The 72,089-nt window shown below is 34.9% G+C and overlaps 2 protein-coding genes across 5 annotated transcripts; one reads left to right on the forward strand and one right to left on the reverse strand.

Moving 5' to 3' along the window:
* Positions 1 to 2,301: 2,301 nt before the first annotated feature.
* LOC138695950 (transmembrane protein 14C) lies at positions 2,302 to 33,758 on the reverse strand. The gene is made up of 3 exons (XM_069820360.1): positions 33,549 to 33,758; positions 12,135 to 12,324; positions 2,302 to 2,497 (listed from the first exon to the last, which is right to left on the reverse strand). Exons 1-3 carry the CDS (start codon positions 33,622 to 33,624, stop codon positions 2,431 to 2,433), a joined length of 333 nt encoding a protein of 110 aa, XP_069676461.1. The 5' UTR covers positions 33,625 to 33,758; the 3' UTR covers positions 2,302 to 2,430.
* Positions 21,725 to 55,231, forward strand: Gclm (Glutamate-cysteine ligase modifier subunit). Of its 4 annotated transcripts, none has more exons than XM_069820359.1 (7): positions 21,725 to 21,860; positions 34,483 to 34,692; positions 35,004 to 35,072; positions 35,801 to 35,927; positions 38,183 to 38,382; positions 42,856 to 42,970; positions 43,114 to 43,274. In XM_069820359.1, the coding sequence occupies exons 2-7, from the start codon at positions 34,543 to 34,545 to the stop codon at positions 43,182 to 43,184; spliced, it is 732 nt and encodes a 243-aa protein (XP_069676460.1). In that variant the 5' UTR covers positions 21,725 to 21,860; positions 34,483 to 34,542; the 3' UTR covers positions 43,185 to 43,274. The 4 variants fall into 4 exon arrangements, with proteins under 4 accessions (XP_069676460.1, XP_069676456.1, XP_069676457.1 ...); XM_069820355.1 differs by lacking the exon at positions 43,114 to 43,274 and adding an exon at positions 44,966 to 55,231 and having other exon boundaries at positions 21,726 to 21,860; XM_069820356.1 differs by lacking the exon at positions 43,114 to 43,274 and adding an exon at positions 44,966 to 55,231 and having other exon boundaries at positions 21,784 to 21,864.
* The last annotated feature ends 16,858 nt before the right edge of the window (positions 55,232 to 72,089 follow it).

Raw genomic sequence — 72,089 nt, forward strand, 5'->3', positions numbered from 1 at the left:
ACAAAAATAAACAAATAAGCATTGCCAAATTAACCAAAATGAGACAAGTGAGAACAAACCTGATTCTTTTGTGAATGAAGTGATGTTAATAATATTACGTGAACCTTACTTTTAACAAAGTTTCAGCTATCATAAGAGCATCCTGATTTTTTTTATCAATTTTATAAACAGTGTGCTCAATTTAAAACTTACTACTAAGCAGCGCTTTCAACTGACTGCAAGTACACTACCAGCTTCTGTCACGTAGTCCGGAAGGTAGTCTCAAACATGTCTCTCTAATAGTCATTCATCATTACCACTGTTATTACATTACCGGAACTCGTAATGAGTGCACCTCTACACATAGTGTATTGGACATTGTGCCACTGTCACACATCTATGACGCAGTGCATGAGGGTTGGCCACTAAAGGGAAACTGCAAAAGGGTATCTGTCGGATATAGGGGGGAGAGCCATTAATCCTTCCCATCGAAGGCTTTAAGGAACCAACCTGGACAAATACCCAATGTCCCATCCCTACCTTCCTGTGGTGCAGCTGTTAGTAAGCATAATTTTACAAGCTGAACTAAAGGGAAGGGCTACTCATCAATTAGCACTGGTCAGCTTGATGAGTTAATGACTGAATTTGGTATAATTTTCCTTTATTCAATACCTAATTCCCTCTTTACCCTTTCCTATACAGTCCTCTGAACTCTTACTTTCGTCGACCCCGATGGCATTAGAGCATTCGAGGCCTAGGGATTCATTTCACTTTTCTTCCTCCTCTTTCTACTTTTCTGTTCCTAGTGCTGACCTGCTATGGCACTAAAATCGTCCTCCAGTGGCTTAAGGAGGGAAAGCCAGTGATCAACAAGATCTCCAGCTAGGTCCAATGGACCCGTCGACCAACATCAGGTGTGGTTCTCCAGACATTCTGGGGGTGGTGTGTGAATGAAGTAGCCACCAAAACGTTAAAATATGGTGTTCACTTAAATCGGCTACAACTTGCCATTTTCACATCTTTGAAAAATATTGGAGTGCAAGAGATCAAATGACTTCAAACGCCTGGCATTAGAAAACAACAACTAAAGGGAAACTAAGAGGTGGAACTTCAACTAAGAGGATTCAGTCTGGCAATGGAAGTGAAATCCGGTGTGGCTTAGTGGATAAAGCATCAGCACGTAGAACTGAAAACCTGGGTTCGAGTCCCAGTGCCGGATGGAATTTTTCTCTGCTCCACCCAGCCTTCATCATATGATAATGCAGAATTTCTGCAGGGAAATATCATACGTACTTCGGTATATCACATTAATATGACATGCGTAAATAATCACTTTGCAATTTAAGACGGCGCACATTCCATCAGATCCCAGCCACTTAAGTCACTCGTAATGAGTGCACCTCTGCACATAGTGTGTTGGACATTGTGCCACTGTCACACATCTGTGACACAGTGCATGAGGGTTGGCCACTAAAGGAAAATTAAGAGGTGAAACTTAAACTGAGATGTTTCAGTCCAACATAGGAACTGGAATCCGGTGTGGCTTAGTGGATAAAGCGTCAGCACGTAGAGCTGAAAACCTGAGTTCGAGTTCTGGTGCCAGACAGAATTTTTCTCCGTTCCACTCATCCTTCATCATTGATCACAATGTTATAAGGAACCTTTTAGTTATTTCTTTTAAGTAGGTTATTTTACGATGCTTTATCAACATCTTAGGTTATTTAGTGTCTGAATGAGATGAAGATGATAATGCCGGTGAAATGAGTCCGGGGTCCAGCACCGAAAGTTACCCAGTATTTGCTCATATTGGGTTGAGGGAAAACCCCGGAAAAAACCTCAACCAGGTAACTTGTCCCAATCGGGAATCGAACCCGGGCCATCTAGTTTCGCGGCCAGGCGCGCTAACCATTACTCCACTTTAGTTATTTTAATAAACAAAGAATAAAGACGTTCCACACAATCCAAAGGATTTCACATATCTCCTGACACTTTTATTTTTATTTTTAATGTAATAATAATAATAATAATAATAATAATAATAATAATAATAATAACAATAATAATTATAATTACCGAAAATTATGAATGACTGTCCAAAAGATCCTTTAACAACAAACTATCTTGTGAGGGATGTGAAAGAAGCCAGTGATGTAGTTGAGTTGCAGAAAGTCAAATGTGCCACTTTGTGGTACAGTTTTAAGTTTAGCACAATGTATATAAAATAGTATAACATGAATTGTAGAAATGGTGAATTAAGGACAGAGGACTGGTATGGGAATAAAAAAAATGTGGGTAACGGTAATTCAACAAATTCTTAACATATACGAATTATTTACTTTATTGTAGAAGAAAAATATAAAAAAAATCATGATGTATACATATATTTGTTACAAATGTAATATACCAACACCTTATAAACTACTTGTTCGATCCAGCAAACAAAATAAAATTCTACTCAACAGGCTTTGACTGTAACAGACCCGCACCTCTCGCTGCAAGTCTTAAAACCATTGCAACACTGGAAAAAAAAATTACATTTTACATAATATACTGTACTTCAGCTGTGCTTGCATGCAGATCAAACAATAATACAATTAAAAAAAACACAGACGCTCTTGACACACAGAGTAAAGTAACCTTTGATCATAAATTACTACAGCACGGAAGATATATCTTTGTGGGTGAATGAAACTGATTCATATCCAAGTGAGACAGCAATATATTTACAATGGTGCAATCTATTTACTATTAACACACTAACCAAAAGTTTCCGAAGTCTGTGGTTTATTTTCGCCAATAAATTATGGTGTTTTCTAGGTGATTTTAAATTAGTAATTAAACAACATTGTATCAATTGAGAGATTATGTAGTATTGGTGAAATTGGTAATTGCAATATGGTATTTTGGCTATTACCTAGCATGTTAAACACAACACCACAGAGGAAATTACAAAATTGTAGTTTAATTTATGAAAATTTTTTATTTATGGATTATCCGATTTTTTCAATTAAGCATTCAGTCCATCCCCTTCATTACCATGGATAATAGAGGTTCTACTGTACTACAAAGTCTTAATTTATAGTCACAATCTAGTTGAAATATAAACAGAACAGTTTTACAATATACTAGGCCTAGTACAACATAAGGGGTTAGTATCGAGATAGAAATATTCATGCAGCATTGTTGAATGTCATAAATTCATCTACAGAATAGAAGGTACTTCTTTAATTTGACCCTAAATAATATGTTTTGAGTCTCATTTTTTATATCCAAAAGGAGGCTATTAAAAATGTTTACTTCCATATAATGCACTCCTATTTGCCAATGGAGTAAGAAAGTTTTTTTAAGAGTATTTATGCTACGAACTGTTGAATTAGTTACAAAGTTTTCAGGATTACATACGAGGAAGTTTATTAATGAAAAAATATATTGACAAGCCATGGGCATTATTTGTAGTTTTTTTTTTTTTAATTGTCCTACACGATTCTCTAGATTTGGCACCTATACTAATTACTCTTTTTTTTTTTGTAGTAGGAATATATTGTTACTATCTGTGGAATTTCCTCAGATTATTATTCCGAAACTCATTATCGAATGGAAGTATGCAAAGTAGGCCTACATTGTTTTTAAGGTACCGGTATTGATATTTACTACCCCTTGCATATATCTAATAGCAAAACATGCTGAATTTAGTTGCGGGTAATTTCTTTAATATGATTTTTCCAATTTAACATATCGATTTGTAAGCCAAGAAATTCGGTTGTTGTTGTTTCTGTTATGGACTTGTTGTTAATTACAGTTGAATTTCAAGTAATTATCTATGAACTACCACAAGGTAACAACAAAATTCCTCATTGTAACATGAACACTACTTTAAAATACAATGCAGAAAATAGTAAAAGCAATAAATTAGTTAAATTGTGTACATATTATTTTTAAGGGTGTCTGAGAATAAGGTTCTTAGGAAAATATTTGGGCCTAAGAGGGATGAAGTTACAGGAGAATGGAGAAAGTTACACAACACAGAGCTGCACGCATTGTATTCTTCATCTGACATAATTAGGAACATTAAATCCAGACGTTTGAGATGGGCAGGGCATGTAGCACTTATGGGCAAATCCAGAATGCATATAGGGTGTTAGTTGGGAGGCTGGAGGGAAAAAGACTTTTGGAGAGGCTGAGACATAGATAGGAGGATAATATTAAAATAGATTTGAGGGAGGTGGGATATGATGCTAGAGACTGGATTAATCTTGCACAGGATAGGAACCGGTGGCGGGCTTATGTGAGGCCAGCAATGAACCTCCAGGTTCCTTAAAAGCCATTTATAAGTAAATACATAATTTTTTACCAGTAATTCTAATGAACTTTCTCTTTTTACGTTTCCTGTACTATGCTACTCTGTTTTTATTCAGAATTTTATTCGGATTCTAAACCTCTACATAGTTTTCACTACGAGGACCTAACACTGGTTAAATGAAACACCTGAAAACGAAACAAATGAGAGCATAATGAATTCAAATATTACGAGGCAATTACGTCATTTTCTCTTTACTATAGCACCTCCAGAGCAGAGTAACATTCGACAATATATACATTTCTTCCATACTCTTAAAAGTTTTGAAATGAATTTCTGGAGGGGAATTACGACCCAGCACTGTGACCTTTCAAGATCTATTGCGCTAACCCTTAAGCTAGGCACAATCCCAAACCCATACTCGCTGACTACACTAAGGTTTGCGGCATACCCAAGTTTCGAGCAAGCCACTCCACTCATCCCTAGGTCAGCCTCCTCCGTGTGTCGCTAGCCAGCATTTTGAGAATGCTATGGAATGATGACGAAATGGAGAGATAATGGTGGAATTATGTACGTGTCTAATACAGAGACACAGGAGAACTCCGAAAAAAAAAAACCCTAACTGCGACCTTGTCTGTCGTGTCACTATGGATTTTTCCAACCTGGGGGATTAATGAAAATTTCTCGTCTAATTTTTAAACTTATGTTTTTACAAGATTAGTGAATTTTTAGCCAAAGTCTACCAACAATGGAGTTTCCCTCAAAATTAGGTTGATATTCGCCTCAAACATATGCAAACTGATAAATACTGTCGATTAAAAGTAACATACAAAATCCTAACTGAGAATACAAATTTTAAAGACACAAACAATTGGTTTGAATAACGTAAAATGATGTTTTACTAGCAGATCCACTGGTTAAATCACAATTTAACTGGACTACTGTCTACTGAATATTATAGATATATTAATTTGTCCTACAGAATTTATCTGTAATATTGACACTTAATATTTTAGGAGAAAAATTCGCTCCGGCGCCGGCGTAGCTCAGTGGTCAGAGTGCTTGGTATGTAGAATCAAGGACCCGGGTTCGATCCCCGGCGCCGGAGCGAATTTTTCTCCTAAAATATTAAGTACTGTCTACTGTGTTGTGCTCTTGAACATTTGTGAGAAATTTCCTGTCCTATCGAAGCCCAGTTAAAGAGGAAAGCCATATCAAGCATATGTATTCTAAAACCACGACTAAAACTCTACTCAAACATAGGCTGTATTTTTTCTTTTTTTGGAAGCTGCTATACTTCTCATTGCCACTCAGGATCTCAGGATGAGCGGTACAGTAAGCAATTGCCATAACTCTATGTAAACCAATCAGCTCCTGGACACTATCCGCATCTCTTCCCTTCAAACTGAAGTGAATTATTCCACTGTTTTAAGACAGAATATAAAGAGATGCACATGATGTTTATTTGGATTTTATTTTTGCTGGACTTGTAGTGTGATTTATAACCAGTAAGTGTTGTTTCTGATTACTTCATAGCATTAATTTTTCTCCTCTGTAATTAGAGAACGGGTATAAGCACTGTCATTATTCATACCACGTAACTTCTCCTAAAAAAATAATACAAGGAATGGAAGTACCATCGTTGGCCATAGAAAATGCTACACTGGACTCCTACACATTGAAGAAGGTGGAAAACCAAGAAGAACTTGGAAGAATAAGAGACAGAAATATTCATGAGGGAGATTGATATGAACATCAGCATTAGAAAATGGGATGCTGGAAATGACGTGAGAATATCCTCTTTTGTTTTGAGTGAGTGTTACGCTGTAAGATTACATACATTTAATGTTAAAAAGTTTCTCTAGGTGTGCTATGTATTGTTAAGTTTAAGTTTTACTAGTAGTCTGTCACAAGCTAATATTAAACACAAAAAAGGCATGCAAGAGTTCATTCCCCTGCATATAAAAATGCATGTTTGTTTCATTTGGCTGGTAGATCACTAGATAAGCTTTCTGCTTCAATCTGTAACTTCCTTATGTTCTCATTTCTCATGGAAAACAAGAACTGAAAAGACTACAGTCGACTATAGTAGACCTTATGTTGTCAGTAAACAGCTGGATACATTAAGAAGATTGACTGATTCCTTATGTCATATTGCGATTTGAAATTTTATTAACCAACCAATACTAGCTTTGAAATCTGAGGACTAATCCAATTTATCATTAAGCTGTAATGCCTTTCTGCACGAAAATGGACCTGATATTGGTATTTTTTTCGAACGCCTTTGCACATTCCACATTTAAACTGACTATTCAAGAGAGAAATTATTTCCTTCCCTCATTGTTTTTCTTCTTTTCGAGCCATTCTTGGAAGCAAATTGTAACATTATACATTCTTGCTAGACAAGATCCAATTTCTCCTTTTGTTACATGGTACTATAGTCAACCTGCACTAAAGGTTGTGAAGCGATCTTGGGTTTTCCACAAACAGTAGACAGAGAGAGCTATTAAGTTATTCTTACAAACAGTATTTGACCAGACTTACTGATGTCAGGGCACACAAGGCACTTACACTACAATTTCCAAGAAGAAAATATAGCAAACAGGTTTAAACAAAGCCTTGCACTTGGTTAAAATTCCGTAACTGTTATTCCACCAGCTGGGATCTTTTCCAATCTACTACAGAGTGAGAAAAAAATACTGTACTGTACTGTTCATTTAAAAAAGGATGGATTAAAACTTCAATCAAGAGAAAATGTGGGTTTGGATAGACCTATTTTATGCTTAGGATAACTGATGTTCAGATAATCGATGCTCAACTGTATTTATCATTGAAACACGCAATTCGATGTTTGTTCAATTTTCCGTTAAAGTTCTATAAGAAATATGTTGACTTAATCAGTTTTATTAAATTAACTAAATGTGATTTTATTGTTTAGTCAACTGCCCAAAGACAGGTCTGGACCCCACAAGTGTCACCAACAAATGAGGCAAAAGATATTACAGTAGAATCCCGATTATCCGTCACTCATTAACCAACTAGTGTATTATCCATCTTTCTTTCTTTCGCTTTTTTAAATATATGAAGTACTGTACATCATATCAGCACGCTATTTTTTCTAGAGAGTGCTATTACAAGCCTTTTTCCTTACACAGTATGGTCTACTGTTCGAATTGTTATACCGGTACTGTATAATTTCTACATAAAATGTCTTCTACGGGTGTCACAAGAAATCTTGTGTGCTAAGTATTGAAAAAAATATGTAAATAATGGAGTAGTTTTAGGAAAGAGAAACTATCACTCATCTCGCATCAGAATATGAGACTGGAATGTTGTTGTTGTTGTTTTCTAATGCCAGGCGTTTGACAATAAAGTCATTTGACCTCTTGCACTCCAATATTTTTCAAAGATATTATCATGGCCAGCCACTGAAGCACAGATTTTGAGGTGTTCCGAATCCATTTCTTTGTTTGAGTTGCACAATGGGCAGTTAGGAGACTGATATATTTCAATTCTATGCAGGTGTTTGGCCAAACAATCATGGCCTGTTGCCAATCTAAATGCAGCTACAGACGATTTTCGTGGTAAATCGGGAATCAACAAGATTGGAATGTATAAAGTATGTAAATTTACAACATGAGACCTCCACAGATAGCCATTACAAGGAGTTTCTTTGTCCCTTAAAAACCCGCCATTGACAACCAGACTTAAATTAGTGAACTTCTGATCCACTATCTAGCGTGTTAAATGCAATACTATGAAAAAAATTACGAATGCGTAAATATTATTCACTAAATTTACGAAAATAATTTATGGTACGGATTATAAGATTTTTTCGATTAACCGTTCAGTGCACCCCCTTCATTACCACGGATAATAGAGGTTCAACTGTATATTAATCATAATACTGTATTTTCTCGAATACCTAGCGCACTTTTTTTTTTCCGAAATACACAAGTAAAAAATAGGGGCGCGCAGCTTATTTGAAATAAAGTTAAGGCTGATCCACAATAAACCAGGAACGGAAACGAAAAAGAGAACGAGAACGGCAATATTGTTAAAATAAATGCATTTAAATGTGAGCATTCACAATTAAATTTCACGTTCCTGTTCCCAGGCTCCGGCAAGCTTCTCGTTAATTGCAAATGTTCACATTTAAATACATTTATTTTAACAATACTTCCGTTCTCGTTTCTGTTCCCGGTTTATTGTGGATCAGCCTTTAGCAACACTATCTGGCTTTCCTCCCTCCCAATTCCTAAGGTGGTGGTGCATGCCATTAATTTCCCACGTGGGCATTTCAATTGTTAACATTGTTAAATGGCATTTGGATTAGTAGTACATGTGTCAGGATCAAGTACAAGTGTGATAAGTGTATAGTTTCTAAGTCTTATATTTTCAATTCTGAAAATGAGTACTGCTGAAGGTATGAGATTGCGATCCTTTACTTGCAGTGAAAAACTTAAAATCATCAAAGATGCATAGGAATATGGAAATAGTGACACAAGACAACAGACCTATGTGCAGTGTGATCGCATAGGATGGGTTTGAAATGCGTTCTGTTCCAGGATAAAATTTATTTATTTATTATTAACTGAATTGTATTTGTGTTTAATTATTGTTAATTTGTCGTCAACACACTTGTTGAAAGTCCCCCTCCCCCCCTCCAAAAGTCAGGTGCGCGGTTTATTCGAGAAAATAAGGTATATAATTTTGTTCAAAGTTACAACCTATAAATAAAATGTGTCTCAGTGAAATGTACAGCAGAATCCGTATAGGTCAATTTCTGTCAGATGTGTTTCCAATTCACTATGGGCTAAAGCAAGATGTACTATCACCTTTACTTTTTAACTTTGCTCTAGAGTATGCCATTAGGAAAGTCCAGGATAATAGAGAGGGTCTGGAATTGAACAGGTTACATCAGCTTCTTGTCTGTGCGGATGACATGAATATATTAGGAGAAAATCCACAAACGATTAGGAGAAACACAGGAATTTTACTTGAAGCAAGTAAAGAAATAGGTTTGGAAGTAAATCCCGAAAAGACAAAGTATATGAATGTCTCATGACGAGAATATTGTACGAAATGGAAATATAAAAATTGGAAATTTATCTTTTGAAGAGGTAGAAAAATTCAAATACCTGGGAGCAACAGTAACAAATATAAATGATACTCGGGAGGAAATTAAACACAGAATAAATATGGGAAATGCCTGTTATTATTCGGTTTAGAAGCTTTTATCATCCAGTCTGATCTCAAAAATCTGAAAGTTAGAATTTATAAAACAGTTATATTACCAGTTGTTCTGTATGGTTGTGAAACTTGGACTCTCACTTTGAGAGAGGAACATAGGTTAAGGGTGTTTGAGAATAAGGTGCTTAGGAAAATATTTGGGGCTAAGAAGGATGAAGTTACAGCAGAATGGAGAAAGTTACACAACACAGAACTGCATGCATTGTATTCTTCACCTGACATAATTAGGAACATTAAATCCAGACGTTTGAGATGGGCAGGGCATGTAACACGTATGGGCGAATCCAGAAATACATATAGAGTGTTAGTTGGGAGGCCGGAGGGAAAAAGACCTTTGAGGAGGCCGAGACGTAGATGGGAAGATAATATAAAAATGGATGTAAGGGAGGTGGGATATGATGATAGAGACTGGATTAATGTTGCTCAGGATAGGGACCGATGGCGGGCTTATGTGAGGGCGGCAATGAACCTCCGGGTTCCTTAAACGCCAGTAAGTAAGTAAGTTAAAACCTATAAAGGAATATGTCTGTATGTGATTAGGTTCTATTTCTGCAACAAATTATTGCTATAACAGAGGTTTCAATGACTTCATTTTCGTTGTTTTGTGGAACAGCTAACAGATTAATGACAGTAACCGGAGCTCCACTGCACACTGAAATGAAGACTGTTATTTATGAGATATAAAAGTTTGAGTAATAATAAAGTGCAAGCCAGCAATAGAAGAGCCTTCCTTATCTCATGGGCAGGTTTACCTCATTTCAAGTACTTACACATGCAAGTAATCTGATGTGTAAATATGAAGTTGTGATAACAGCATTTCACATATTTGTGAATTGACGTTATCATCAAATGAACTGAACTGAAACAAACTAGTCATGTAATAAGTTCAAATTTTACCTCTCAGTGTGCAAAACGTCTATCATATTTTAGTTATAAGAATGACTTATGGTTCACTGGTGTCTAGGAACCAATCAACGACCTGGATTTAGGTATACGTGGCCCTTGACTTCAGTTTTCAAAGCCTTAGGAAGCAGTCCAACAGTTTTCCAAGTGGAAACTCTTGCTACCAGTGCCCAAAATATTCTGTATGAAAGTTTGAAGAGAATTAACCTTCGAGATCTCGTGAATTCCTGTATCCGTCATCAGAAATGGAAGAAGCCCAAGCTACACCTCTTCTGAATAATTCGCCATTCATTATTTCTTTCCTCCTCATTCAAAATGATTCACCAAAGTTAGTTTTAAAATCTTATTCTCACGAGACATATCAAATGTTTGATAATCTTAAAAGTTCTAATAACATGGAACATGAAATGAAAATGTTTCTGGGATTTGCAACTCAGAGCAAAACAAATTCTGTCACATCAGAATGAGGCTTATGACTAGTCTATTCTATAGCATTGCCCATTTAAGTACCATCTCAAGAATACGTGTAACGATTTATGTTCTTTCTCTTCTAACGCAGCAGAAATATTTGAGTATGTATTCTGTGACTACAGGGTAATAGAATTGCTTCACTAAGCATACACCATTTTGAAAAGGCATTCTTATTGTACACTGATATAGTGCGTTCACTTTTTAAGAAAATAACAGTTTTCTATATAAAAAGTAAACATAAAATAAAAGGATTTGGCCTAATTTATAAGAAAGATCAGAACAAAAAATCATATTTGGTCGCAATCTGGAGAGAAATATTTCACCTAAATGACTCAAATAATAATAATAATAATAATAATAATAATAATAATAATATTATTATTATTATTATTCTAGTGTCGAGGTCAAGATAGCATGGGGCTCCCCTCCCGAAGTGTCTTCATGGCATGTGAAGGGACTATTTAAATTTTTAAATTTAATAATAATAATAATAATAATAATAATAATAATAATAATAATAATAATAATAATAATAATAAGAAGAAGAAGAATAATGCCAATATTGATGACGATGGTACACTGGAAAACGTCAGTTTCATTTCCGAATTTTCCCTTCTACTTTCCTTCTACATGCTTCACTCGCTTATCTGTGAATACTTCAGTAATTTTAATTAATTCTTCTATATAAGTTCAACTTACAGGAATATTTTATAAAATAAGATACAAGTGTTGTGTGCAGTAATACAATGGTTACTGTACTTGCATCTGGATTCAAATGTTGAAGGCTGAAACCTGGTTGAAAGCAGCGGATTTTTGAAGTGGGAAATTTTCTAAGCACAACTTCCTCCAGGAAAGAAATAAACATGAGGGACAAACTAAGTTTGTGGCATATAAGAGAACCTTACAACATTCAACCAACTGTGTCAAATGCAAAATTCTTAAAACGGTTCATTGTATCATCTGCCTACGAAGTCTACTTTCAACTATAGATGGCTCTACCATTTAAACCTAAAAAAGTAGTCCTACTATGACTATCTAAAAGAGTGGCAAAGTAGTAATATCTCGGTACAATAAATGGCTTGATATATCTGTAGATAACATGCAATAATTTAATAAAAACTGGACACACATACTAAGAAGCAACAATTAAGCTGATAAACAAGATATCACAATGATATTATCTTGGGTTCAACACATACTCCTGAGATAACAAATGTGAATATTTTCTCACCTCAAAATGGTAACAAGTCCTGCTGGCATAAATTTTCCAGAATTGTAAAATCTATAGCCCATTAAACCCGCTAATGTGCCACTGGTTCCAAGAAGCACCATGTAATTGTTTGGATTCTGTGATGATTGGTAAGCTCCATAGCACAAGATGCTTCCAAACAGGAGTCCGGCACCCAGTGATGGTATACTACCTGCAAAATGTAATATAATGGCATGAATTGGTTTGTGGCACTGAAGTTATAGATACAACCAATACGAAATAAAGCATTCCTCATAGTGATGATTGTTTTTAACTTACGTTATAACATGAGTTTGTTGGAGAGAGTGGGTGAAGAAAGAACGTTGCTGAACTGATCAGGAAGAGAAAAAGGAATTGGTTGGGTCACTGGCTGAGAAGAAACTGCTTGCTGAAGGATGCACTGGAAGGAATGATAAATGGGAGGGGAGTTCGGGGTAGAAGATATATTAGACGACATTAAGATATATGGATCATATGCGGAGACTAAGAAGACAGGAAAGATTGGAGAATGCTGGGTTTGCAGTGAAAGACTTGCCCTCGGGCAGAACACTATGTATGTATAACATGAGTTTCATTGAAATTTAGTTAATGCGTATTCCACTACAAATGTTTTAATTTAATTGCTGCAATAAAAACACATTACAGTGAAATCTGCTTTCTAGACAATCTGGGGGGAGTGGGAAGGAACAGTTATACTCTAGCGAGCATGATTAACTGTTTAACAATGAACATTTGTATTTGCAGGTTAACATATTTAAGTTTTAAGTCAAAATGATAAGTGCACCGTTTAAACCATTTTGAACGCATTTATTACCTTTAAATCTTCAGTGCGGTCTTTTTTCATATACATAAAAAGGTAGTAATATATACTAGTTGCCTTGGACCTTAATCATAAACAAAAGCAAAAGGAGTCAACATAGTAAAGAGAATGTTGTTTGAAAGTTACTCCATGTCTAGCGATAAAAAGCCAATTCTATATTCTAAATTGTTAAAGAAATTATGCTGAAAAATTCAATTTTTATAAAATTATGTCAGTGATAAATGATAAAGTATATATTTTTTAAAGAGTTGTCTAGAAATTAAATCTCTGTTGATACGGTGGATATATTGAGAATCACTGTCCTTCATATGCTACCATAAAAATTGAGTTGCAGAAAAAGAGGCAAAAACGAGAGATCAAAAATGATGACTTATCTCTCAGACCTTCCAGAAAATTCAGAAAATATCTAGGCCTATGTAGTGTGTGACATGATTTTGGAAGACCACCGAATTGGGCTCAAATACATATCAGAGGCTTTGAAAATTTCCTATGAATTTATCTTCCATATCATACATCATGATTTGAGTAGGAAAAAATTATTTTCTAAATGAATTGTTATATGCCACATGCAAAGTGACAATTTCCAAATCCCTTTGCCGCTATGTTGAAGAGGATTTTTCTAAATTTTTGGATTTATAATCGCGATGCTGTTATTCCTGGCGTGACTCCTCCTCTTTGCTTATGTCTTAGGAAGTGAAGGCTCTATAAAGTCTAGGTAGGTAGTATCGTTCGCCATTTTTGTTCTTTCGTTGCCAAGCTACCAGACGAGGAATCTATTTGCCACACCATTAAACATTATCATGTCGTAGCTTCTATGACAATAAATCAAATGCACTGTAATTTAGCAAATAATTGAGCGGCAAATAACGTCCTCGTGTGCTTTCTGCGAACGCCAACGAAGAGTCAAAATAGCGGGCAATTATATTAAGTATTTATCGAGCCTTAAGAAATGAATAACGTCTTCATCAGTGAATCACAAGATGCACACGTTTAAATGTAGCCGACCTGCAATGCGAATGGCTGCTGGAAATTAGAGCGATGGGACTAAACTATGGACGAAACATGGATTCAACATTACGATCCAAAAAAAAATCCAAAAGAATGGAAATATTCCGGTTCTCCTGCCCAAAGAAACTTCACATTAAAAATCGTCAAGAAAGATTCTCAAATCAGCTTTTTGGAACAAAGAAGGCTACTCAGAACAGTACACACACAGTACATGAGGGTAGGCTGCCAAAGGGGAACAGAGAGGTAGAACTTAAACTGAGAAGGATTCAATCCGGCATTGAAACTCAAATCCAGTGTGGCTTAGTGGATAAAGTGTCAGCACGTATAGTTTGACAACTTCAAGTGAAACGCTGTAAAACACGCCGACTTCTGGAATCTCTCTCTTTCTTTCTTCTCTCTCCCTCGCTCCTCGTCATTCAGTCACCAATCACCACGTAAATATCTGAGAGGATGTGTGTGGGCATCGCGACCAATAGAAGAACCACTCTCCAGTATTACCACAATAACGGATTCTTGATTCTTCATTTTTGCCTCGAATGTTGGCTAGGAAGGTTCCATTATGCTAGCATTGCAGGCAACTAGCCAACCTTTTAATACTTTTGTTAGCAGGTTTGACAAATTGTGAGTGGACCTGCAAATACATAGTGCATAGTGCTCTCTCCCTTTCCCCCCGTGCTTTCTCACTTGCTCCTCCCCAAGACAGCCAGCGCTCACGTAGTAACTCGGTCAGGATTTAAGTTCGATATGTCAATCTATACAGCTGAAAACTCGGGTTCGAGTCCTGGTGCTGGAGAGAATTTTCCTCCATTCTATCCATTCTTCATCATATGGTAATGCAGAATTCCTGCACGGAAATAACATAGGTACTTCGGCACATCATAGTAATACCACACTTTAGTAGCCTACATACAGCCATGAAGCTTGAGGTGATTTTTTTGCATTTCTCGCGATACAATGCGACAAGTGGTTTCATTTTGTATTAAAATCTCGGATCTAACCGGGTCTTTTCCTTTAAATGCCATATCTTAGTTTCCTTAATTGAAATTTTAAAATTATAGGATTTACATAAATTATTTAAAAGGTACATGGATTTTTGTAAACTATTTTCCTTTCGGGGGAGCGGGGGGACTGCATGCTGGTAAGTCATTCCCTTACAGTAAAAAAATTTGATCATCACCAGTGGCGTGCAGTAGCATGATGTGAAGGGAAGTGGTGTCTGTATGTATGCCACTACTCGACTGGGCTTCAATGCCTATTGCCTAAATACTGTTTCCAGGAAATCACTTCCTCGAAAACGTCATCACTGCATGCCGCTGACCACCACCTTCTGCGCAGATGGAACAACATTCGCCTTTTTTGGTGTTAGTGAACCTGACGATTTCCACACTGTGCTGACTTGTTTTCCTTCAGAATCATAATGATGCAGCAATGACTCACACCGGTGATAACTGATTCCAGAAATGTTATGCGATTCTCAAGAACCTGGAAAAGAATGGCCTGCATCATGTGTTCCAAGGACTGCAAGAAACGCTATAAGTGCATTTAAATAGAAAGAGACCACTTTGAAGCAGGGTAAAAAGCATCTGCGAAAAAAAAAAAAAAAAAAAAAAAAAAACAGGCTGTCTTTCTTGATCAGCGCTCGTAATATTGATCATCCTTATCGTCAGCACAGGTTTGTAATTACACATCACTCGTCGAAGTTTTATCTTGAATGTGTCCTTGACTCACTGCAATCAAGCTTCTTAACTCTTGCTTATCACAGAACTAGCAGTCTTCAGTATCTCTCCTTATTTGTACAAAACCTGCTGGAATCGTTGTTCGAAAAAAAAAAAATAGCTCTGGAACTCAGCTCTTCTAGAAGAGTCTTGAAATTGAAGAAAAATGTAAATAAAAAAAATAATGATTAACTTTATAACTACTTTACTGTGTTAACATGAGGAAATTACCTGGCTTATTAACATGAGAAAATTACTTGGCTTAAAATGAGATAAAATAGTTATAAAGTTAATCAGTGATTATGTAAGTGTTAAAAGTGTATGTAGAACAATGAAGATAAAAAATAATTGAAAATTAAAATAAAAATGGATTAATAATAGATGTGTTTAAACCGTCAACCTTACTATTATTGATCCCATGCTAATGGAAAAACACAACTACAGTCTGATCAGTTTGGGTATGGATAATATTAATTTATTATTATAAAGCTATTGTGATAGTAGGAAAAATTTCTTGCTGGTTATATTATAATTAAAAGATGGGAGTTTCCATATATGACAATCAACAATGCACAATCTGAAAGGACAAATGAAATTCATAGATGATTAAAATGGCTATTACAAATCAACAGCGGGCACACTGTGTTCTTTGGTATGCTAAATTTGAGTGTGTTAAAAGAATTCAAGGGGAATTTCGACGTGAGTATGGTGTGTGTAATGTACCTAAATACGATTCCCTAATGTTACAGTATCGAACATTTGTAGAAACAGGTTCAGTGTTAAAAAAAAAAAACATGCAGAATGTCGCAGGCGAAACCCAGTATGAGAAGCAGTTATCTCTTGGCTTGGTCCCCAAACTCCCCAGATCTAACCCCTCCTGACTTCTTCTTGTAGGGTTTTGTTAAAGACATTGTCTATTCACAGAAACCAAGGACCATTGATGATCTGAGAGTAAAAATTGCTCAAGCTTTTCAACAAATCATCCCTCTTATATTACAACAGACATGGGCTGAATTGAATCATCGTTATGAGTTGTGCAGGGTGTGTAATGGAGGTCATGTTGAGCTCTGATGAATCTCCCATATTTCAGTGTTCTATGCACAAAGTTTCAACAAATAAAGTTCAGTAGTATATGTTTTACGGTGTTTTTATTTTATCCATACCCAAACGGATCACCCTGTATATCTTCTCACTTTATGTTTTATAAGGAGCTACATGGGAAAATGAGAAATTCAAAAGCCAATATCTCGAAAATTCAAGTATATTTCACAGGATTTTCAGATGGGTATTGCTTTTCCTTCCATGTAGATTGACCTCATGAAAGATAAACAAATTTAGTTTCTGGAACATTGTGGACTCTCCTTGTTAGACGAACTAGCCAACTATTCAGCTCCATTTTTTAATATGACTTAAGCCAAGTAAGAGAAAAAGAAAATACTTCTCTGTTGTCACGCAATCTCTCATGTTTCTACCTGCCCTTAGTGTATAGTACACATGAAAAGGAGGTTGCTGAAGGAGTTATTCCCAGTTGTCCTTAGCAGCATACCTCAATGAGCTTATCTCCGATCCGCCATCTCTTTCTCCCCAACATCCAATCAAACTGGTTTCTTTTGGTCCTTAGCTTCCCATGCTCCCCCTCTATGGTGTTCGAGCTAATGCAAGCCAGCTTCAGTTCGAGAGTCGATAAAGAAGCCGCGCTCATTCGAGCCCAGGCGCTTTCCTTTGTAAACGACAATGAAACACTTTTTACTGTTGACCACCTCCCTACTAATTAAAAAAGCAGCGGGGAGGCAGTTGTTTTGTGATGCGTTGTTGCCGTACTTTATACTTTATAATAAGTAGACTTCGTTGAATTGCCACACACACCATGCAATCAGGTTGCCGATGTACAGTAGTATAGAGGAGGTGGGCGACCTCCAGGTCTCGTAGTATAAGCAGTTCATGTTAAGAGTTGTGTCTGGTCCAAATAGATAGAGCAGTTACAGCTAATGTATACATAAGTAAGCACTTGTTTTTGCATTACTGTGGTTGGAATAGTCAAAGCTTAACATTTGTTCAGTGCAGACAAGAATTCAATCAAACATGCTACAATGAGAGTGTTGCTGTGCCACATAATTGCCCCTGGAATACCCTTACCCCCGCAGCCAGTCTTGACCCGTTGGGGAACGTGGTTGGATGCTGTTAATTATTATGCAGAACATTGCGGCAAAATAATGGAGGTAATTGATGCATTGGATAGCACAGACAGTTCCTCTGTTGCAGCTGTAAAATCGTTGTCTTCTGAACAGCTATTGGAAGATATTCTGTTCATTGATTCTAATTTTAAAATCGTGTCCAAAAGCATCACCCTGTTACAATCGTCTAAACTATAACTCTCAGAAGCCCTTAATATAGTGGATAAAGTATCACTAACCGTTATCCAAAATAACAATTCACTAATTTCAGAAAAAGTGAAATGTAAGTTGAGAAACATTATTGCTAAAAATTCTGCCTATTCACAATTACGTATTATAAATGATGTACCATCAGGTCACGACAAGACGTCTGAAGTTGGTGTACTAAAAAGTAGTGACTTTCAAATATGTACGTATTATATCGTGTGATGTTGAACGTATATTTTCCCAATATAAAAACTGTTTGAGTGACCATCGGAGGAGGTTCACTTTGCAGTCACTCAAAAGTACGTAACTCTTATCTGCAATGCACATATTCAAGGATGATGTGAAAATATTACATTAAATTTTAAGAGTTAATATATCTCACTACAAAATAATTGTGTATTTATATGTTTAGACATTTCCTACTTCAATGATCATTCATTATATTTCTTGAATGCAGGATATAGGTTTTATTGTAACCGGAGTATACTGCTCAGTGTTTACATTAGAGGCATACTCTATCCTTTCCACGCCTCCTCATACAGTCTATACTGCGTGCATAGTAAACCTTATGGTTCTCGTGGCAATTCCACGAAGTCTAATAATAAGAATTAATTAAATTAGATTAAATTAAAGACTGTTTTTCAGTCTAATTTCAAAATCTTGGCGGTCTCCAAAATTGAGCCTTTTCCTATACTGTTTTTTTTAACATACTCGTGCGCATTACAAACAAAGTTTTGGCTTTGTTTATTTAAAGTTTTTGTCTCTTTCCTTTTCTTTGGAGCACCGGAATCATTAGTGCTAGGCTGAGGGCCATTTTCAATAGAAGGGATTTGGTTTGTTTTCCAAGGCCTCCACATATTGTTAAACATATTCGGACTTAATGCACACTATGCACTAGGAAAGTCTGGAGAATGCTGGGTTTGCAGAGAGCGACCTGGCCTTGGGCAGAACACTATGAATGAATGTAATACATTTTTCTTCATATGAAGCAACATTCCGAAATTAATCCCAGCTCACAAATTTTTCACTATGGTTCACTCAAAGTCCAAGCGTACTGAGGGTCATTCGGAGGCCCAAGTACTTGTAAGAATGGTTCTAAAAATGCTAGTTTTAAAACCCCATTTAGGATAGATATAGTTTACTTTCCTGAACTGGCTGTTTTATTTCTTTGTCTTGTTTTCTGTAACTTGTCACTTTCACTCCAATATATTTGTGTTCTTCTGCATGTGCAATCATGCCATTCCTTTTTCTAGTCTTGATGAATATTTCTCAAATAGTCATAATAGTCACACGCCTATACTGTAGTTTTTGTCTTCTGCATGTTCGCAATTAGACCCCATTTTTTATACTATAACACGGGGTGAATCCGATCTAAATTTTCAGTTTTCTAAGCATTAATCATATAAGGTTACATCCTAGCGAAGCACCGATTTAATTTTATACATTTTTACAAATGTTGTTTAATGCCTAGCATCTGGCAATGAAGCCATTAGCACTCTTTTTACAAATGTAATATTGTAAAATTCCTTTGCAAAATGAAAAGTTATACAGAGTGATTATAAAGTCTCCATCCATTTTCGAGTTAACGTGGGAATTTGGTTTTCGTTTCAGGCTGACATACTAGTATGTTGACTATTGAAGAATGGGTGGCTGTTGTCTGTGCTCGATTGCGCTGTTTCACTTATGCACAGTTGCAAGAGGAATTTAGACGTAAGTTCCACAAACCAGCGCCAACACGAGCAAATATCAAACTCCTTGTCAATAAATTTCAGAGGACAGGTAATGTCGCCGATGCTCCACATTCCGGTCGACCTGCCGAGCCCGAGGAGACCGTGGCATAGATCCGAGAAGCCATCGAAAGAAGTCCTCAAGCATCTACTCATCGTTTAAGTAACGAGCTAGATGTGTCCAGAGCACCAGAGCAACTGTGTTGAAGATTTTGAGGTTTACATTGAAGAAGTGTGCTTATCACATTCAGGTGTTACACAAACCAGATGTGGAAGATTATGCAGCTCGTAGGGCAATGTGTTATGACTTAATGGAGGATGTGAACAACAAAAACTTATTCCAACATATCCTGTTTAGTGACGAGGCCACATTCCACATTTGTGGTAAAGTGAATAAAGACAACTGTCGCATATGGGGTAACGAGCCATATCACACGCCATCTATGAATGGCAAAGGGACACCCCAATAGTGAATGTGTGGCTTGGGCTTACAAAAGCTACTGTTCACGGTCCTTTCATGTTCGCAGAAGGTACCATTACAGACAACACTTACCTAGACATGCTGACAGACTTTCTGGAACTAGAGCAGGATGGCATTGTTGACAGTGTTGTCTTTCAGCACGACGCTACACCCTCGCATTTTGCGTTAACTGTTAGAGTGTACTTCAACCAGCACTTTCCTAACAGAGGGATTGGCAGAGGTTCATCACGAGTATGGCCATCACGTTCACCTGGCACCGTTAGACTTTTTCGCTTGGGGGTTTATCAAGCCAGAAGTGTTCAAAACGAAAGTATGAGATCTAAAGAACCTGAGGAATCGTATTTGGGAAGCATGTGCAATGATTACAGGCAACATGCTGACGATTGTCTTTAGGGCTATAGGTGAAAGGTGGGGACAATGCTATGAAATGGATGGCGGACATGTTGAATTACGATGAATTTCTTATGTACCTACCATCACGATAACCCCATATCGATTTCATGTCCGCATGTCCATTATATATATAAAATGGATCGAGACTTTATAATAACTCTGTATTTACTCGTATCAAATTTCTGCACATTGAAAGGACAAAACTAAAATTCTTTCAATAATTTATCATCATAATAGTGTCCTCTTAAATCGACTGGGCATATTGCGAATTAAATCAATGGCTTTCCCGAAACACGCTATGAAATGTTTAATATAAAACATTTCTTATCTCGAAAAGGACGCAAAAACGAGCAAAACTATATTAAGCTTTTTTGTTTGAAATACCTCAAAGAATAACTCCCTGAAATGAATGACAATTATTACGAATCACTCTGTATATATCGTACACAATTTTTATTACACATTTGAATGCTTCATGTGCTAGAATGAATGAATGAATGAATGAATGAATTAATTAATTAAAAATAAATTTAAGTGGAATAAAAATAAAATAAGAAGAACAAATGACAGAGAGAGAGAGAGAGAGAACATACGAATGTAATTATTATTATATAAGAGTAAAAAAAGAGATAGGAAATAAAGAATAAAAAGGATGAAAATAAAATACAGTAGGCCTACGTAACGAAATAGAAATACGAGGTGATAACGGAAAAGCATTAAAACCCCTGACAAATATAATCTACTGTACAGTTATGTAAACAGTGACGTAATTTACAGTAGCTACGTCTTTTTGCAGAGTGCAATACTCCAAGCGGCATACAGATAACGATAGTATCACAATGTAATGGAGGGACAACGAAAAGAACTGCTCAGAACACTCTACAGCATTAGTCACAACTAAAAAAGATCTGACGGCCATGAAAACCTGGAAAATAGATTCCAGCACAAAGCAGTGACGTTGCGTACATTTGTGCAAGTGCTGACTTGCTATTTCTCCAGCACCACTCCGTAGTTGTAGCTGAACTATGACTTAACAATAAACACACCCACAAGCTGCTCTGACTCAGCGAATCTTCATCCTCACACCGTTTAAAAGACCCTACACCGTGTACCACTCACTAACTCAACTTCTAATATCGGAGTAGTACGGGAGTAGCGAGTTCTTGGTTCGTTTCTCTGGAAGGTTGGCAAGTAGAACTTATTACTTTTTTGGGCAACTTTATTTTTCTAGTAACGAGATGGCAAATTTGTAAAAGTTGTAACTGTCCTGACATAAACTTTCAAATCAATTACTGTACATTCAATTACATGCTTTTTAAGAGCAAAGTAGAGTGATAAGCTGTGAGCTGGAAGGACAGCGGTTCGAATCCAGGTGAAGATTGGTGTTTTCCAAGTGTAAAAGGAGGGTGAAGCGTAATCTGAAAAATACGGTAGCTCTATCTCCTTGCTCTCCGTGAGTCTCAATGACATGTGCAAGAACATCTTCACTTTTTTCGTTTTTTTATGAACTTACACATTATTTTATGCTATAATTTAAAAAAAAAAAAGGTAGCTATTCGAATAAAATAAGTGTCTGCTGAGTCATTCCATGCGAAGTGACCTTCAAGGTGTACAAAGAATTGTATATTCATAGAATGCTGAATATTCATACAAGATTACTAACTAGAACATAATGTCATTACTTATATAAAACAGTTTTGTAGTCCACTAAGCCTCTTATAAAAGTGAGTACTGATTGTGACTCTCTCCCAAGGGTAAAAGCCAGGTGAAGCATGACCTATAAAATTTGGGAGCTCTACCTCCCTGCTTCCTATGAATCTCAATGGCATGTGCATGAACATCTTCACGTTCTACACTATTTTAATGTCAATATTATTAAACAGGCCGCTTTGTTTTTAGTCTTGAGAGGACATTCTAAACAGTGTTCAAGTAGACGCAAGATAGACCCTGTATGAAATAATTATTTTGAAATGAAAGTTTTATCTACAGTGATCCTTCCTTGTCGCACACAGCACAGAATGATTTTAGTATCATATTTTGGATATTGGATGAAAAGTATTCCGACATACACCTTTTAGTTTTACTCGTATCATACAACAATATATTGTACATACAAAAGTATGTTGGAAATGCATGAAGTAATATCATGCCAATGTGTTAGGAAAAAAAAAAAGTTTATTTATTCTCAGGCCATCAGGCCTTCTCTTCCATTCAACCACAAACAAAAGAAGCTGATAAAATGTTGCAATGATACAAGTTAATAATTACAGACTAATATTTAAAGAACACTCTAAGATTGATGTAGTTATACAAACACAAGTTGAGTAAAATAATGCAAACATACCAAATAATAATTTCAAAATAATATAAGACTTAGAAAAGATGATAAAATACATTTTTAAACAACATCTTGTATTAATTTGACATCCTTGGAATTTGTATTACTTGTTTTATGTAGGCTATTAAAAGGAACATTTTTCCAGGCTGTGTTAATTTTAAACCGAAGTTTTCAGTTCATTAGTTTCATATTTTTAGTGGTTACCTGACAATAACGAAATTGTAAAACTTTTTTTTTTGTAAATTTTCATTATTCACAGTCAAACAATATCCTAGTCTATCACGAAAACTGTCCCAGTATCTTTCTCACAGTCACGGGAATGATCTGTTAACTCTCATCTCTAGGCCTAATTCTTTCCTTCAGATCTTCATCATTTTTTTGGTTTATTCCAATAAACCCTGGACTTCAAGTAACACTAGAGGAAGAAATCTAGCAATCTGAGGTCAAATTATATAGTGATAGTCACTCAATATGTTCTTTCCTTCCAATACTCTTACTAGAAACATTTCATTCTCTCCAAAAATGCGTACCATCTTGCTGAAATCAAGATGTTCTCATGAAGAACACTGGAGAAACAACTGTCTGCAAGCTGGGATACATAATCACGCAAAAGCTGTCGATACTTATCAAAGTTTATATTTCCTTGAAAAATGAACGGATTTTGCGGTTTCCCCACTTAAAAAAACACACACACACACACGCACGAGATTGACCATTCCCATGTTCTCAAATGGCAACATATAAAAGGGAACAGTCACCAGGATCTCTACTGTCGGAAATAAATTTTTTTGCTAATGTCCGCTACATGGAAGCTATTACACCATGCAATTTCATCAGGGTTATACGTAACTTCTTTTGCAGTCGCTAGATGGCAACTAACTGAAATTGATAAAAGTAGTTGTCTTGAAAGTTCATTAGGCTGATTAACATGTTATAGCCTATTTATGAACAGGTCTTCCACTGACGGTTGTCAGAAGTCCAGTACTAACAGTTATGACGACTGACACTGGCATTTAAACAGAAAGCTACCCCACTGAAAACATCTCACAATCTGGAATTTGATGTATCTTCTGAATTAAGGTTTCACAAAACTAATGTCTTCTGTCAAAATAATATTCACTTAATCTCGCAAAAGTTTAATTTTGTATAGATAATTGCTCTAATTTCATCTTCCATATTGATATATGACTGACATTGTAGCCTACATATTTAAATGCTACCCATTTTGTAGATTTATGCACATCTTCTTGAATGGATAATATCGTAAGACGAGAATTTTCCACTTTAAACTATCTTTGAACTTTCAGATTTTGGCTTGTTATTAAATTATACTTCCTGTTTCATTGAATGTTTGCACAATTTTCGAAACTGTCATTTTTGCGTTATGTTTTTATCCGAGGGCAAATCACATACCTCTTGTTAATGTCTCATTCTGTATGTAGGCCTATAACCAATCATCATTAGGATTTGCATTATTTCCCTTTCAGTGTGAAAAATCATGATAAACGATTTTCAGCTTACAAATAAAACAAATATCATTACTGATTTATTGTGGCGATTTTCTGTTCATATTATTGTACATGATTACCGTACATTCACTTATTTTGTAGAAGATTTAAAGGCCGTAGAAACAAATTTCAGTTAGGGCCTATATAGCATTTGAGAAACAATATTTCGTGACATGAAAGAAATGTTTATATCATACATACAACTTGATGCAGATTCCAGACATGTACAAATTAATATAGGGTGCCGTTTAATAAACGTGTCATTCTCTGTATGCCTTACTGAATAATTGTTTAACACTGACATAATACTAAGTTCATCTTCGATAACTTCTGTACAGGCTACAGCACTTTAAGACAAAACTAAGAATTATAGTTATTACAGGTAATAATTTCATTTTTTATAGTCTGTGTACTGGTCCTTTAATGCATACAGTATGAAAATTTCACTTCTTCTTGGTTTAATTATAAAGCAACTGAGCAATTTAGTAATATCAAGTAGATTTCCTTTCAGTTTGTGGTGGAAATATAGGCCTAAATCTTTTTTTTAATAATAATAATAATCTGTCATTTTCATAGCACAACGAAAATTTGAAACTGTAAAGCTATTACTATTACTTTTTATAATTTATAAGCATATGAATTAAGTTCTGCTACACAACACTTGAAGTTACAGAACGACTTAAATTTATTTTGAAATATATTTTTTTACGGTTTTAATAAGAAACATTTCAGCGCCATGCTTTCATTCAGTACCAGTAAGTCTGTAAAACTGTGTAAATTCCCAAATCATATAAATAAAATTCTAGGTATTACCAAGCCGGTAATACTTGCGCAAAAAAAAAAAAAGAAAAAAAAAATATGTAAAAATTAAACAGGATAAAAATGGACACGAATCGAATATACATGTTCTATATACACAACGATGAATTTGTCATACTGTACAAAAGATTACACTTTTTATGAGTTAGAGGGCTATCACACAGATGGTTCAGACAAAATATTTACGGTTACTTTTCACCGATGTGATGTAAATTCTTTTTTTGGAATACATTACATGATCATTGGTAAACTTTGCGTAATTCTAAAACAGGTCTGCGAACTCGTAAACAAACAATAATAGTTACCGTACTGAAACAAATATTGGTGCAACTACGTCATAAGTCAACAGTGAAGAATGCCATGGAATTATGAAGTAAAGAGTGTGTTGGTTGACTTTAAATAGCTCCTGATCTATACTTCATTATACTAGTCAGTGACCGCTTTCCAAATATTATTCATAACTGTACACGTAACATAAAAAAACGTAATGAAGATGACACTAAATTTTACGCGTTCCAAAAAAAAAAAAAAAAAAAAAAACAGCACCTTTACTGTTTACTTCAAAGGCATACTTAAATGAAATCACACAGGAAAATGAACTTTCGTTTTCTGAATTGATCATAAAGTCTTTCCTTATAATCGCAAAAATAAGACAGTTTATTTCATTTAGACATTATACAGCTGAAGTAGATATAGGCCCACTTATATGTAATTACTATTGCAAAAATTTGCATAAAAAGGCTGTAGGAGTATCTGTAATTATTAGGCCTATACATATATATCATATGCATCATTCCTGGAAAAATTAACTTGTAGGCCTACAAACTGAATGTGAAAAATCCGTGCAATAGTTTAGGAGAAATTCTTGTACACAGACAGACCAACTGCCCCAATTTTTTATTTATATCAGAAATATTAAAAAGGTGAATTTCCTCGAAGATATCAAACGATGTTTTTTTGCGGCATCATCAATACATTTTCTTTATATTCCGTTTAATGAGAAAGTAAAAGCACCAAAAGGGTACCGTTTACATTCATTATTCTGTACTATGGACCTACAAAAGCATAAAGGCATAATTTGTATATAGGCTACATCTATTTATGCCCTTCCCTCAAAATTAATACCTAAACTAAAGTTTGCCCCATTTAAAATGAACTTGATAACTAGGGAGCGGATTTTTATTTGCTAAAATATATATATATATATATATATATATATATATATATATATATATATTTTAAATATGACAAAAATACCTTACTTAGCTTGAAAAAAATGTTACTAGGTAATCACCAACCACACTTGAGTGCTAGTATTTGGCCGAGAATTGCAGCGAACAACAAAGATCATCTCCAAATTCTCCATCACAAATACATGCCGATTATCTCTGAACGACTTATACTGTGAAAACGATCTTTCCACATCACAGGACGTCAGATGTGCATATTTAAAGAGAAGAATGTCACGAACATAAACACCGTCAATTTCACCTACAGGCACACCCTCCAATACTTGAGCAACTTTACACATTTTTTTATATCCACTGTTTTTCTCAAACACATTCTGGAATTTGTCCCTTAGTACTTGTACTTCTGAATCTCGTAGCGAGTCTAGTTTAATTTCCACGGCACGCACCTCCCTTTTCAGACAACAGGTTTTTGGATGTTTCGAGTTTTTTTATGGTGTCACACAAAAAGCTAATAGGAAAGCCAAATTGTTTTTAAACAACCATCTTTCAGTATATCTTGAAGGATACCGATTGGCGAAGCCTGATAACAGGGAATCACAATAAGATATATTGCCTTACTTGATAGACATGAGCGAGAGGCGAGAGATTTGTTTAAATTAAATTATGTTCATACCCGAGCTCTTAATCTGTTATGTTTCACAAACAAAGCTTAGAATGAAATCATCTTCAGCAACAATAAACATTCCTAATTATGTGTTGCAAGATCTCTCCTCCTTGTCCATGTTAATTTATTCTCTAATAACATTGATATGCTGCCTAGCAGTTCTCAGAACTTGAGGCGAAACTATTACAAAAATGCATCATGGATACACCACACAGCACTTAGAAACACGAAGCAACCAAGAATAAAATTCTTAAAAAGATAACGTATACTTCTGAGTGATATAATTGATATAGTTTTAAAATATTTAAAACTTCTTGCAAAAAAATTATTTAAATAAAAAAACTCCAAGATTTATGTGTTTATAACAGATTTCCTGAAAATATGTATTTACATTTTTTTTGCGAAAATAGGCTATGTGTTTTTATGTGAAATAAAATTCGGCTTTTAAACTTGAGACTTCATGTTCGGCATTTTTAACTTTGTTAATTGTTAGCATTTCGTGATCCTGTGGACTGATAGGCCAACATGCATTTTATAGTGTGACGCAAAAACTGAGATACCTCTTATTTATGCTCTCCAATAAGGAGTGTAGGTAGTGATGTTAGGCCCTATAATTCGACATAGGCCTAATGTGGTTAGGCCAAGAAGCAAAGTCTGAAGCTGGATACTACGTCCCTTCAACACAAGAAAAATACTTAATCCCATGCTCTTCTGTTTCAAGCCTTGACAGAGTTACTTGCTACTGATGCTGCTCTCCAATACTGTAATGCTTCTTATTATAGACAGGTCTGCATATTCACAGACTCAGAAACAGCCCTTCAAACAATAGTCAAATACACACCAACTACTTATGTGTTCAGAGTTATACCCATTGTGCAATTAATAAATCTACTTTATAAAAATGGTAAATACACAGTGATTCACGAGGATTACCGTCCCTTACAGAGCTTATTTCCGAAGATATTCTAACCAAAAAATGTCATATAAACATTTGTATTAATCTCAATATCTTCAGAATGATACTAATTTGAAGTTGTTTGTAAAACACATTATTCTTGAGTTTTAAGGGTAAAAATAATATTACGGATAGAAAATGAACTATTCAGGAGTATAATTTCTTTAATTAGCTAATATTCTGAAGCTAAAAATGTGTTGTAATTATTTCGTACAGATTTTTTTTTTCCCCGATTTTTAACTACTTACAAAATTACATTTTCTTACGCACTTATCACAATAATTGTTAAAAATTACGCCACTCCTGTAAATTCTTTAAGACTATACATTAGGATGCATCATTAAACTGTAAAGAATCAAGTTCCTAAAGTCGTATGATTTGTAACAATATTATTTGATAAGTGCTTAAGATTGATGTCATTTTCAGTTAAAAATTGAAAAACGAAATCTGTAAAGCAGTTAACAATACATTTCTAGCTTCAAAACACTAGCCAATTAAAGAAATGATACTTCTGAATAGTTTATTCTCTATTCGTAATATTTTTTTACCCGTAAAACTAAAGAAAAAAGGTACTTTACTAACAACTTCAATTAATGTAACTTTGAAAATATTGCGATTAGGACAAAATGTTTATATGACACTTTTTGCTCAGAATGTCACTTGACTAAGTGACGGTAAATCCTTGTGAATTACCCTGTATATAACCTTTCAATGGATACCAGGCCACTGTGGAGTGCAAGGTAACGAGGTGGGAGATGAAATAGAACATAAACTGCATCAAACCTTTTACCAATATCACAACCTACAGATTTCCTCGACAGAATAATAAATAATATTCATAACATGATAAATAAGCAATGGACAGAAGATTGGTTAAGTTGACAAACAGGTTATGGAAAATTTTGAAACAACCCAACAATATTAAAATGTACTGTGATATTCCCAGACAGGTACAAACTTTTGCTGCAGGGCTAGAATTGGACATCTTGTTACAGAATCTTATCTGCATCTTTAATTATGTCACCACTATGTACAAAATGTTTAACAGAAGAAGAAACACTAGAACACACCCTACTTCAATGTAATAACACCAATCATAAACTGCAGGAAAGAATGAAAAACCATTCATTACATGAAATTCTCACCAATCCGCAGCCCTGGAAAATTGCATATTTGATTTAGAGTGGACATCGTGTAATCAGCTTATAACTGGACACACTTATTAAGAAGAAAGGTAAGAAAGAAGGATTATGCCAAGGTACACCACAAGTTAGGCCTATTTATTAATGTATTATATTCACATTTAGTTTTATCTAAAATATGTTTGTAAAGTGTGTCCAACTTGTGGTCCTGCCTATTGATGGATGTTTGTAATCCTTCAGCATTGCCAGTCTTATCTGCAACATTATGAATGGAGGAGATGTGATGACATCCTGTGATGATATGCTCCCTGAGCTGCTTGGAATTCATCAGTCACTTCTGGTACACAATATATTTTAGATAATCCCACAAGAAAATATCTAAATGGTTAGATCTGGTGAGCATGCTAGTTGGGCTACTGCCCATTTCGTCCAATCCACCATTTTAGGAAGATGGCACTGAGACGGTTGCTTATGTGAAAGGTCACGCAAGGTAGCATCTGTCATATGATACCACATGATGAATCTCGTCTGCAATGGTATGTCATCCAATAATGTTGGCAGTGTGCGCTGCAGAAAGAAGACATAGTGATCTCCAGTATGTGTTCATAAAAGAACAGTCCTATAAGGTGTTTACAGAGTATACCAACCCACACACACTGAAGACCCACTGGACTTTGAAGGAAGCGTCTCATATCTAGCAAGGATTCACACTGCTTCAATAATGCATGTTGTGGTGACTGATATTGCTAGTGTTGTGGAATAGAGTTTCGTCCACGACTACCACAGTAGCCAAGAAGTTAAGATCTTGTTTTGCTTGTTGCCAAGTTCACTGGTAAATGCAGTTGTCATAATCCAGCTCACACAGTTCCTGATGTAGTTGCAGATGGAAAGAGGAAATCTTCTCCTGTGCAATATTCTACATGCTAAAGATTAGTTGATATTTAATAGCAAAGCAATTTCTCTCATACTAAAGTGAGGATAGCCGATGACATACGGTAACTGATTATGCAGTTGCCTGCTCAGCAACAGAGCAATATTGATATGGACGAGGTAGCCTATGTGGTACACCTGCCACCAAGAGGCAATAATGCCTCTATATACAGTACTGCATATTGTTAAGACTTCCCTATAACAACACGTCCAGAAACTGTTAGAATACATTACAGTGAAACCTCTCATTTACGGACATCGAAGGGACGTAACAATCTGTCCGCATCTGGGAGGTGTCCTTTATTGTGAGGTAGGCTCCACAATCTAACAGTAAATTTATAATATGCTTTATGTATCCCTTCACGCTTTAAATGAAATGTATTACTGTAGTTTAATTCTAAATACAGTATACTGTACTACAGTAAATTCTTTGTAACTTTGAACTACAGTAGATAAAACTGAAAAAGGAAAATACAGTACTGTGCCATGCAATTTTATTCAAGATCTACAGTTATGCAGTACTGTAATTTACAGTTTTCAACTTAACTTTTACTTCAGGTGCCATGTCTCTCGAAACAGACCAACTGACTGAAGTGAAGAGAATAATCCTACTAACCCTATCATGTGTCGAATACAATTTCACGATTGCGGAAACCTTGGACCCATCAGACAGATTAAATTTTATGACTTTGTTTATCCACCCACTTCCAGCTAACAAGGGGTAGCTGGCTGGGCTAGTGGTAGCCTACGAGACCCTTGTACAGTTCTCAAAACTAAATTTTCCATTTTTGTAACACATTAGGTCTTAAAATCCAAGTTCTATCTGCAGTCAGGAAGTAAAACAAGCTTTAGGACTGTAAAACAGCTGTCCGTGTCCGTGTCTGAAAGTGTCCGTAAACGAGAGTTAAATTTATCATTATTTCTATATTTTTTCAGATGGGACATAAAAATCTGTCCGTATATGAGGAGTGTCCGTATCTTGGGGGTATCCGTAAGGAGAGGTTTCACTGAATTATGTATTGACAAGGAGCAAGTGACGATCACCTCTTTAAAGGCAAAGTTAGGCTTCAAGAATATTGCATTTGAAAGATACAAGGAAAGAACCAGCTTTGTCCACTTTTGCAAATTGTAGGTCTCTAATTAATATTAGAGGAGAAAAATTCGCTCCGGCACCAGGGATCTAACCCAGGTCCTTTGTTCTATGTACCAAGCGCTCTAACCATTGAGCTACGCCAAAGTTCAATCCACAGCACCGGCTCAAATCCCTCTCCTCCCGTGTTTTCCCTTTGTCGGAGGAGAGGGATTTGATCCGGTGCTGTGGATTGAACTTTGGCGTAACTCAATGGTTAGAGTGCTTGGTACGTAGAACCAAGGACCCGGGTTCGATCCCCAGCGCCGGAGTGAATTTTTCTCCTCGTAACAGACGTATTCTGTACGACCAAAAAATTAATCTATGCCTACCCACTTCACTTGCGTGATTCGGGTTCCGCATATTGCGGATAGTGGCAGGACAGTGACCAATTTTCAGTTTGCACACCACTTCGGCAGGCTACGCTGTACATGATGCGTATCTGTGAAGAGTTATGTCGTGTACTAGTGTGAGTGTATGTGTTATTCGTGTAAGTGTAGGTAATAGGTGAGGATGATGGTAAGAGGAAACCCGGTGCCGGCACATAGCCTCCTCCTGTCGAATAGCACCAAGGGGGCCACCAGGTTTAACATCCCCATCCAACGGACGAATCACTACAAACAGTGACATATGCAATGCAGAGAGATTTCGGATTTAACCCAGACATATTGGTGCATAATTTAGTGATTAGAAGTTGTATAGGCCTACCTCCACTTCTCCTAGTCCCAAGGTAGAAATTTTACATGTAAATTTCTGACCCCACCGGGAATCGAACCCGGGCCAAAAAGTGATTTTCCCTGGGACTGTTTACAGAAAAAAGCACAATTGCATGAAAAGATTTATTGAAACAGATTCAGCAACTGTTGCGCTATTTATCAACATATCCCCCATTGGAATTGAGACATTTGTCATACTATACATTTGTCATACCATGGATCAATTTTTGTATCCTTGTGTGGTAGAAGTCAACCACCTGGGATCGGAACCAGCGTTTGACAGCACCTCTCTGTCGATCCCATGATATGACAAATGTCTCAATTCCGGTGGGAAATATGTTGAAAAATAGCTCAACAATTGCTGTGTCTGTTCTAATAAATTTTTCCAATGAAATTGTGTTTTCTTTCTGTTAACGGCCCCTGGCGAACTTATTTTTTTACAGCCCTCGTAATTGCGGTCGAATGGCCAAAATTTGTATAAGCATTTCTTTTGACATTATTAACACTGTGAAAGAAAAAGAAATAACTTTTTTATCTGTCCTCATCAGAATGTTTGCTTGCGAGTTGTTAAAATTGACGGAGAAGCAGATTTAGCAGTCTATAACGGTCCTAACGAATAGGAAACTTTTCTTCCACATGAGTGCTCATAATTTTTCTGTTTAACCTGAAGATGTACACACAGCTAACCTTCGAAACATCGTGAGATTAGTCATAACATTCGCCTTTACAGTTTTATGATAACTTTGGGGCGGAGGGGGAGGGGAATCAGATAACCAATCCAAGCAGAAATCGAAATTACGTCCGGGCACTGCCCTGGATCAGTTTATAAACGCACTAGGCCTACCACCGGAGTTACTCTGATGGCAAAACTAGGATTAGTCATAAATTATATGGAGCCCGGATTTTCAAGCACTATCAAATCTTAAAACATGAATGAATTCATGCACTATCATACGACAAAATAGGCCTATGCATAATGAAGCGAAAAAATATAACATAACCGGAGAAAGAATGTAAAGGCCTCCTCACAGTAGCATCGGTACTTTTTACTTACCGGTATCAATTCCTTAGAGTAGTCTATATTAATGTAACTAGGCCTACAAAAAGTAAGAAATTTCACTTAAGTTATTTTTAATTTAAAACTGACGATTACTCCGATTCTTCATTAATTAGTCAAGCCAAAGTAATAATGACTAACCTAAAAATAATTTAAATATAATTAAAAATAAAGCCAAAATAAATTATATGCCAGAAAGATAACAAAAATGTTGCCAATGTTTAGTTTTCTTTATTCAAATTTCGTTATTCACGATGTTCTATCAAGGTAACGGCAAAGGTAACTTCCTGTGAAGGATTATCATTTCAATTGCCCAAAAGTCCCTTAAACATGAACAATGACCGTAAACTTTCAGAAATAATATAATTAACAGACTTCCACCATCCCAGGTTTGTTAATTTCATGTTTTGAAAAACAGCTTACCAGCTCTTGCATAGCCCACAATGCCACCAGTTGCTACGGTTGCAGCATATGCGAAACTCAAAAAATCAATTGGCATGATTTTTGCCTTGCACTGCAGTAAAACAAGGTTATGAAATTGTAACTTCCACAGTTCACTCAAATCTGATATATTTTAAATGACGATACAGTAGGAAGAATGACTTGAATTCTGTTCGATTGCTTGGGAAACGATAGATATCGATGTAAGTCGATGTACATGACGTATTTCAGGCATCTTCGAAAGAAAGATATCACTCATGTCTATGTTATGATTACTACATTATTTTGCTCGATGTATAGGTATACTTATTACAATGTAATTTATATATTTTTTTATTAATTTTGTTGACATCAATAATTAGATTTAGCATTATTTACAGAATTATGGTTCTATGTTACCAAAATTTTTGATAATTCTGAAATCCTTATATCCCACGCTTTTTAATAATAACATAAACCTCGCATAATTCTCCTTGATAGTATCTTTTTAAATACTTTGTATGAAATAATTTTATATTCTGAGTCAATTTGCACACCAGTGTAAGTTAATTTTGGTTAACGATTATATTATCGATGATTTCTTAGCAATTTCAAGTACAATAAAGGGGAAGTTATGTTAAAGCCCTGTTAAAGTTATAATTCTTAATTTGTTCTATGTCCAGATAAAAGAGACATAAACAATAACCCCATTCTTACTTATGTTTAATTTATAATAGGTGAATTTCATTCACACATTGTCAAGATGTGCAATGTTATCACTGACCACATATTACTGTTGAACTTCCAACGTTGCGTCATTAGAATTTATCGATCTTCAATCCTAGTACAGTCATACCAAAAATAAACGAGGACAATCAAGTGTGATGTTTCGGTTTGGTATAAATAGCATGTAACAGAACTTTATTTTGTTTGACAGGTGGTCCTTCGTATCATTTTGAGTGTGTCTACATAGAAACATAGCTTACTACAAGGACGTATGAAAATTGATACCAACGTTAAACAGAACAGCTACACAGGAATGTTGAGCCATCTCCCTGCTAGTGTGAAGAAAATTTGCGTTCATACCGGGAATATACTCTGTTTGAATGAAGTGAAGAAAAAAGCGGGACAAAACCCAACAGATGAAGTAAGTTAATAGTAGTTACAGATTGTAAACTATACAAAGTTCAAATGTGTGAATATCATTCATTGACATGATCGTGGAATTATGATGTCATATGATCTATTATTCAAGGCCGAAGTGAGTTTGCACTTTGGTGTTAATAGTCACGTTGTGTAGCATTCGTAAATTGACAGGTCTGAACAATTCAATGGAATTTTGTCTATATTTTTTAACTATGTTCATTCCTAGTGATATATTAAATTAGTATTGATATACTGTCAATAATTAAAGTGAATGTTATAATTTTTGTTATATATTTTATTCAATCTTTTCAGCTTGTTGAAAGTTTGAAGATTACATTAGCTAATTGGCAGCCGTCTAACAACGAAGGTGATACAATTCAAGTAAGCTTAATATCAATCTTATTTTATTGCATTAAAATTCAAAAGAAAATTATATAGTATAGCTGTACATAAACACAAGATAACTTCAATATAATAAGTCAGACATACAAGTGATTTGTAGTTATTTGCAGTGCATGATGAGATATTTGTTACATTTTGAAATTAATACCGGTACCATTGCTTGGTGCACTTTAAGCACCTTATTTCGGATTATTATGTTCTTACGCAGTATAGAATTTACTCAGAGCACTACTATAATAATTTATGTGTAGTTTTATTTAGGAAATTATTTTGTTTTATCAATTACCTGTGACTAATGCTGGTTAATACGGCTAAACAATAAGTGAGCCTCTATACATTTCGGTACTCCAAAATAAAAGGGCAATTTCACAAGATTTATTTGAAAAGTGGGTGTTGGACGATTTGATTTACATCCCTTACCTATATTTTCATAAACTTTGAAGCATGTTAATCATATATTAATTACCGGTAATATTGTAATTTGCGAACATCAGATAACCAGAGAGGAAAGTATGCAGATCAGTCAGTTGTTAATGGTTTTGAGCAACCATCCAAAATGCATTAATACTGCAGGCAGTTACGGGTACCAAGTTTACGTTGCTCAAGAACAAAGCTTGAAAAATAGTGGAGATGGGGTACTGAATGACATTGCTTTATGGAATAGGTATATAAAATACTGTACTTAACAAAACGATTTGTATTTAAAGGTTTATCGAGCAGAAGATGGCTTGGGCACGAAGTTGGATCCAGAAGAAAGGAAAGGGTTGAAAGTGAGTGTCAAAGTTTTCATCTCGTCTCTGAGGAGAGAAGCCCTAGTAGAAGCACTTGATAGCGGTAAGGAAGAGTTTCATTATACACTAATGTTTGCCGCGTACTAAATAGGCCTAGTAGATGCTAATGAAGTACGAAAAAATTAGGAATTTAAATTAATTGCGTCTCTGTTATTAACATAGGCTATTTGTGGAATCAAGTGAAATTGACGCTTGAAATAGTTGGCATATTGAAATCATAATATGTAACCAAACGTTCTGTTCTTCAATTTCAACTATGGCCTACTTACACTATAGCCGTGGTTTTCTTATTTCGCACCCAGTGACATGGGAAGAGGAGGCTTTCGGATGATCAGAACTTAATCAAGACAGGCAACTCTTCTTTTTTGTGTTGCACTCGGTGTTTCTTTTACATTACTTTCCCCTAGAACATATTCCTGCTGCTTTTCTCACTGTTGCACCACATAATGTTTTTCTGCAGCATGGCTGTTCAATAAAAAAATTGTGAAGCCTCCTTACAAACCAATTACTTTAAGGTCACCACCCTATCTTCCAATGAGCCTCATATTTTAAAACATGCACCATCTTAGTCATACTTTTATAACGTTCTTTAAGACCTATTTACAGAATGGAAAACCAGAACAGATGGAAATTTATTACAATTATGAATATGAAGTAACACTGCTTTTAAGCTAAACTTAGATGAATCTATAAACAATTGCCAGTCATCTGGATTATGCTCAACCCCTAGTTCACTCATTAAACCATTAGGGCCGTATTCATAGACATTTTTAGCGCGGGCTTTCGGTGGATTATCAGCGTTTTTCGTATTCATAAACCAGTGTTAGCGATAGGATATGATTTGAATTCTGTACTAGTAACCAGTGGATAGCCGGGGCTAACTTAGTACGCTTGTAGTGCGTGCTGCGAAATGTCTATGAATACCACCCTTAACGTCTATACAGAAACACATATTCTCACATAAGTTACATCACGTTTAATGCAGGAAATAATATTACTTTACAACCCTATTAGAAGTGCTAGACCTGGGTTTGTCTCTTTGCGGTGTCTACTTCTAGAAGAAAAGACAGATTTATTACCAGTATCCAGATAACTGACAAAGGCTTGGTTAGATGGTATAACAACACATTTTCATCTTTACATTTTGTGAGTAGGCTATGTAAGTAATCATGTAGGACAGGGGTAGCCAACATATGACACGTGTTACCAGGTCACACGCAAACTCATTTTCTATGTAGGATATCTAAAAATTGTGACGTGGTGCGACATTTTAAGCATTGTTTTCAGAATCTACGAGTGAAAATGGACTAAAAAAAAGTATCATCTTCACGGAGGTAAATTTCATGTTGGGTAGTGTTATTAAGAACAGAAATATGCAATATTAAATAGAAAAACGAGAAATGGAAGAGAGACATTCTATGTATGAGAAAGAATAAAAGAGGATAGATAGCAATTCAGTTAAAAGAGAATAATAGGAAGTAATCAGAAAATGTTTGGCAAAGGAATATATATTTTTTATTGGGTTATTTTACGACACTGTATCAGCATCTAGGTTATTTAGCATCTGAATGATATGAAGGTGATAATGCCGGTGAAATGAGTTCGGGGTCCAGCACAAAGGAATATATTAACATAAAACGGTGGGATATATTAAAGGGATGGTGGATCGAAAAACAGAAATGTGAAGGTCCACCGTAACTAAGAATTATAAAGTTGGCTGACAAATATCAATATAAATCAATACACTAACTGTAAATATTCTGCTATGTATCAATGAATTTAAATCTTTTTATTCAATTTTATGGCTTAACACTATATAACATAAAACAAATTAATTCAATGTTTTATATATTTACATCGCATTGTGTCATCATACAAACGTTTTCGCCCTCATGGAGCATCTTCAGGTAGGAAATGTTTACAATATCAATCTAAAATCAATTAAAATAATCTGGTCTCATGTTTAAAAATAATAATAATCTTATTGAATAAAAAGATTTAAATTTATTAATACATAGCATTAATAAGGGCTTAGCTGACCATTCCAAAAATGAATTGTAAATTATGTAAATATTCTACTTAAAAATTAATGCAGGAGCTAGGCACTGTATTAAACAATTAATGTTAGGAACAATGAGGGGAAATAGCTGAATGAGTAATGCAAGTAATGAATTATAAATCTGTTAAAGATATCAGAGACTAATTCTGATCTTTTTCTAGACAAATTTAAGAGATTTGGTTAATTCTGTGATGTTTATGACTTTAATTTGTTATAGAGGTATTTTGCTTTTGTTACAGTCTTCGCTGCACTTCACACATCCTGTATAGACTCACTGGTGCTCGCGTATCCCTGCAAGACAGAGCCCTGCTTGCTCTTGCCTGGCCTTAAAGAGCTTTGGCAAGTCCTGGAGGAGTACGTGGAGCAGCAGAAGTTGATCAGCATTGGAGTCAGTGACGTTGAGACAGATGTCTTCATAGCTCTGCATGGCTGGGCAAGGGTATGTTCTCTAGCCTACATCACCATGCCATATTGTTAATATTCAACAATTATTAAGTGAAATTCATACACATGGCGGTTCACATTATGTGATCTCCAGAGGCAGGAATTTATGGCGGTAACTATTTCAGAAATTCGCATTAATTTCTTTAATCTTCTTCCTTCACACGTTAGACATTATTGTCTAGCAATCTACATATCTTGTCCATGCCACCGTTTTTTGGGTCTTCCTATAATTCTTTTCTCTACCAGTTTATAATTCTTAAAATGAAATGGTAGTCTATGTTCATTCTTTGTACATGGTTTATCCACTTGGTTTTATACTCTTTAGTTTTATCGTTCAGATTATATATATCTAATTCCTTTCTTATATCTTCATTTCTTTTATGGTCTATTTTCTTATAGCCAGCAACTGCTCTTAGAAATCTCAAGTTTGCTTTTATTTTTTTGTCATGATCCAAGTTTCGCTCCCATACAATAATTTTGGCACTGACATTACTTTATAAAACTTTAATATTGTGTCTTTTCTTGCTTTATTTTTCAAACACCTTTTTAAAGTGGCATTAAGATGATTAAATACTTCCATTTTTTTAATTTGATCAGACTCTTTTTGGTATGATATATTGCATCTTAAGTATTTAAATTCTGTAACTTGTTCCACAATATTATCTTCAATTACAATTTTTGATCGGATGCTCCCTTTTCCCTTGAAAGCCATCACTTTAGTTTTACTTAGGGATACTGTTTTTTTTAATTTGTGTTGAAAATTATGCTACAAATTCAATAATAATAATTTCGCACTTATTCTGGAATAAAACTAATGAGTACTGGTAGAGCTAGGATTTTGATGACCTATAAATCATGAAAAAATGTCCTAAGAACAATGCAGTTATGATTTAAAAATCTTTCAAAAATGCCCTAAAAATTGATCTTACATAATGGGCTTAGTATGAAAAGAGGTTTTGTACTACTTAATATTTAGACTAGTAATTAAATTAAATTAAATTCTAGTATTGGTACCAACACTGAAGTTTATTTAATTTTACATAATTTTTTTAAGTAGTACACTTTAATGAATTATTTTACCTGATGTAGTTTCCATGTAGTCCACCACAAGGCCACTCTTATCCGGAATTAGCAGATATAGAGGAGTCCATATTGAAGGGGTGGTTGGACTGATCCATTACATGGGGTGTACTACGTTAAAAGGGCAATATTTACGTAGAAAACGGATTAAAATGTTATACAAAGTAATGGGTATTAATGGACAAAATATGTAGAGAAAATATCGAAGGATATAAACATTATTTTACATTAATAATGGGAATTTATGGCCAAAATTAAATGAAAATGCCTAAAAAATTACCGATAAAACAAAAGATGCTCTTAGGAGTTGACACAGGCAAAAAATGCAAAAAGAAAAAAAAAAGCCCTAACAGATATGTCTTAAAACATTCAGTTTATTATATAACATATAAATACTAAAGCAGCTTTGTTTCTGGCTTACCAGAAAAAAGATGGAATTTCATCAAACTCCTAGCCCTACTAATGAGTAATGACTGAAATGACAGTTAAACAGTAATTAAGTTAACAGGTAAGTAACTGATGTTCACTCCTCTTCTATTCAGTTCCTGTATTGCAATATTTACAAATAATATTATTAGCACCTATATAAACCATGTATTGTGGGTCCCTATCACCATGGCATGGCGCGTCCTCAGGTTGTGGATAGAGGAGACGGCCTCCAGATATGGAGGGTAGCTGCGAATATATTGAATAAGCAGTCGTGGACAGCCGATAAGGGGTGGTCCTCCAGCTTGGGGGTTGGGCGAAGGGCTAACAACCCATCACCGTAAAAAACAGCTTGTTACGTATCCCTATAATAAGCCTCGGAATAGGACTGATTCTCTGGCACGACCCACAGAAGTGCACGCATTGTATTCTTCACCTGACATAATTAGGAACATTAAATCCAGACGTTTGAGATGGGCAGGGCATGTAGCACGTATGGGCGAGTCCAGAAATGCATATAGAGTGTTAGTTGGGAGACCGGAGGGAAAAAGACCTTTAGGGAGGCCGAGACGTAGATGGGAAGATAATATTAAAATGGATTTGAGGGAGGTGGGGTATGATGATAGAGACTGGATTAATCTTGCACAGGATAGGGACCGCTGGCGGGCTTATGTGAGGGCGACAATGAACCTTCGGGTTCCTTAAAAGCCATTTGTAAGTAAGTAAGTAAGCACCTATATACAACCCATGTTCTTGATATTGTTCAACGTGAAAAGTCAAACTAATTTCACTAATCCTTCCTGTGTTTAATTCCTAATACCGAACATCCTATTACCTAACCACTAACTAGTTTCAAAACTCTCTGGTTAATAAAACAACTTTCTTCAAAGAAGCGCAGGTGAAGAATTTCGGTGCTAAAATCTCGTAATTAGCAAAAGTACCGTTTGCCCCAAACCTGCAGGCAGCATCCTCTTGTAAGCTTCTTTTACAAAAGCAACTGAAGACAGGGAAATTCCAAAAAAAGTAATATCTGTCCTAGTGGTGTATTCTGGAATAATGACATGGGCTATCAATGACAAGAAAAACCAGATAGGCCTAATAAATTAACACGTAAATATATAATTGTTAAAACTGTGATTAAGCAAGTCATCTGTAAACAACCAATACATTATTTAACTATTAATGCATGAATTTTCAATTTATCTGTTATGAATTCCAGCTGTCTTTCCTTGGGAACGATTTTTAAGAGAACTTAAGAGAATACAACACTAAGTTAATTTTTCAAATGCACAAAGTCAAAATATAAGCTTTAAGGTTAAGTTCAGAAAATATAGGCCTATCAGTAGGAAAGTTTGCATCATAACTTCTTTGTCCAGGCTTCGAACATCTTCAGCGACAAAATCCTGCTGCTCTTCATTCATTTTCGGCTTTTCTGCTTCAAAATTCTCTTAATTTCCTTCAATGAAATGATGAAAAGTAGAGTGAGATAAATGACCAATAGTCTTGCAGCTCACACAGATTCATCCTCACATTCTCATATTCTATTATAAGAACATATGATTGCATACTTTTTAATTATTTCTCCTTCCATTTCCTCTTCTTTCATTGCGTTATTCCACTTACTGAATAGTGTATACTCATCTATCTGTGTTAGTATTCAATCAATTCTCAAATTCATTCTTACCTAACCTAAAATTACATACCTAGAATAAAGACTTTTCATGCATTCCAATGGATTTCGTAAATCCCCTGTAACTGTTTTGTTTGAAATATTTTCCAGTTCATAATGCATTCTTTTGCATGTTTCTTGTAATATATAAAGTGAGTGCAAGTCAGTAACTTATAAATTAATATTGGTCTTTTGAAAGATTTAAGTTACAGTCAACTCTGGATATAGTGAACCTCTGCGGACTTTCATATTTCGTTCACTATATCCAAAGTGTCTCTCCCCTAACCTTAAATGACAGAAATGAATGAAATTGTGAACAAGAAAATAAAATATTTCATTTTTGTGGAATGGATTACACTGTATGCTGTTATTCATAGTTGATTTATTTAAACTATGCTGTCGACCCATGTCTGCTTGCGGAAGACGACGTTCAATGTCACTTATATAATATTCGCCTTATCTTCCAAAGAAAACACTTTACACTTCGACATTTTTATACAGTACATTCCCTGTTGGAACACTATAAACCTGTTGGAACAGGTAGAAATGACAAACACTGTCATGGTGTGACTGCGTACTCAGCCTTGAAATTTCCTGGGTCACTTCATGGAAACGGGGAGAGGGTTGATGGAGTTTGAAAGCCATCGAAATCTTACCTTCATTTATGCTCTGGACATAATGTCCATCCCCTTTTAATAAAAGAAGGCAATTTCATTTTCCGTTGTTTGGATGCTATCAGTCATAATGAAAATGTTTCTGAGAACAAACGGCAACCCTTTGACAGTGGAGGATTAGAAATAATAGTAGAGTAGTGTGCCTGAGAATAGAATGTCAACCCTTCGATGGTGGAGTGAGGCAAGGTCGTCATGGGTTGCCTGGGTATTTACAGTACAGCTCATTGTCTAGGAATCACTAATCCCATCTTTGTCATTTGACTAAAGAAGTAAGAAACTTATAATGTTGTTCTCAATACATTCTTTCATTGTTATACAAGAAGGTCTGACTTCAAATAAGAATTTGTCAGGATACAAGGTTCACTATAACCGAAGCGAGGGTTCACTATAAACGGAAATTTTAATGTACTTTTTAATGTATATGGGTCGGGACCAACAATTTAAGTTCATTATAGCCGAATGTTCACTATAACCGAGTTCACTATATCCAGAGTTGACTGTATCTAAAAGTTAAGTAAACCATTTCGGATACTCTGAAATGGCCATAAACAAGTCTTGCTCATTAGTATAATCATGTATGTACTATTTTTGATATAGGTATATTCTTCTGTTGTTTCAGATAAAGCCAAGTATTATTCAGATCAACTTGGCAAGCTGTTGTGTAGTACCACCAGCGCTTCAAGCCTTTACCAAGGAAAATGATGTTCAACTTCTAACCCACAGTGATCCTTTCGGTAAGCCATTGCAGTTCATCCATTACATCACCAGATAGAATTTGTTTTTCTGCTTCTAATTAATCATAATTTTTTTACAAGAGAGATGTTTGATGCGAGAAGTTAATTTAATTCTCTTTCTGTACATGTATGACTCTTTAAAGGAAACTATGATGAAGACAGAGGTAAGATATTTTGTACTTTGTATTTCCCTTCTGTGGTATACCATGGCTAAGTGGCAAGCAAACATTAATAACGCTTTTTTCTAAAATACTGTACTGCAAACGTTTATAATAATTATTGCTGTGGTCTACTGTGTTCCCATTGTTCATAAAAGTTTTATTCTACTTTTTCAGTCAGTAAGTAAAATATTTTATTGTAACACTTGTTTTATTATATAATTTCTTTCTTATCCTGCATTATCCGACATTTTTCCTTATCCAATCTTTCTAGATCCAGATTAGGTCGGACAATTGAGACTGTACTGTATACCGTATATACTGGCATATTTTTCACACTTTTTTGGATAAGAAAACTGTCTTGAAACGGGGGTGCGTAAATTATGCGAGGAATTAAAAAATACACATAATATCTTGCACTAAAGTAATTAATTTTACTGTAATGTTTTTTTTTTTTTTATTTTATTTTAGTAGGTTATATTACGACGCTATATCAATATCTTAGGTTATATAGCATCTGAATGAGCTGAAGGTGATAATGCTGGTGAAATGAGTCCGGGGTCCAACACCGAAAGTTGTGTTGAGGGAAAACCCCGGAAAAAACCTCAACCAGGTAACTTGCCCTAGCCAGGAATCGAACCTGGGCCACCTGGTTTAAATTTGGTTTTTACTATTTTCAGTGTTGAAAATAATTTTTCACAAAAGTAAGTTCTAGCGAACATGGCTTCAAAAGAGCAAGCGAAAGAACGAAGCTTCGGATATTTATTTTTTGGCAAAGATTTGAAAAATTCAACATTTGTCAAGTCCTTACATCTAGCTTTCATTTAACATCACATTGTAAATCTGTGAGTTTAAATTGAAGATCTAACTGCATTATTCGTACATTTGCTGAAAAAGGATCGACATACAGAGATGATGATGATAATAATAATAATAATAATAATAATAATAATAACCTTTTAATATTTCATCAGTAACATGTAGTATAATGCCATTTTATGTTATACAACTGTTTTCCTCGTAATACTTGTGAACAAATCATACATTTAATATTCTCATCATATTGACAGCAAAAAAATGCGTCCTCCCATCCTACTTGAAACTTTCGTTTTTGTAGAGGTACATGGTTTCGAGAGAGACATTGCAACGATACGCCACTCACAGATCAGAGACAAATACAAATGGAACGGAGTTTGATTCCAGTGAGTGAGAGGGGTGGGGATTGTGGGAGGTAGGAAGCAAGAGAAATGCATAGCTATTATTGCGAGCCACAATGTGCTCGCGAATCACATTTTCGCCACGGCTGCTCTAGAGTGTCAGATTTATCACTAAGCTTGAAGTGCGATCAGCCAGAGTAGAGGGGATGGTTTTTATGCATGTGATGACGTTGGCTACAAAAGCAACCCTTGTCACAGCAACTCGAAATGTGCTGAGACATGTAGTGAGCTGCGATATCATTGTATTTTACCATTATAACTGGCCAAGAGCTGAACTTTGGACCAAAAAAAAAAGCTTAAAAATTGGGCTGCGTAAATTATGCGAAGGCGAAAATTACGTGAGTAAATACGGTATATATATTTTCTTAGATTCTTAATTATAGTTTCATCGAAATCTCTTAATATCGCAGAAAATTTTTGTTTTAAATGCCTGAGATCATGTATTTTCCACTGAAAGACCCAAAAATGAAATAAAATCCATGCATATTTTTCATTCTGCCTTACAGATTCTTCTACTGCAGTTTATAATCTTTCACGGTCTAGTGGAGTCCAAGAAAAATTATTTCAGTTGTTCGTGTATGAAAGCATCAGACATAACTAATGTGATTCTTATTTGCCAGAAATTCTGCCGCGGGCGGCACTGAATGACGTATTTGGATCAGTTGCTGATAACGGCTTGAATTCAGTTGAACTTCACTGGGCGTTAAGGTTCCAAGTGCACGTCAAGTGTCGTGGAGTGCTGTCCAGCAAAGGCTACCTTCTTAGTGTGCACCGCTCATCACAGAAACACGCAGAAGAGATGACTGATATATCAAAGCCATGACTTGCTTCACGTCCGCTGCTGGTCTGCTATTTGCTCGCTCGTCCCAGTTTTTGGGAATCACTGCTTGAGACTTGAGACAACTATCTGCAGTTAACTTCATCATCTAATGTTACAGTAGAACCGAACCCATCTGTACTTATATAATTTTTGCTTTAAAATTGCTATGAAATTGTTTATTTCACATGATCATCATCACAGCCTCTAAGGTACTTAAATGCGGTTTGAAACCTAATTAATATATGGTTAACAGCCAGCTGTTTCTTGTGGAGCATTGGCAACACTGTTTCGAAAGAAATGCAAAGAGTACAAATTTAATGTCCCAAAGTTTTTAGAATTCGAACTGAGTTTATGTAACATGTGAAATGGAATTGTTATTTATTTAAAATATATAACCTGATAAATTACTATTGGTACTTAATGTCTTGCTTTGAGTTTTGATATATTATAAAATGTTATTTCACAAATTAAAGATTTTGACATTAAGTTCTCAGTTGATGAACACACTGCATTGTGTCACAGAAATGTTAATTTATAAAAATATTGATTTCCCGTATTATAAGAGATAATGTATTTTAATTTTAATGTATTTATAAAGTTTTGTACTGATGCTTCAATTGCTGAAACCCATAAATGAATCAGTAGACCTCGCTTAGAACTATATTCATAAGATATGTATTTATATTTACTATTTATTTCATTATACTATTTAAGTTGTGTGCATATGACAAATACTTGCACAGAAAGTTATGTGTGTTTATCAAATCATCTTAGACTTGTCAGTAGTTTTCATTAATTTTTTCTTGCCTTGTGATATTAGTGAGTGTTGGAGATTTTTATGCAAATTAAAAACCTAAATTGCTTAAACAGATATAAATTATCAGTAGGAAAATTTTCATTATGTTTTAATAGTACTGTAAGTATTATTATTAGTGTCCAAGTTTTGAAATTTTGCTGAATTTCTTGTAAGACTTCTTAATCATATAGTGAAGTGCATAAATTTCATTTCAATATATTCATTTGTTTATTATTTTCAAATTGTCACAGTAATTCTTTCAGCAACATATTATATTATACTGTTATCTACAATTTACATAGTTCCAGTATTTTTCTCTCTTACTCATCTTGGAATTCTACATTTGTGCTATCTCGAAGTAGATGGAGAAATAGGCATGACAATAAAGAGCTTGTTTTCAGATGGGCTTTAACAATTGAAGACCTATAGCTGATTGAATAAAAAGTTATATGTTAAAAAATACAAATTGTTCTTATGAGTACATACCAAAATCATCGGCCATATTTAATAAAAATGTGCGTCTGCATACAGGTTTAGATCTGTTCACTGAGAATGGATAAAGAGGAAGATACGTCTAAAATTGCATTTTCACGTAAGTCCTATAGTTCGAATTATTAAATAACGTCATTATACAGAATGTAAAAAAAGTATGGAGTATTACTTATTACTTTATAATTTTTAGTTTTACCTTAAAATTTTATGTACAAAAGTTGTTGAAAATAAATCCAGTATTATTATGCCATTTTTTTGTGCAGTTATAAAAACTGATACGAAAATGTTTAATGTGAATGACATTCAAGAAATCTGGTCACACTTTCTGTTAATATGGTGACATCATCCAAGTGTAAGTTGTGTGTTGTCGCTGCGCCTCCAAGATCTGCTATGTGTTTTTAAAAAGGTTTTGCAGGAGGAAGAAAAAAGTATATCACTTTTAATTTCCTTGATTTTCAAAGGTACTTTCGGTATAATTTCATAATTTATCTTGTAATGATTGAAATTATATCAAAAGTAGCTTTGAAAATTAAGGGAATTAAAAGTGACAATGCTTTTTTTTTCTTTCTCCTGCAAAATCTTTTAAAAAACACATAGCTTATCTTGGAGGTGCAGCGACAATGTGTAACATGTCAGGCATCTCGTGGTTTTCCACATTATCCATCTCACTCCATTTTGCATTTAATGTGCGTGATTTTCCACTCTGTCTTGCTGCATTCTCTTTTTAATTATTGGATAGAATGTCTTTGGACTGTTGCAGTTCAGAATGTGATAATTAAACATCACAAACCATATCTCGGAATTTGAACTTGTAACATTTATGAGTTTGATATTCAATCACTGTGTTTTCATAGAATATTCAAATCGATTTGAATAACATTTACTGTACTGAATATGAGCCCTACAATCCCTGTTTTCATGCAATTTTCGATACATATTGAAAGTGATATGAATATGGAAACTTAAGTTTCGAAAGAAGTTATATTGGTTAACATGTCATTGACATGCAACAATTGCCCTGGATGGCACAGGCTATATAGCACTGGCCTTCTGTGCCCGAGGTTGCAGGTTCAATCCTGGCCCAGGTCGTTGGCATTTAAGTGTGCTTAAATGCGACAGGTCCATGTCACTAGATTTAGTGGCATGTAAAAGAACTCCTGCAGGACCAAATTCCGGCATGCTGGCAACACTGATATAAGCTCGGCAGTTGTGAGTGTCCTTAAAACATAATTTAATTTTATTGACATGCAACACATTAGCATGTTGGTCACTTTCTAGGCCTTAGCTATAAACAAAATTGAGATTTCTTAATGAGGCGCATGAAAACTTAATATTCTGACTGTTAATGAAGGATGGTAATTATGGTTTTCAGAAAAACACAAAATATTATGAGCCACCGGCGTAGCTCAGTCGGTTAAGGCGCTTGCCTACAGATCCGAAGTTGCGCTCAGATGCAGGTTCGATTCCCGCTTGAGCTGATTACCTGGTTGACTTTTTTACGAGGTTTTCCCTAACTGTAAGGCAAATGTCAGGTAATCTATGGCGAATCCTCGGCCTTATTTCGCCAAATATCATCTTGCTATTACCAAATCCATCGACACTAAATAACCTCGTAGTTGATACAGCGTCGTTAAATAACCAAGTAAAAAAAATACATAAGTGTTACAATATACATAATTGCGCTTGCTGTTGGTGAAACAGGTGACACATCAAACTAATGACGATAGTTCACATGCTTAGCATATTGAGGTCATTTTTAATATGATATCCGTTTTCTTGCATATTGAATATTATCCATTCCCACTTTTTATGTGTATCGACCTTGAGACTCAGATAATTTTTAATCTCTGTTTTCATGAAAATTTCAATATGATAAACGTATTCAAATCGATTTGAATACTTCATGAAAACATAGTAAATATGTTGACATCGTTCAAGCATGCTATGTCACATAAGCAAGAGTTCAGTTCAGATTGGAATTATGAACAGTAAATATAAAAGCTTAATGAATTATTCAACTTAGTTTTAATTTAACAAAAAAGTTTTATTCGCGCACAAATAGAGTTGATTAGTAAATGCGGGGAATATAAAGGCAGAAATAGTTAATTTAACATAGGCTAATTTTAAAGTACGATACTTAACTGTTGTATTAATTCCCAAATGAATCCAGTTCCCTGTAATGACATTATTAATTATAATTTTAAACAACTCATAGGTGTTGGATTGATGTGAATAGTTTTGACTATCAGTTGCATTATTTTTTTCGAGACTAGGCCCTATGGAATGAGAAACAATTATTGAGTAGTTAACGAGAAGCCCAGCCCTATTAAATTTAAATGTGATGATATGAAAAGAAATATCAATATTTTATTTCCAGTCCCAGACATCCTTACAATTCCGAACATGCTTACAGTAAGTCACTAACAGCTTAGGAATTCGATGAATCCCTTGTTACTTTTTTTTTTTAAGAGACATACTATATTAATTTTTGCATAATCTAAATTAAATGTCACATATCAAAACAAAGATTTCATTCATCATGGAATTATTGTTGTTGAGTCAACTGTCCGAAGATAGGTCTGAACCTTACAAGTGATACCAAAAAGGCAATACTTATGAGGCAACTAGGTCAGAAGACAATGGGGTAGAATGGCCAGTTCCTTTCCCCCTCCATTGCATACATCGCCGACTGGAATTAATCTTTTAAATATTAAATTTCTGTCTATGGCCTTAAGACCTTCTACAAAATAAGTGGGTGTATTCATGTGAAGAGGCTATGAAACTAAACAAAACACTAATATGAGCAGAAAGTTTCTACAGTAAACCAACAATGACGATTTTTCATTCCTGAACATTAAATTATTTATTGTGGTCACCACCTACTCAAACGCATCTGATGGCTACTTATACTGCCTGCTCAGTTGTCAAATAGGCCTATGCAACATGAATAGGAAAAAATTACCGCTAGATGGTAGCTCCTAATGGTCTTTGAAGTCACTTGTGGATAAAGGTCCTATGCTTTATGTTTATATTGTGTGATTAAAATATTACTTTGTTTCGCGACTCCAATGTAATAGCTTCGTTAATCCATTATATTCTTTGCTCTTGAAACAAAAGGAAATACAACTAGACATGCATAATTTAAAATATGAAACCCAATGAGTTGCTCAGTTACAAAGCCTCTATGTGAAAATTAAAAACAGTTTTCAAATTAAAATTACAAACTAACTATTAGTAGGACTTTTATAGAACTTGTAAGGTTAATTAATTAGTTTTGTTCTTAAAAAACTGCAGGATACCACCATGATCTGTTCATATGCTACCAGTTTTTGGTGACTTACAAAAAAATATATATATAAACTTTTCAGATAGGGACTTTTGCAACTAGGCAGTTCAATAAAAAATAAACCGGTGCCCCAAAAAACTTACAGCTTCAGTACTTTCTGAGAAAGAAAGAAAACTGGAAAACTTTTTCTGTGTGGAACTTTCCCCACATTACCAAGTAGAGGTTTCACGAATTTATCCACAAGAGTTTCTGATGATTATTATTCGTAACACACTTTAATAAAAATTTCCGCTAGATGGTAGCTCCTAATGGTCTTTGAAGTCGCTTGTGGATAAAGGTCCAATGCTTTATGTTTATATTGTGTGATTAAAATATTACTTTGTTTCGCGACTCCAATCTAATAACTTCGTTAATCCATTATATTCTGTGCTCTTGAAATGAAAGGAAATGCAACTAGACATGCATCATTTAAAATATGAAAGCTAATGAGTTGGTCAGTTACAAAAGTCCCTATGTGACAATTAAAAACAGGTTTTGCAAACTGACTATTAGTAGGACATTTTATGTAACTTGTAAGGTTAATTAATTGTTTTTGTTCTTAAAAAATTGCAGGAGACGACCATGATCTGTTCATATGCTACCAGTTTTTGGTGACTTACAAAAAGAATATATAAACTTTTCAGACAGGGACCTTTGCAACTAGGCAGTTCAATAAAAAATGAACCAGTGCCCCAAGAACTTACACCTTCAGTACTTTCTGAGAAACAGATTTCTCCGAACAAGAAAACCGGAAAACTTTTTCTTTGTGGAACTTCCCTACATTACCAAGTAGAGGTTTCACGAATTTATCTACAAGAGTTTCTGATGATTATTATTCGTAACACACGTCAATATGTCACATTGGCACAAAGTAGACTTAAAGTTTTTTATAGTTTGAAGCAGACATGCAGATGAGCTGGTTTGCTGCACCTACCGTTGGAATTTGGAAATGCGCTATTTCAGTGAAAGCATTGTTTTAGAATTGTCTTATGAGCAGGCAGTATAAGCACCCAGCGAATGTGTGGTTGCATTCGAGCAGGTGGTGATTGTGATTTACCTCACTGAAAGAGGATAGAAGTTAATGATGGTTAGTTATTTTTATTTTGAATAAACTTTATTTATTTAGCTTTCTCCAGGTGGAGGCTGCCTAAAAGACAAAGCTTACCATAAAATTACATAGAAAAATAAATTTAAACAAATATAATGGAAAAGAGAAAACAACGGTGAAGGAAAAAATACAATTATAAATAATTGAAAACGATTAAACAAATCATTGATGCAAGTAGAAACATCAATTCTTCCTAGGATCTATTATGTTATCAGGTGATCGCAGTTGTCTGTTCAGCACTAACAAGTTGCAGGACCCAACTTAAGTGAGCAGATCACCATAGGAAAGAGATCAGTCTATTCAAGTGTAGAGATGGTTCTTAGGATTTTTATAGATCCCTTCACTACAAACAGAGATACTTCAGTAACAAGAGTTACTGCTTGCAAAAATGCGCGAATCTTTTTGTGATGGTAATGAGTAATCCAATAACTTCGATCGATGTTAGATGATATTTTTCCTTATTTTATGGTGTAGTAGGGTTGTATATATTGCATTTTTCCTGATGTTTAGAACAGAATGAGGAATCAACAAGGTATATGTGATTTGTTTAAGGAAAATATGTTAATAGAAACATAACACGATCTACAGTTTCTAAAATAGCACAAAAATCAATAGTACAGAAATCGAAAAGAATAAGCCAAAATCTGGATGACCAAAGACAATTACAGAAGAATATGCCCTTGGTACGATGTTGCCTATCAACATTAAGAAAAGTTTTATATATGTATATATTTGTCACAGTCTGTATATATCTAAATATATTTTTTCTACATGTATCTTGATTACACAACTTTTTTCTCCTGAAACACTGGCATAATATTACTTCATTTATTTCCAGCAACTTTTGCATATAATATTCAATGGTAGCCTAACACTGAATATTATAATAAAATAGTGAGTAATATCCCATACTTATTTTACAAACCGTGTATCATTGTACAATTAGACTCAATTTGAAATGTTATAGACAGTGAAGCCATTGCCTCAAGAAACTGCTTGGAGATGTATGATTACTGGTATATATTTCCTCCTCGGTCTTGGAGTATAGTATACTATACTTCATACATATAAAACACAAAAGTCTTAGGATTTAGGACGATGTATTTTTTTGTCATTCATAGACACTGGTGATGCAGTAATGAGTACAAATGGGTTAACAGACAGAATTACTGTAGAGTCTCAATTTATCTAACATAAATTATTTTGAAGAGTTGTATGTAATTGAGCTTCTCTTATAAAACAATTGAATTAAGTTTCTTTGTTTCAGTTATGTATAGAGTTTTTGTACTTCAGATATCTATTGCATGATTTGAATAAGTCAGAATTATTTCTTAGCATAAACAATGAATTTTTTTGTTTACATTTCGTTAAATTTCAACTTATTCTAAATCATATTTAAAGTAAAATGATGTAGAAATTGTATTTCTCTTGAAGCTTGAAGCTATATCAAACAATGGAAGTGCTCTTTCCCAATTTAACTCAGGGTTACACAGATGGTGTGAACTGCTTGGACGTGACCGCCATGTGTGTCATTTAACTCTTTGTGGTCTCCTCACACTGTGTGGCTTGGTATATTGAATTCCTCCAGTTTGGCAACGAAATAACACAATTTTTCATATTTAATGGACACCTTTGTCTGCTTCAAGTAAAATTTATTTGAATTTTCTTTTTAGAAGTAAGAAAAGGCGTCATAAAATATTCACCCACCCCTAGGTTTGAAAATGTACTTTTGCCAAGATATTCTTAGTTTTGGGTAATGATCATTCTTCCCTCGCTTTCCCCAGTTTTGTAAACTCAGTTGTGCTTTACAGCCTTTGTTTTTATCTTATTCAGAAAATTGGTTAGCCAAGCAAAACAATACTTACTCCCACTGTCATTTTATATCTGCTTATCAAAGTATTTGATAGACAATTAAAAGATCTATTGATCAGGCACGAATAAACATAGCACATAAAGAAAGTTTGAAGTAAATGATTATTCAGTTAAGTTCAGAATAAAATTATAACAGTTTCTCAGTAGTCCTGAACATCTGGCCGAAATGGTACGAGTGTGAACTGAATAACACATTGCCGAATAATTGAAAACCATATTTAAAATTATGTTCTCGGAAATAAATTTTAGTTTCATTATAAAAAAACATAAAAATCTTAATTCATAGAAATATCAACATTAGTTTACTATTCCATTTTTGAAAAAGTTACATTATCTCCTTTTGTTTTTGTAATGATTTTATATAAATTCATTTTTGTTTTAACAGCCATATTTAGTATGGGTATATGTGGAACAATTAGACGGAGCTTAGGAAAAAGAACAACGAAAGAAACACAGTTAAAACTCTACAAAACAGTAGCCCTTCCAGTACTACTTTACGGAGCAGAGACTTGGACCTTAACAGAAAGAGACAAAAGACGACTAGAAGCCTCAGAAATGAAATTCCTAAGATCAGTGGCGGGATATTCTTTATTACAACACAAGAGGAATGAAGATATCAGAAAAGAATTAGGGATAGAGGGAATAACACAAAAGTTAACAAATCACCGAAATAGGTGGATGGAACATCTAGAAAGGATGGAGGATCACCGAATCCCCAAGAAAGCTTTCCAGTATGCTCCAAGAGGAAGGAGAAATGTTGGTCGTCCTAGGTTTCGTTGGAGAGAACAATTCTAATGGGGACGGAACGGGCCTACCGGCTCAACCCGTGATGTTGATGATGATATTTAGTATGAACTTTAGTACAGTTAGACAATAATAAATCAAATTAAAATATAAATTCAACTCAGAATACGCAACATGTTTTCACAATGAGCAAATTCATTTCACGTTATGAAATTCTTAGGTTATTTCTTTCATACACTTGGTGCATCACTTTACATGCTCTTTTTCAGAGTCGAGAAATCAAGCAATAATAAAGAGAACCAAGTGGATAATCTGGACTATTGATAATTGAAACGAGTGATTTTGAATACCTACAACTAGATAAACAATCGTGAATATGCAATAAATAATGTTAAAAGGAAAGGCTTAAGATGCCTGAACCTGATATAGATCATGTTTATCAGGAAACTGTGTACAGGAACACTTTCCACAGTTACAGTAAAACCTCGATAAGACGCGCCCGCTTATTACGCTATCCTGTGTAATATGCTTTTTTTGTCCGGTCCCTGCACATTCCATATATAATACCTTTATAAAATACCCATTTCGTTGCGCTCAAGTCCCACATAATACGCTATTTTTGTGGAATATTTTCGACGTAATTTTCAGCAATGTACTGTACCAGCAATGAAACATTTTGGCCATTGAACTTACTAGTGCCACTAACCTGAAAAGTATTGGTATTCGACCCTTTACCTGCACATTTAAACCTTCATGTTATACAATACCCCACTCTCTTGTTACGCTCTCTTATTCGACCCTTTATCTGTGCAGCTTACATACAGTTACAATACCCCACCCTCTTGCTAACCCTCTCTCTGAAACAACATTCCTCACTCGACCATAATAAAATTCTGGTCAATTTGTTGTCCTTAGTGTATTGAAGTGTCTGTGAGTGTGATTACAATGAGTGTTAAACGAAAAGTGCTTTCTGTGTCGGAAAAATTGGAAATCTTACGAAAGTACGATGAAAACAGTACTCTTAATCAGAAACAACTGTCTGATTCATTAGGAATCCCATCATCGACATTAAGAACGATAATAAAAAATCGCGACTCAATCACTGCAGCTGCGACGTCAGGAGGATGTAAGCGCAAGAGAGGGAAGCGTGGTAAACGTAAGGACTTGGAGAACACACACAGGGCAAACAACTATAAATGACTCTTTTCGAAAGAACTAATACAGTACATAATATAGTATCACAAATGTCTTTAACGTACAGTACAGTAATTACATAATGGAGTAATACTGTATTACCTTTCATGAATCATGTATTTCAATAAAGAAAAATGCTAATAGACACAGTATATAAGTCAAAATTAGTATACCCACCTAATACGCGGTTTACACGCAGTCCCTTGAACAGCGTATTATTGGAGTTTTACTTTACAATCTCGGGTTTTAAATTTTCGTTTTGTACAGTTACAAATGTCCAACAAGAATGCGTAGAAATTGTAATTTATTCAGATACTTTTCTTGTACCAAAGAAAATCACAATAGCCTACTGTGTTTATGGACCGCAAAGAGTTTTAAGGACGTACTAGATACCAATTCATATAAAATTTGTGGTTATCAATCATTTTCAAAAGTTTGGAACATAATTCTTTCAATTGTCTGAAATGTTTAAAGCAATTTTTTTTTACCTTGAAGTACAGAAAAGAACCATGTTGGCTGTGTCTTTTTTTTTTTTTTATTTAGTCTACTAGTTCCTTTATTTTTATGGGCTCTCCCTTTAAAAACCCACCTTGTATCATATTAAATGTGCCTAAATCATTATTGGTCTAGGTTTTATTAAACTTGATAATATCTTCGTTTGGTAATAAAAGACATTGAGAAAGTGAATGCAAAATGAACTAGGCTGTTTTGGATTAGAGTAGGCCTATATAGATTTTAATTCATACAATTTCAGAATAGTGGAATTTCATTTACTTGTGTATTTTTCACTCAAGTCTCGTATGTATTTTATTTATTTATTGCTAGGAACCTTGTAAATTTCAGTTCAACCTTATTTACAGTAAAATGCCAAATATTTATAAATCTTAAATATTTGTTTGGTAGATATAAATAGAAATTTATTTATTAACAACTATAAATTTTGAAAATGTCATTCAATCTAAAGTTGCTAAGTTAACCAGATATTTCTTTAAAATAACATATACGAATATAATATTATATTCTGCTAGGAAGTTCTTTATAAATTCCACTGATTACCACTTCTCACATAGTGACTCTCTCATTATGGTGGTGATGAACTGGGTGTCTGTAAATTATATTCTGGTTTCAAAATAGAAAAAGTATAGAGTACGAGTACTTGTTATTTAACAGATACCGGTACCTGAAATGATGTTCATTTCTTCGAAACCCAGTGTGGTTTTAGATAAAATGCTAAAAACTGTCATGGATGGACATTCTGAACTTTGAAACATATCAACGGAAAAGCTTTCGAAGTCTATCATTGTACCAAGCACCATTTTATTTCCACACAGACTTGTTTACATTCAATTTCGTCACCACATCTTATCAGGAATTGAAAAACCTAAGAATTTTCTATGACTGTCTGCACGAACATCACTTGAGAAATGTCTCTCAAACAAAAATTCACTTTATTCTCATTGCACATACATACTGGCTGTATTCTCTCAGTCTTGCTACCAGTAACGACATCTATTGATGAGTGAAATGTCAGCAGAGAGAAAGCACTACTTTCTTATGTACTGTGGCATTTGTAAAGAACTTCTTGTGTGGTAATGAATAACTTAAGTATTTCCTTAATATTGATGAATGGTTTGCCATCAGTTTAAAAAAAAAAAGTTATTCGAAATTTATTACTGATATGTAAATTGTATTTTTTATTATGTAGGACAGTAAGTACTTATATTGTGATATGATTTGTTACTGATTTTTTTTTATAATAAACACAATGACAAAATTTAAGATTTGTGTTAAATATATCATACAGTTACAAGAAGGAAAATTAGACAAGTAAATGACGTACCGATAGTTGAAATGATTTTCTATGAAGCAGATCACTTAAAAATGAAAGGAAGTGTATTTTGAAATAAAGGACCAAATTTAGATAATAATTTGTAAAATAATTTTGGCTTTAAAAAAAGTAGCTCAAATTTTATAATTTTTATGACATTCGTAATTATATTTGTTATGCTAGAGGCATGTTGAATATTGACTGTTCAGCTACTTTAAATATATACCCGGTACTGATTTGTGAATGATATAACCAAAAAAGAAAGTGGATTGGTTGATTTAATTGAAAGCATTTCAGTATTTCTTGTATTAAGTAGTGTGAACCAAGTTGTGAATGAGATTGAGAGATAGCATCAACAGTAACAAAGATGGCGATACTTTTCGAAATTGTAACAACGTATTATCTATTGCTGCTCTTGGGATGATAATTTTGGCTGATGGAAAAAGAATCTCACTAGCTTAATGGATATAGGAGATGAGACTGTGCTAACATATCGTGGATACTATTAAATAAATTGGAACTATTGAATAACTAATAATTATTTATTAATTTGTTACTTTTCATTTGAATAGAAGTGGAGATAATCCACACCCTTGTCGAACACCTTTGGTTGTGTTTATAGATTCTGTTATTTGTCCATCTGGTAATTTAATTCGGATTTTAGAGTTCTGATATAAACTTTGTGTAACTCTTATTATATGTGGTTGTACATGTTCCTCCTACCATTCAAGAATGGAAACAAACAGTAAACAGTGGAATTCCGATAACAAGGAATAAAATAGTCCAAACTATATTGTATGCCGATGATCAAGTGTTACTATCATATTCTGAAGACAACCTACAAATAGCAGCCTACCATCTATTTAAAATCGCTAGCAAATATGATATGAAAATCTCTACATCAAAATCCAAAACAATGGCAATGTGTGGAAAAAATATACAACGGGTGAAAATTGAAATTGATGGCAAAATTATAGAACAAGTGTCTGACTTTTCATATTTAAGAAGTGAATTATAGGACATAAGAGTGATATTGATATTAAATTACAAAAATATAATAAATTGAACGGTATAATACAAAGACATTTTAGTAAACAGATGATGACAGACACTAAATTAAGATTACATAACATTACAACAAAATCTGCTCTCAAATACGGAAGTGAAATTTGGATTTTAAATAATAGAAACTCTCGTAAACTTGAAGTAGCCCAAATGGGTTTCTTGCGATCATTGTTAGGAGTCACTAGATTAGACCACCTAAGGAATACTGCCATCAGAGAAAAACTTGGAGTAGCCAGTTTAACCGAGGAGATAACAAGATACCAACAAGAATGGAAACAGCATCTGCGGAGAATGGAAAGAACTAGACTCCCAAAATTAGCATTCCAGTACGCTCCAACAGGACATTGAGATCAAGGACGACCAAAACATCGGTGGAAAGACCAAGACCATCTTCACTAGGTTTACCGTCACAGGCCATTTTGACCTAAAACGAACCTGTTCATGATGATTATGATGATGATACTTTTCATTTTTTATTCTGATTTATAAGTCGAAAGAATTTGTGTTTTCAAATCATTGAACAATTCCTTTGTATTGAATAATGGAACTATAGGGTCTGTCAGAAAGAACGGATGGATTTCACATGGCAAGAAAATTGTAAGGATTCATCAAATCAAAAATTTATTGTTATCAACAGACTCACCAATACATGCAGTTTATTTTATGGAATACAACATCATCCATATGATGTCCTTGGCTTTCAATACAGGCATCGAGGCGTTTTCTGAAGTTCGCCATCACTTTCACAGTCATAGCTGGTGGGATTGCTGCGATTTCTTTGCGAATCACCGTCTTCAGTTCGTCCAGTGTATGTGATCGATGTTTACAAACTTACGCCTTCAAATGGTCCCAAAGAAAGAAGTTGCAGGGCGCAAGATTTTACCGTAGCCTCGGACAATCTCAGTGCAATAGCATGTTTGCGGGATGATCTTTGAGGTGGCCGGAAAACCTAGTGTCTGTCTCCACATTTGCAGGTATACACGCGCTCCGTGTTCGTCCAGGTGATTTCTTCCTTAATGTTGAACCTGTGATACGAAATGAAGCCACCCACCGCAAAATTGTATTCCGAGTTGGAATCCTAGCACGACATCCGATGTCGAAATGAGTCCTGAGTGGCAATCACAGACTCTTCATTTTTCAAAAATGTCTCTACGATGAAAGCACGTTGTACGCCAGACCAACCCCATGTTCTCAACAGAAACTGCATTCTCTGGCTGACCCAACAGTCGTGGTTCCCCTCACTCTATTCCTCCCCTCGCTGCATATCGATAGTTTGAAATCCATCTGTTCTTTCTGACGCACCCTTTATTTGATGGCGGAGTAGCTCACCGCGTGAGACAAATAGAGCTCTCCCTCTATAGGAAGAGGCCTTTGCCCTTAACGGGACATTTTTTAGGCTAATCATTTCATATATATATATGTACATATGAGACTATATTCAGACATCAGTATCATCAGTTCCCTGACGATGGCTACAGAGTCAGTAACTGAAAGCTTGGAGTATTCCACAACTTTAACTTGGCTGATAGCTCGTGAGTCCATCATCATGAATCAATGCCAAGAAAGCGTGAAGTCATGCAATAATAATAATAATAATAATAATAATAATAATAATAAACTTGATTAGCAAGGTGCAATTTTGGAAAATATAGCCATCATGTGTATTTTAATTACTGATTTGTGTTAATTATTACAAATGTTTCGTGAAAAGGTCTTGTGTATAATGTCATGCTGTGCAGCATATTAAATGTCCTTTAAAATGCAGATAATTTCTTGTCAGAAGAAACAGTGTAACAGATTTAACATTGGAAAACTTTTCTTCCTGATAGAAGAAACGTCCTCACATTCAGACATTTCGATACATTCCTGTCAAATACTTCTAAGACCCTATTTAAATCACCTTCTACACAAGCAAAAAGGAAGCATTGCCCTTTCAGTCAGATGTCACTCAAATAACTCTTCTGAAATCTGTGAACTGACGGTGGTAGGTCAGATTTCTTCAGTCGAGGAATTATCTGTAATATTTATTAAACAAGAGCAATGTTCAGGAAAGAGTGGCAAAATAAAAAGTCATCTTGTATAACAACTACCGCAAAGGTCTTCATATATATATATATATATATATATATATATATATATATATATATATATATTTTTTGGAAAAACGTCATTTGGACATTGAAACAGACTGTATTATGTACTTGTATGTTGCATATACTTAGTATGTACCAGTGAGTAGCTGTATCATGCAGTGATAGTGTTAACATTATTTCAAGACCATTTTATGTCTGATGTATGAATGACATTTTATTTACTTGTTAACATGATATATATGCATAATCTAGAATTATGGGCAGCCAGAGTGGAAGGTCAATAAAATAATAATAAAACAATACAATTTGATACTTTAAAGTAGAAGCGTGCAAAGTGCCAAAATGAAACATTGGAGATAAGATAAACAAATGTAGCTGTAAGAATAATTGTACACTTATTTGTGTCATGTTTTTTTTACTAATAGAAAACAGCAATAGTGCAGTCTGTACTCATTAATAATTGTGGTATGTAAAGACATTATTTCTCCATGTTTAATTATATAACACAAATTGTGAAAAGGATTAAGTAATGGGTACAGTTGCAGTAGAATGGTGCAAAGTCCAATACCTATTTTAATGGTATGCACTGCTTCATTATCATGGAACTGTATCACAGAAACACTACCTGCTTTACTAACATCATACTGAATGCAACATGCCTTAGAAATATTGCAGTTCTTGATGGAAATTAGTTGATCAGCAACATCTTGGATATTAAGGAAATCTGATTCTAGCATTGGAACTGTTTGAAATGGTTTTACAACTTTACAGTCTTGTACGATTTTAAGCAGGTCACTAGGATTGAAGACTTTTGTCACTTTCGTTTTTCAATCAAAGCGAAATTAGAATCGCATTGCAAGAAACTGTGGCCACTGAGAAGGAAACATTGTTCTATGTGCTCAAATAAACCAATGGCAACTAAAAAGAGACACATGAAAGCCATTACACGGTTTTTGTTTTGAGCTGCACAGTTGTCATTCCAGATTATCAGATTCTTCTTGTTTGTTATGTCCATATTGATCAGCTTTAGTAGACACAAGGCAATCTCATTGGCACCTCCACTCGCAATGCTTTCACTCCACATACAATATATAAGACTACATTGTATCACATCCACAAACTCCAAAGTTATCATGTGAAAGTTGACATCTATAAAACATTTCGCTGTGTGTAAGTTTGGGCACAAACATGACCTGTTGAAGATCCATTGCAAGGGGATAAGCATTACTATCAGGCAACTATGAAAGACTGGTGTCAGCCTTAATAATATTTTGTGCACACTCTGTCCTTCTATGATGCAGCTCAAAAGGGCACTTACCATCTGAAACTGCATGGTGCTGGCAACGTAACATCTAAATATCTTGCTTATGAAACACAAGTGAATGTAGCCTCTTTCATGTATCATCCTCCCAGGCACATTGCACTTTTCTGCGTAATTATTTTGCTTTCTATGATTTTGGCACTTTGCACCTTTCTACTTTAAAGTATCCAATTGTGGATGAGTGAAAAATTGTACCCATTGTATGGGTTTTAGCAGTATTAATTTAATTGCATTGAGGAGGGCCCGAAGGGTGTACAAACTTATGTTTTCTGTCTTGGAATATTGCATGTGACGGTATTTTTATTCATTATTTTAATAATAATTTCAGTTTGTAAATTGATTTTATGTTAAATTTTTTCTATGTATTGTTGCAGTTTTCATTTATTTATTGTTATCATTTTATTTCTTGGTCTTTCCATAACATATTCAACTGAATTTAAACATAATGAAGTTTTCTCCATTGAGGTTACTGGATGTGTTCCAAGTTGTGTTTACTTTTAATGAAAATATCTCTCTCTTTAACTTCACATATATGTCAAAAGATTTCATCACTGTTTGTACTCGTATTTGCTGTTGTATTTTTATTAATAAAAGAGTGTTAGACAAATGGTAGAATAGTAGTAAATGTCTAATTGTTTTGCAGGGACGTACGTATATGTGGGGTGGTGCGCCATCTTGCATGAAGATTATATTTTCCAGATCGTGATTTCTTAATCTGTGGTTAACGAAGTTTAGTAGCATACTCTCTATTTAGTATTTACTGTGACAATCTTTATTATTCCATTGTTTCCTTTTTTTTTTTTTCCAAAAAAATATGGACCAATAGTAAATTGCAAAGTAAAGTCACACCATGCAGTGACTTCCAAATCATTGAAGACCTTGCTGAATTAAAACCTGAGGATAATTTCAGACCAAATTATGCAATTAAGTGTGTTAACCAGAGGCTTCCAAGGCTTAGTGTTCCAAAAAATTTGTGTTATACCTATCAGTTTGTAATATTGATGTACCAGTATCGTAACACTTGGTTTCACTCCATTCCTTACATATATTAAGAACTTATGGAATGTGACAATCATTCCAGGATGGAGAGTTCAGTGCGAAGCTTGTGGCATAAGCCTCTGAAGGCATGGCTATAACCTTTAATCGCAAGCTTTAAGGGGGAAATGGGGAGGGGGTATCGATTCACTACATCTCGGTATGAAACACAGGGAGTCTCACCTTCATAATAATATGTTGCGCTATATTGGGATTCTGTGAATGTGCTGCATTGTTGAGTTTAATCAAAAGTGTATGCGTGTGTGTGTTACATACCGGTATTAATTTTGTGTAAAATGGCTCATACTGGGAGAACATTGAGGTCATTATTATTTATTTGTAGAATTGAAAGAGAAACAGTTTTCAAGTTGAACATATGAAACAAAATGTGCTTACAAAAATAGGACATTGGCACCATATTTACATATTAAAATAGCGGATGGAGGAAGACGAAATAGAAATTTTCAATTGTCATGATATAAGAAATTTCCTTGGGGCTAACAGGGTGCTCTGTGACAAATAAATTATATTGTTTTATTGTTTGTTTCTGTTTGGGGGTGAAAATGAGTGGTTATCATCTTTTTGTGCGGTCTGTGTCGCAAAAAATTTTGATAGAAAAACCGAGAAACATCTGTTGTATAAAAAGATACAAGGTAAGCAGATTTTTTCATCCTACCCAGTATTTATACCTTAGCTTCGCCACTGCTGGTAACTCCACCATTAAGAAAGAAGTGTGCTTTGTCTGTCCAGAAAACTTTGTCCAGCCTATGATCATTAAGTTGAATCTCTGCTAGCACACATAAAGTAAAATCATAACTTTTCCCAGACCTTGAGAAAGACTTTAATTGCTTTAATAATAACAGTGGGCCAGTTGTACCCTATACATTGAAATTTTTTGTAAGTTCGTCAGTATGCTGTTTTCTTGATTATCATGTAGCATGAAAACAGAGAACGAAATTCTCCAAGACTCCCAGAAAATAAAAATTTGAATTTCTTGAGCAAGTATTGCAATACAGTATTCCGCCATGATATAGATTGTTGCTTACTTTGTGTTGTCACAATCATGACAAATCCACCTTTTATCACAATTGAATATCTTTTCAGAAAATCGTTTCCTTCTTCATACCACAGAGAAAAATACAAGTTTTATCCCATTAATTTTATTTTATGAATATCTGTTAGCATTTTAGGCACCTATTTCAAACAGTTGTTTGAAAGTGCAAATGTTCATTCATAATTTTTTTGAGACGGTGAAATGTCAGGAAATTGCATAGAAACTCGGAAAGCATTAATTCCCTCAACTTCCTGCAGCAAATCTGCGTAGATTAGGAGTTGGGCACCAGTGGCGAAGCTTGGTTTCCTTGTGCCTCCTCCTCCGCTGCTTAAAACCCTTTACCTCCCCTCTCCACTTAGCCCTTAGGTTATCATGACAATTCATTATTAAGAAACTTACACTTTTTTAATGTAGAGGGTTGCTTTATTTATTTTACACATTTAATACAAAATGTTAAATGCGTAATGCATCTATAAATAGTGTAACATATTACACAACTTTTACAAAAGTCAAAGAAATGCTTAAAAAATGTATTTTTTTTTTTTTTACGAAAGATTCTAAAACTTCTTTACTCGGGATTTTGATTCTGCAAATGAATCAATCAGATGAAAATCTGTCTCCCGAGCTGTGTTGTTTTCTATGTTCAAACTAGAAAGTCCACTGAGTTGCTCCTGTGACATTGCACTTCTAAGGAAGCTCTTAACTAGGATCAGTTTTGAGAATGATCTCTCAGCCATTGCACTCATCATGGGCAATGTGGTAAATAAAATGTAAGCTGTACAAATGTCGGGGAAGCTGGCAAAGTTGAATTTTGACATATAATGGCTTTAGCCAGTTGTCCGATATTTATGGCGTTTTTTATTTCCTTTCTCAGAATTTAACGAAAGCTAACCATTTGTTGAGGGAAACAATTCATCAGATCTCTATTACATTGGTCACTTAAACATTTTGCTAAGCAGTAAAGCTCACCGTCAGTAACTGTCTTAAAATTCTGGGACCCAAAACTTCAAATTTGTTTACATATTACTTGTCTGAAGGACTCTAAATGTTCTCTCATTCGGGAAATTTGATTGTCTGACACTTTAAAATAAACGTCAACTTTTGAACTTCTTTTCACTATCTTTGATCCCTTCATCTTGGCTATGTTCATCAAAGTGTTTTTTTAGACTATGGAGTCTCATCTTTTGAAAATAAGGTTCTATTCCCCATGAAAGTGAGTCCTTAATTTCTTCCCTTAATTGTTTTAGCTTCTCATAAACGTTGTAGATTTAGACATTGGCGTCTTTTATATCAATAGATTTCTATAGATATAGATGGGTTACATCAAAATTTTTACCCCCCCCCCCCCCCCGCAGTTGCAGAGGCTGCAGCTCCGTATCCCCGCCCCTGCTGGGCACACTATACTGCTCATGAACATTCCTTCCTTCTTTCATTCAACATCCTAACCACTTTCTTGCTGTACCTTACTTACCACCATTCATGAACTTTACAAATTTGACTCAATTTCGTTTGGACGAACGTTTTTCGAGTTTAGAAATTTGATTACTGTGTGTATTTTACAACTACCAAGCCGATAGTTCTAGTATTTAACCTTTTTGTGTTAAGGGAATTTGTGTACTTGCACTATATCAAAAGATGTAGAGATATTCACTGTTTTGAAGCTTCATATTGGCTTCATGATTAGGAAAGACAGAGAACAAAGCAACCATCTTGCTACTCTCCATTCCTGTTGATAATGTTCATCTATGACACGTGATGCAATTACCCAAAAATCCCACGCCATGCTAAACACTGTGAAATTCTCAAATCATTTATGATTAAAATTCGTAGTGGCCCTCAACCTGATGAACAGCAAACAAAATGGCTGGAGCATTTCGTTCTTGAGTAGGAGGAACTATATTTGCATGACTCTGATATTGCCGGGAGCACTGGAGTTCTCTATAGATGGTACTTATATTATGACCATGCTTTGTACAGATCCATTGGACCACATGAATTTTGCAAGTGCCAATTATAACATACTGCACACGTTCAGTTGGCACTTGGAAAATTCAGGTAGCCCAAATTTCGTTTCCAAGTCTGTACAATATTTAGTCAGTTTATTTCCTTGTAAAATCTCAAATTTCATGATTCTGTGATAGATGACCTTGCTCTCAAGACCCCAGAAGACAAGATATGATTAGTTGAAATTTTGGATCTGTTAACTTTCTTGTTTGATGAATGTCTTTGATTTTTGTGTGTCGTTGATAATTTTATTATATACCAGTACATAGATATAAATGTCAGACACTCCATTCTTCTCTTTCTTTCTTTCTTCATCTATCCCTTGTGTCTTGCAGCATCGGGTCCTTCACCCATTTCTTATATCTCTCCCGGTCCAATGGCAATCTTCTTATTTCCCGGATTTCCTTCCCTCTTCTCCTCACCACATCATTAACGTATTGTTCCCATTCTATTCTTGGTCTACTCCTCCTCCTTTTACCTTCTACTCTTGATTCAAATACTTCTTTCACTTTCCTCTCATCTCCCATTCTAACCAGATGTCCAAACCAATTCAGTTGTTTCCTTTCAATTTGTTCTACCACTGGCACTCCATTCTTATTTTAATAAATGTGTATTTTTATTGATTTATACCGGTACTGGTAATTGCCATTATTTGATTGAGGAGAATAAATTATAATTTAATTTCTAGTCCTATTCATGCCCCCAGTCATGAATTTTAGACTGGAAAGACCAAGAAATTCTCTGAATGTTGCAGTAAATGTCATGCTGATAGAGGACAGAATGTCCAGAGACAATACAATGAAATAAGACATCAAATGTTTACCTTTTGTAATAAAAGTTACGAATGTTACAGTAGCCAGAGTGTGTATGCATTTTTATCTTATGTATGTGTAGTGTTTTGGACGGCCAACCAGATTTGTGAACTTACTACATTCAAATTCAGTGTAAATCACCCATGATGCAATGAAATGGGATCATCAAATTAATTCATTAGAGAGAACATTTCTGTAATACATAAATATGAAGATAAATAGAAGATAATTAGCATTTAGTACTCTGTTGTGTGACAAATCATTTGCTATCTTGCATCCCAATACTAATCTGCGATACCTTCACTGGTTGCTTGACACATGTGCAGAAGTTCTTCCTGTTAATTACACGACACAGTTTGACAGTAATAACATTCCCAATCTGAATAAATCGCAGGTGCTCATGTAAAGGGGTTAAGTCAAATTGTAAGGTATGTAAACTTCTCTCCTTTGGTACTGAATAAAACCCCTTTGTCACAAAATATGGAGCACTGTAACTGCATCATAGATGGAAGAATAACTTAACCTCTTTAACACAAGAGAAAAGTAATTGTGGATAGTTCAAATCTGTACTTATTCCAGTTTAACCAATTCATACTTAACCCCCTTTACACGAGCATCCGCGAAACGTTCTGCTAGACAATCATACTGACAAGTCTAGATCTTGCAACAGCTGATCTGAAATGATCAGAAATTTAATCTGGGTCATGTGGAAACTTTTGAATTTTTTGTACTTCGAGCAGTTTTAATTTTAAAAGTTTTTCTCAAATTTAAATTTGTGATATATTTCTGATTACTGGATTTTATTTCTCATTTTTTGTGCAAATGACTAGAAAATAAAACAGCTTCACAAATATATCTACAGGAAATTAAAACCATAATCACAAAATGTGTTGTGTTTTGAAATTTAGTGAAATGAAGTGACGTTCATATCTCGTATCAGAAGGTTATAGTTAAAAAATAAGAAAATATTTAAATTGTTGTCTCATTTCCTAGCATTAAAGTAACAAAGACTAATAAAATGTTACTGCATACAACGTACATAGTTGCCAACAAAGCACAAAATGAGAGCACGGTAAATTACTTGATTGTATTAATGAATCTGTTTCTAGAAAAAGGATCCCTATCCATTTTACAAAATTCTTCAGGAGAGACAAAAGACTGTCTGTTACCGAAATTACATCATACATTGCTTTGTATTTTCCGCAAGTATTTTTTACAGGCTTTTAATCAATTTAGAAGGATTTTCTTCCATCAATAGCAGCACGTTCCTAAACAATATGTCTATAACACATAAAAATTTACAAACAATACCGGTAATTAAAGAAGGGTCCATTTTCTACAAATAAATTCAATCCCGTCATTACACTGAAATAACAGATGACTGTATAAATGGATTTTAGTTACAATAGAAAGTCATACTATAATTGTTATTAGTCTTACTTGTGAGCCTTTCACTCTGGTAAATGTATTTAATTCCATGTATCATTTATACCTAACTTGCCAACTTGAAGCCCACAGGCACACTGCTTATGAAACCTGTGCTAGTTTCCATGTACGCCTAAAACTGCGTCTTCAAATACAAGACACTTAAGTAATTATCACAGTCTAGTATATACAGTCGCGAAGCTCAATACGTAGTAAATATGCAAACATTAGATAGTTGCTCACCACTAGGATCGCTAATATCGCCTCATTACAGGCGATGCAAAATAGTACCGGTACCATCACAGCCTATTGTTTCTAGCACCCTCAAAACTCAAGCTTCGTGACTGTATATAGTAGACTGTGGTAATATACTTTTGCTAGCTTTAATAGATGTTATGAAACATTTGTTGCATAGCTTTGTTATATATATTTTTAAGTGTTATTTTGAAAATATAAATCAAAGTCTGCCATGATGAATAGAAATAGTTTGGTTGTTTATTTCGTAAAACAGTAGAATTCCTCTTAACCGGCACCAAAGGGACCAGTCTAGTTCAGGATACGAGATTTTGCCGGATAATTGAATAAATACCTATATATACGAGGCGTGTTCTTAAAGTAAGTTCCAAAAGGGTGTAGTAAGTAAACGGGAAGATATTTACAAACCATTTTTGTTGCATTGTATTCCCCACACTTCAGTTACTTCTCAACATAATCTCCAACATTATTGAGGCATTTATCGAGTCGTGGCACAAGTCTTTCTATCCCCTTATTGCAGAATTCGCCCACCTGCAATGTGAAACACTCCCGCACTGCTGTTTTCACTTCATCGTCGCCATCAAAACGCAGAGGCGTATACTGGTTAAAGGGTTTGGGCTACCGCTGACCCTATTATTACACAAAATATATCTAACAATTACTTTAATTTTAATTACTATGGTAAAACTAATAATACAAAATTATTACATTATGTTATATTATAAACTTTTTCTTTTGTAATTTCCTTGGGCTACCGCCGGTAGCCCGCAAAATACGCCCCTGTCAAAACGTTGACCACCGAGGAACTTCTTGAGGTGCAGGAAGAGATGAAAGTCACTCGGAGCCAAATCCGGGCTGTAGGGGGGATGGTCAATTTGTTCCCAGCCAAATTTCGAGATGAGATTTTGGGTGTCACGAGCTGTGTGTGGCCGAGTGTTGTCATGAAGCAACACAACTCCGTCGGTCAGCATCCCACGTCTCTTATTCTGAATTGCGTGACTGAGCTTCTTCAAGATCTGACAATAGGTTTCTCTATTAATGGTTTCACCCCGAGGCAAGAATTCGATGAGTAGGACTCCTTTTCTGTCCCAAAAACCAGTGCACATGATCTTGCGTGTTGACATGGTTTGTTTGAATTTCGTTTTCCTTGGCGATGCAATGTGCCTCCATTCCATGGACTGCTGCTTCGATTCAGGTGTCATGTGAGACACCCAAGTCTCGTCACCTGTCACGATATGGTCAAGAAACTCATCACCTTGCTCACTGTAACGTGTGAGAAAGCTCAATGCACTGGAAGCTCGTTTGGTTTTGTGTTCCTCGGTGAGCATCTTGGGTACCCATCGTGAGCACAATTTTCGATATCGTAATTGATCTGTCACAATTTTGTAGAGAACACTCCGCGACATTTGTGGAAAATTCAAGGAAAGCGAAGAAATCGTGAACCTCTTGTCCTCATGAATTTTTTCATCGACAGCACGCACCAAATCATCACTGATCAAAGATGGCCGACCGGTACGCTGCTCGTCATTCACAGAGACGCAGCCCTCATTGAACTTCTCCTGACCATTCCATCACTAATGGCATCATCACCATAACCTCACAAAGTTGACGATGAATGTCAGCTGGTTTGATGTTCCTCGCATTCAAAAAACGGATAACAAACCACATCTCACAGTCGGAGGGGTGCTCGATCACTTTAAACATTTCAACTGATCACAACTAACCACACACACGGACTGAAGCTCTGAAACTGCATGCACAGCTTGCCTGAGGACTGAAGAAGAAAACACGCATGCGCAAAATAACGATTGCAGCGATGCGACGGCTATAATTGAAAACGGAACTTACTTTAAGAACACACCTCGTACAAAAAAAAAAGTTCGTATTTCATGGTGCCAAATGTTGAAACTGCATCCATGTGAAGCTTATTTCTTTATCACATGCTCATAACTGAATAAGTGGATTTTCTTTATTAAAACACACCACACAACACAAATAATACACTATTTCTAGGTTAGAATATTCACTGAAAATTAAAGTTCATGCGAACTTCCTGATATGGCAACACTGACGGCCCGAACATAACTAAATAAACATAAAAACTGTGTGGATTTTCCTTATTAAAACATCACACAACACAAATAGTACACTAATGTTAGGTTCGAATATTCACTGAAAACGAAAGTACCGTTGTTTTGGTATTGCCGGTTATTTGGATGCCAGTTACGAGGGATTTTACTGTACCTTCTTAACCAAGTTTTTAATAAGTCTGCGTGATTCAAGTTTCATGTTCTTTGCTTAAAAAGCATAATGAAAAACAAATACAATGGTTTTCAACCCCAAAGCTGGACATTTAACACTAGAAAGACGGAGGAGTCATTTTGACCCCTTTTCTATGTTTATGAGTACATTACTCCTATGTTACATGTCATAACCAATTGTGGCTCTATGACATTTTAAAATTTTACCAAGCTATTGTTCACCTGATATCTGGACGTTGAAACTTTTATAAAAGTGGAGATATTTAAAAGGAATACCTAAAAAGACTGAGGAATCAAATTGATATCTGTCGATATTATCAATACCTATGTAGTAAAGTCAGCAGCTTGAAGACTGGTCTGAACCTCACAAGTGACACCAACAAGGCATCACTCATGAGGCAGCTAAGCCAGGAGATAATGGGGTAGGGTGGCCAGTTTCTTTTTTCCTCCATAGCATACACTGCTAATCAGACTTGGGTTGTAATTATCAGCTATGCAGTGTAATATTCAATTAGTGAGTAGTTTTGGACTCAATGCTATGTTTCCATACATAAAATACGTAAAATGAGAAAACTGCTGTGTTTGAGAATCGTGGAGTATCGGCACATTTGTAAACACGCCACCGATAGCACCCAAAAGTAGCCGCTTTGAAGGTGGCGTATTGTGATGCAATAACAGGAAATAGAATATCAATCTAACAGTTGTTTTATTATTATTAACGAAAATATTACTTACTAAAAAAGACAATAACTTCAATCCATAACACTATAATATTCAGAATCTTACTGTTTTGTGCTCTACCTATTGCATTTTTATACTCACTGTACCGATACTTCTGTTGTGAAGAGCCATCATTATGATCAGGGAAAGGATTTATATGTAAATACATATTTACTTATAAAGCTAATATAATTTATATTTTGCATTATCTTTATGTTTCACAATGTGTAGGGTTGAAAAATCCTACTTTTATTTTCCATATTTTTCCATATTTTAGAGTTTAGTACATATTTTCGTTAATTTCCATATATTTTCCATATTTCATATAAAACAGTCCATATTATATTAGGTTTAACAATAAAACAAAACAAAATTCCATTAACTTTTAAAAATACATTTCAACAATAGAGATTTAAACACATGTTCAGTAATCCCTTTAACATCAGAGTTATTTGAAAATTAGCAGTCCTATCAACAATGGGAAAGTAAGTTACAAAACTGTATTAATTTAATTTAAAATTTTTAACAGACTTCAGTTGTGCAGCTCAACAGTTAAATGCCAGTCAGAGTACACATAGGTTCAGTTTTGTAAATCATACTATAAAGACGGTAAATATGCCAAAAGTACGTCATTCAGTCAATTTAAAATCAAAACTAACAAGTTACATTTCAGAATTTAAAGAAGATGGTTTATCAACTGACAATAAAATATTATTTTGTAATTTGTGTCAGTGTGCAGTATCATCTACACAAAAGTTCCTGGTGCAACAACACATTACAACTAGTAAACATCAGGCCAACAAACAACTAAATTCCAAGCAGAGACAATTGTTTTTAACACAACCAACAACATCGAATGTAAGATCTGAGTTTAACATCGACCTGTGCCGTTCTCTCATCTCTGCTGATATTCCTCTCTACAAACTAAAGAATAAGGTCTTCAGGGAATTCCTTGAAAAATATACTCAACATACAATCCCGGATGAGTCAACACTTAGGAAGACGTATGCTCCATCCATCTACGATGAGACAATACAGAAGATAAGAGATGAAATTAAAGATAGTTCAATTTGGGTTTCCATTGATGAGACTCCCGACAAAGAAGGTAGACTTGTTGGTAATGTAGTTATCGGTTTGTTAAGTGAACAATATTCTGAACGAATTCTTTTACATTGTGATGTTCTAGAAAAGTGCAATAACAAAACTATAGTTAAACTGTTCAACGAAGCTATGGGTATCCTGTGGCCAAAGGGTATTATGTACGATAATGTGTTATTCTTTATTAGCGATGCTGCCCCTTATATGGTCAAAGCTGGACAAGCATTATCTGTTGTATATCCTAAATTGACTCATTTTACTTGTGTGGCGCATGCATTTCATCGTGTGGCAGAAGTGGTCAGAGACAATTTCCCTAAAGTAGATTTGTTGATTTCATCAGTGAAAAAAGTATTTCTCAAAGCTCCCAGTAGAGTTAACGTGTTGAAAGAAATGTACCCTGAAATTCCATTGCCACCAAAGCC

This window comes from Periplaneta americana, chromosome 3, assembly GCF_040183065.1.
Source record: "Periplaneta americana isolate PAMFEO1 chromosome 3, P.americana_PAMFEO1_priV1, whole genome shotgun sequence".
In the NCBI taxonomy this organism is placed as follows: Eukaryota; Metazoa; Arthropoda; class Insecta; order Blattodea; family Blattidae; genus Periplaneta; species Periplaneta americana.

What these genes read in the sequence shown, in the direction of transcription:
- Gclm (XM_069820355.1), top strand. Translation starts at nt 34,543, where the DNA reads ATGAAAATTGATACCAACGTTAAACAGAACAGCTACACAGGAATGTTG. An exon ending in AGTAGAAGCACTTGATAGCG is followed by an intron (nt 35,928 to 38,182) that starts GTAAGGAAGAGT and finishes CTTTTGTTACAG; the next exon opens with TCTTCGCTGCACTTCACACA. An exon ending in AACCCACAGTGATCCTTTCG is followed by an intron (nt 42,971 to 44,965) that starts GTAAGCCATTGC and finishes CTTATTTGCCAG; the next exon opens with AAATTCTGCCGCGGGCGGCA.
- LOC138695950 (XM_069820360.1), bottom strand. Translation starts at nt 33,624, where the DNA reads ATGCCAATTGATTTTTTGAGTTTCGCATATGCTGCAACCGTAGCAACT. An exon ending in TGTGGGCTATGCAAGAGCTG is followed by an intron (nt 12,325 to 33,548) that starts GTAAGCTGTTTT and finishes TACATTTTGCAG; the next exon opens with GTAGTATACCATCACTGGGT. An exon ending in GGACTTGTTACCATTTTGAG is followed by an intron (nt 2,498 to 12,134) that starts GTGAGAAAATAT and finishes TTTTTTTTCCAG; the next exon opens with TGTTGCAATGGTTTTAAGAC.